Source organism: Sphaerodactylus townsendi, linkage group LG11, assembly GCF_021028975.2.
Source record: "Sphaerodactylus townsendi isolate TG3544 linkage group LG11, MPM_Stown_v2.3, whole genome shotgun sequence".
Taxonomy (NCBI): Eukaryota; Metazoa; Chordata; class Lepidosauria; order Squamata; family Sphaerodactylidae; genus Sphaerodactylus; species Sphaerodactylus townsendi.
The window spans coordinates 54,672,471-54,743,378 of record NC_059435.1 but is presented as its reverse complement, the minus strand read 5'-3'; the positions used below and the strand labels follow the sequence as shown (position 1 = coordinate 54,743,378).

Below are 70,908 nucleotides of genomic sequence, written 5' to 3'. Positions count from 1 at the left end.
CCCCCCCCCACCCCCCCCCCCCCCCACCCCCCCCCCCCCCCACCCCCCCCCCCCCCCACCCCCCCCCCCCCCCACCCCCCCCCCCCCCCACCCCCCCCCCCCCCCACCCCCCCCCCCCCCCACCCCCCCCCCCCCCCACCCCCCCCCCCCCCCACCCCCCCCCCCCCCCACCCCCCCCCCCCCCCACCCCCCCCCCCCCCCACCCCCCCCCCCCCCCACCCCCCCCCCCCCCCACCCCCCCCCCCCCCCACCCCCCCCCCCCCCCACCCCCCCCCCCCCCCACCCCCCCCCCCCCCCACCCCCCCCCCCCCCCACCCCCCCCCCCCCCCACCCCCCCCCCCCCCCACCCCCCCCCCCCCCCACCCCCCCCCCCCCCCACCCCCCCCCCCCCCCACCCCCCCCCCCCCCCACCCCCCCCCCCCCCCACCCCCCCCCCCCCCCACCCCCCCCCCCCCCCACCCCCCCCCCCCCCCACCCCCCCCCCCCCCCACCCCCCCCCCCCCCCACCCCCCCCCCCCCCCACCCCCCCCCCCCCCCACCCCCCCCCCCCCCCACCCCCCCCCCCCCCCACCCCCCCCCCCCCCCACCCCCCCCCCCCCCCACCCCCCCCCCCCCCCACCCCCCCCCCCCCCCACCCCCCCCCCCCCCCACCCCCCCCCCCCCCCACCCCCCCCCCCCCCCACCCCCCCCCCCCCCCACCCCCCCCCCCCCCCACCCCCCCCCCCCCCCACCCCCCCCCCCCCCCACCCCCCCCCCCCCCCACCCCCCCCCCCCCCCACCCCCCCCCCCCCCCACCCCCCCCCCCCCCCACCCCCCCCCCCCCCCACCCCCCCCCCCCCCCACCCCCCCCCCCCCCCACCCCCCCCCCCCCCCACCCCCCCCCCCCCCCACCCCCCCCCCCCCCCACCCCCCCCCCCCCCCACCCCCCCCCCCCCCCACCCCCCCCCCCCCCCACCCCCCCCCCCCCCCACCCCCCCCCCCCCCCACCCCCCCCCCCCCCCACCCCCCCCCCCCCCCACCCCCCCCCCCCCCCACCCCCCCCCCCCCCCACCCCCCCCCCCCCCCACCCCCCCCCCCCCCCACCCCCCCCCCCCCCCACCCCCCCCCCCCCCCACCCCCCCCCCCCCCCACCCCCCCCCCCCCCCACCCCCCCCCCCCCCCACCCCCCCCCCCCCCCACCCCCCCCCCCCCCCACCCCCCCCCCCCCCCACCCCCCCCCCCCCCCACCCCCCCCCCCCCCCACCCCCCCCCCCCCCCACCCCCCCCCCCCCCCACCCCCCCCCCCCCCCACCCCCCCCCCCCCCCACCCCCCCCCCCCCCCACCCCCCCCCCCCCCCACCCCCCCCCCCCCCCACCCCCCCCCCCCCCCACCCCCCCCCCCCCCCACCCCCCCCCCCCCCCACCCCCCCCCCCCCCCACCCCCCCCCCCCCCCACCCCCCCCCCCCCCCACCCCCCCCCCCCCCCACCCCCCCCCCCCCCCACCCCCCCCCCCCCCCACCCCCCCCCCCCCCCACCCCCCCCCCCCCCCACCCCCCCCCCCCCCCACCCCCCCCCCCCCCCACCCCCCCCCCCCCCCACCCCCCCCCCCCCCCACCCCCCCCCCCCCCCACCCCCCCCCCCCCCCACCCCCCCCCCCCCCCACCCCCCCCCCCCCCCACCCCCCCCCCCCCCCACCCCCCCCCCCCCCCACCCCCCCCCCCCCCCACCCCCCCCCCCCCCCACCCCCCCCCCCCCCCACCCCCCCCCCCCCCCACCCCCCCCCCCCCCCACCCCCCCCCCCCCCCACCCCCCCCCCCCCCCACCCCCCCCCCCCCCCACCCCCCCCCCCCCCCACCCCCCCCCCCCCCCACCCCCCCCCCCCCCCACCCCCCCCCCCCCCCACCCCCCCCCCCCCCCACCCCCCCCCCCCCCCACCCCCCCCCCCCCCCACCCCCCCCCCCCCCCACCCCCCCCCCCCCCCACCCCCCCCCCCCCCCACCCCCCCCCCCCCCCACCCCCCCCCCCCCCCACCCCCCCCCCCCCCCACCCCCCCCCCCCCCCACCCCCCCCCCCCCCCACCCCCCCCCCCCCCCACCCCCCCCCCCCCCCACCCCCCCCCCCCCCCACCCCCCCCCCCCCCCACCCCCCCCCCCCCCCACCCCCCCCCCCCCCCACCCCCCCCCCCCCCCACCCCCCCCCCCCCCCACCCCCCCCCCCCCCCACCCCCCCCCCCCCCCACCCCCCCCCCCCCCCACCCCCCCCCCCCCCCACCCCCCCCCCCCCCCACCCCCCCCCCCCCCCACCCCCCCCCCCCCCCACCCCCCCCCCCCCCCACCCCCCCCCCCCCCCACCCCCCCCCCCCCCCACCCCCCCCCCCCCCCACCCCCCCCCCCCCCCACCCCCCCCCCCCCCCACCCCCCCCCCCCCCCACCCCCCCCCCCCCCCACCCCCCCCCCCCCCCACCCCCCCCCCCCCCCACCCCCCCCCCCCCCCACCCCCCCCCCCCCCCACCCCCCCCCCCCCCCACCCCCCCCCCCCCCCACCCCCCCCCCCCCCCACCCCCCCCCCCCCCCACCCCCCCCCCCCCCCACCCCCCCCCCCCCCCACCCCCCCCCCCCCCCACCCCCCCCCCCCCCCACCCCCCCCCCCCCCCACCCCCCCCCCCCCCCACCCCCCCCCCCCCCCACCCCCCCCCCCCCCCACCCCCCCCCCCCCCCACCCCCCCCCCCCCCCACCCCCCCCCCCCCCCACCCCCCCCCCCCCCCACCCCCCCCCCCCCCCACCCCCCCCCCCCCCCACCCCCCCCCCCCCCCACCCCCCCCCCCCCCCACCCCCCCCCCCCCCCACCCCCCCCCCCCCCCACCCCCCCCCCCCCCCACCCCCCCCCCCCCCCACCCCCCCCCCCCCCCACCCCCCCCCCCCCCCACCCCCCCCCCCCCCCACCCCCCCCCCCCCCCACCCCCCCCCCCCCCCACCCCCCCCCCCCCCCACCCCCCCCCCCCCCCACCCCCCCCCCCCCCCACCCCCCCCCCCCCCCACCCCCCCCCCCCCCCACCCCCCCCCCCCCCCACCCCCCCCCCCCCCCACCCCCCCCCCCCCCCACCCCCCCCCCCCCCCACCCCCCCCCCCCCCCACCCCCCCCCCCCCCCACCCCCCCCCCCCCCCACCCCCCCCCCCCCCCACCCCCCCCCCCCCCCACCCCCCCCCCCCCCCACCCCCCCCCCCCCCCACCCCCCCCCCCCCCCACCCCCCCCCCCCCCCACCCCCCCCCCCCCCCACCCCCCCCCCCCCCCACCCCCCCCCCCCCCCACCCCCCCCCCCCCCCACCCCCCCCCCCCCCCACCCCCCCCCCCCCCCACCCCCCCCCCCCCCCACCCCCCCCCCCCCCCACCCCCCCCCCCCCCCACCCCCCCCCCCCCCCACCCCCCCCCCCCCCCACCCCCCCCCCCCCCCACCCCCCCCCCCCCCCACCCCCCCCCCCCCCCACCCCCCCCCCCCCCCACCCCCCCCCCCCCCCACCCCCCCCCCCCCCCACCCCCCCCCCCCCCCACCCCCCCCCCCCCCCACCCCCCCCCCCCCCCACCCCCCCCCCCCCCCACCCCCCCCCCCCCCCACCCCCCCCCCCCCCCACCCCCCCCCCCCCCCACCCCCCCCCCCCCCCACCCCCCCCCCCCCCCACCCCCCCCCCCCCCCACCCCCCCCCCCCCCCACCCCCCCCCCCCCCCACCCCCCCCCCCCCCCACCCCCCCCCCCCCCCACCCCCCCCCCCCCCCACCCCCCCCCCCCCCCACCCCCCCCCCCCCCCACCCCCCCCCCCCCCCACCCCCCCCCCCCCCCACCCCCCCCCCCCCCCACCCCCCCCCCCCCCCACCCCCCCCCCCCCCCACCCCCCCCCCCCCCCACCCCCCCCCCCCCCCACCCCCCCCCCCCCCCACCCCCCCCCCCCCCCACCCCCCCCCCCCCCCACCCCCCCCCCCCCCCACCCCCCCCCCCCCCCACCCCCCCCCCCCCCCACCCCCCCCCCCCCCCACCCCCCCCCCCCCCCACCCCCCCCCCCCCCCACCCCCCCCCCCCCCCACCCCCCCCCCCCCCCACCCCCCCCCCCCCCCACCCCCCCCCCCCCCCACCCCCCCCCCCCCCCACCCCCCCCCCCCCCCACCCCCCCCCCCCCCCACCCCCCCCCCCCCCCACCCCCCCCCCCCCCCACCCCCCCCCCCCCCCACCCCCCCCCCCCCCCACCCCCCCCCCCCCCCACCCCCCCCCCCCCCCACCCCCCCCCCCCCCCACCCCCCCCCCCCCCCACCCCCCCCCCCCCCCACCCCCCCCCCCCCCCACCCCCCCCCCCCCCCACCCCCCCCCCCCCCCACCCCCCCCCCCCCCCACCCCCCCCCCCCCCCACCCCCCCCCCCCCCCACCCCCCCCCCCCCCCACCCCCCCCCCCCCCCACCCCCCCCCCCCCCCACCCCCCCCCCCCCCCACCCCCCCCCCCCCCCACCCCCCCCCCCCCCCACCCCCCCCCCCCCCCACCCCCCCCCCCCCCCACCCCCCCCCCCCCCCACCCCCCCCCCCCCCCACCCCCCCCCCCCCCCACCCCCCCCCCCCCCCACCCCCCCCCCCCCCCACCCCCCCCCCCCCCCACCCCCCCCCCCCCCCACCCCCCCCCCCCCCCACCCCCCCCCCCCCCCACCCCCCCCCCCCCCCACCCCCCCCCCCCCCCACCCCCCCCCCCCCCCACCCCCCCCCCCCCCCACCCCCCCCCCCCCCCACCCCCCCCCCCCCCCACCCCCCCCCCCCCCCACCCCCCCCCCCCCCCACCCCCCCCCCCCCCCACCCCCCCCCCCCCCCACCCCCCCCCCCCCCCACCCCCCCCCCCCCCCACCCCCCCCCCCCCCCACCCCCCCCCCCCCCCACCCCCCCCCCCCCCCACCCCCCCCCCCCCCCACCCCCCCCCCCCCCCACCCCCCCCCCCCCCCACCCCCCCCCCCCCCCACCCCCCCCCCCCCCCACCCCCCCCCCCCCCCACCCCCCCCCCCCCCCACCCCCCCCCCCCCCCACCCCCCCCCCCCCCCACCCCCCCCCCCCCCCACCCCCCCCCCCCCCCACCCCCCCCCCCCCCCACCCCCCCCCCCCCCCACCCCCCCCCCCCCCCACCCCCCCCCCCCCCCACCCCCCCCCCCCCCCACCCCCCCCCCCCCCCACCCCCCCCCCCCCCCACCCCCCCCCCCCCCCACCCCCCCCCCCCCCCACCCCCCCCCCCCCCCACCCCCCCCCCCCCCCACCCCCCCCCCCCCCCACCCCCCCCCCCCCCCACCCCCCCCCCCCCCCACCCCCCCCCCCCCCCACCCCCCCCCCCCCCCACCCCCCCCCCCCCCCACCCCCCCCCCCCCCCACCCCCCCCCCCCCCCACCCCCCCCCCCCCCCACCCCCCCCCCCCCCCACCCCCCCCCCCCCCCACCCCCCCCCCCCCCCACCCCCCCCCCCCCCCACCCCCCCCCCCCCCCACCCCCCCCCCCCCCCACCCCCCCCCCCCCCCACCCCCCCCCCCCCCCACCCCCCCCCCCCCCCACCCCCCCCCCCCCCCACCCCCCCCCCCCCCCACCCCCCCCCCCCCCCACCCCCCCCCCCCCCCACCCCCCCCCCCCCCCACCCCCCCCCCCCCCCACCCCCCCCCCCCCCCACCCCCCCCCCCCCCCACCCCCCCCCCCCCCCACCCCCCCCCCCCCCCACCCCCCCCCCCCCCCACCCCCCCCCCCCCCCACCCCCCCCCCCCCCCACCCCCCCCCCCCCCCACCCCCCCCCCCCCCCACCCCCCCCCCCCCCCACCCCCCCCCCCCCCCACCCCCCCCCCCCCCCACCCCCCCCCCCCCCCACCCCCCCCCCCCCCCACCCCCCCCCCCCCCCACCCCCCCCCCCCCCCACCCCCCCCCCCCCCCACCCCCCCCCCCCCCCACCCCCCCCCCCCCCCACCCCCCCCCCCCCCCACCCCCCCCCCCCCCCACCCCCCCCCCCCCCCACCCCCCCCCCCCCCCACCCCCCCCCCCCCCCACCCCCCCCCCCCCCCACCCCCCCCCCCCCCCACCCCCCCCCCCCCCCACCCCCCCCCCCCCCCACCCCCCCCCCCCCCCACCCCCCCCCCCCCCCACCCCCCCCCCCCCCCACCCCCCCCCCCCCCCACCCCCCCCCCCCCCCACCCCCCCCCCCCCCCACCCCCCCCCCCCCCCACCCCCCCCCCCCCCCACCCCCCCCCCCCCCCACCCCCCCCCCCCCCCACCCCCCCCCCCCCCCACCCCCCCCCCCCCCCACCCCCCCCCCCCCCCACCCCCCCCCCCCCCCACCCCCCCCCCCCCCCACCCCCCCCCCCCCCCACCCCCCCCCCCCCCCACCCCCCCCCCCCCCCACCCCCCCCCCCCCCCACCCCCCCCCCCCCCCACCCCCCCCCCCCCCCACCCCCCCCCCCCCCCACCCCCCCCCCCCCCCACCCCCCCCCCCCCCCACCCCCCCCCCCCCCCACCCCCCCCCCCCCCCACCCCCCCCCCCCCCCACCCCCCCCCCCCCCCACCCCCCCCCCCCCCCACCCCCCCCCCCCCCCACCCCCCCCCCCCCCCACCCCCCCCCCCCCCCACCCCCCCCCCCCCCCACCCCCCCCCCCCCCCACCCCCCCCCCCCCCCACCCCCCCCCCCCCCCACCCCCCCCCCCCCCCACCCCCCCCCCCCCCCACCCCCCCCCCCCCCCACCCCCCCCCCCCCCCACCCCCCCCCCCCCCCACCCCCCCCCCCCCCCACCCCCCCCCCCCCCCACCCCCCCCCCCCCCCACCCCCCCCCCCCCCCACCCCCCCCCCCCCCCACCCCCCCCCCCCCCCACCCCCCCCCCCCCCCACCCCCCCCCCCCCCCACCCCCCCCCCCCCCCACCCCCCCCCCCCCCCACCCCCCCCCCCCCCCACCCCCCCCCCCCCCCACCCCCCCCCCCCCCCACCCCCCCCCCCCCCCACCCCCCCCCCCCCCCACCCCCCCCCCCCCCCACCCCCCCCCCCCCCCACCCCCCCCCCCCCCCACCCCCCCCCCCCCCCACCCCCCCCCCCCCCCACCCCCCCCCCCCCCCACCCCCCCCCCCCCCCACCCCCCCCCCCCCCCACCCCCCCCCCCCCCCACCCCCCCCCCCCCCCACCCCCCCCCCCCCCCACCCCCCCCCCCCCCCACCCCCCCCCCCCCCCACCCCCCCCCCCCCCCACCCCCCCCCCCCCCCACCCCCCCCCCCCCCCACCCCCCCCCCCCCCCACCCCCCCCCCCCCCCACCCCCCCCCCCCCCCACCCCCCCCCCCCCCCACCCCCCCCCCCCCCCACCCCCCCCCCCCCCCACCCCCCCCCCCCCCCACCCCCCCCCCCCCCCACCCCCCCCCCCCCCCACCCCCCCCCCCCCCCACCCCCCCCCCCCCCCACCCCCCCCCCCCCCCACCCCCCCCCCCCCCCACCCCCCCCCCCCCCCACCCCCCCCCCCCCCCACCCCCCCCCCCCCCCACCCCCCCCCCCCCCCACCCCCCCCCCCCCCCACCCCCCCCCCCCCCCACCCCCCCCCCCCCCCACCCCCCCCCCCCCCCACCCCCCCCCCCCCCCACCCCCCCCCCCCCCCACCCCCCCCCCCCCCCACCCCCCCCCCCCCCCACCCCCCCCCCCCCCCACCCCCCCCCCCCCCCACCCCCCCCCCCCCCCACCCCCCCCCCCCCCCACCCCCCCCCCCCCCCACCCCCCCCCCCCCCCACCCCCCCCCCCCCCCACCCCCCCCCCCCCCCACCCCCCCCCCCCCCCACCCCCCCCCCCCCCCACCCCCCCCCCCCCCCACCCCCCCCCCCCCCCACCCCCCCCCCCCCCCACCCCCCCCCCCCCCCACCCCCCCCCCCCCCCACCCCCCCCCCCCCCCACCCCCCCCCCCCCCCACCCCCCCCCCCCCCCACCCCCCCCCCCCCCCACCCCCCCCCCCCCCCACCCCCCCCCCCCCCCACCCCCCCCCCCCCCCACCCCCCCCCCCCCCCACCCCCCCCCCCCCCCACCCCCCCCCCCCCCCACCCCCCCCCCCCCCCACCCCCCCCCCCCCCCACCCCCCCCCCCCCCCACCCCCCCCCCCCCCCACCCCCCCCCCCCCCCACCCCCCCCCCCCCCCACCCCCCCCCCCCCCCACCCCCCCCCCCCCCCACCCCCCCCCCCCCCCACCCCCCCCCCCCCCCACCCCCCCCCCCCCCCACCCCCCCCCCCCCCCACCCCCCCCCCCCCCCACCCCCCCCCCCCCCCACCCCCCCCCCCCCCCACCCCCCCCCCCCCCCACCCCCCCCCCCCCCCACCCCCCCCCCCCCCCACCCCCCCCCCCCCCCACCCCCCCCCCCCCCCACCCCCCCCCCCCCCCACCCCCCCCCCCCCCCACCCCCCCCCCCCCCCACCCCCCCCCCCCCCCACCCCCCCCCCCCCCCACCCCCCCCCCCCCCCACCCCCCCCCCCCCCCACCCCCCCCCCCCCCCACCCCCCCCCCCCCCCACCCCCCCCCCCCCCCACCCCCCCCCCCCCCCACCCCCCCCCCCCCCCACCCCCCCCCCCCCCCACCCCCCCCCCCCCCCACCCCCCCCCCCCCCCACCCCCCCCCCCCCCCACCCCCCCCCCCCCCCACCCCCCCCCCCCCCCACCCCCCCCCCCCCCCACCCCCCCCCCCCCCCACCCCCCCCCCCCCCCACCCCCCCCCCCCCCCACCCCCCCCCCCCCCCACCCCCCCCCCCCCCCACCCCCCCCCCCCCCCACCCCCCCCCCCCCCCACCCCCCCCCCCCCCCACCCCCCCCCCCCCCCACCCCCCCCCCCCCCCACCCCCCCCCCCCCCCACCCCCCCCCCCCCCCACCCCCCCCCCCCCCCACCCCCCCCCCCCCCCACCCCCCCCCCCCCCCACCCCCCCCCCCCCCCACCCCCCCCCCCCCCCACCCCCCCCCCCCCCCACCCCCCCCCCCCCCCACCCCCCCCCCCCCCCACCCCCCCCCCCCCCCACCCCCCCCCCCCCCCACCCCCCCCCCCCCCCACCCCCCCCCCCCCCCACCCCCCCCCCCCCCCACCCCCCCCCCCCCCCACCCCCCCCCCCCCCCACCCCCCCCCCCCCCCACCCCCCCCCCCCCCCACCCCCCCCCCCCCCCACCCCCCCCCCCCCCCACCCCCCCCCCCCCCCACCCCCCCCCCCCCCCACCCCCCCCCCCCCCCACCCCCCCCCCCCCCCACCCCCCCCCCCCCCCACCCCCCCCCCCCCCCACCCCCCCCCCCCCCCACCCCCCCCCCCCCCCACCCCCCCCCCCCCCCACCCCCCCCCCCCCCCACCCCCCCCCCCCCCCACCCCCCCCCCCCCCCACCCCCCCCCCCCCCCACCCCCCCCCCCCCCCACCCCCCCCCCCCCCCACCCCCCCCCCCCCCCACCCCCCCCCCCCCCCACCCCCCCCCCCCCCCACCCCCCCCCCCCCCCACCCCCCCCCCCCCCCACCCCCCCCCCCCCCCACCCCCCCCCCCCCCCACCCCCCCCCCCCCCCACCCCCCCCCCCCCCCACCCCCCCCCCCCCCCACCCCCCCCCCCCCCCACCCCCCCCCCCCCCCACCCCCCCCCCCCCCCACCCCCCCCCCCCCCCACCCCCCCCCCCCCCCACCCCCCCCCCCCCCCACCCCCCCCCCCCCCCACCCCCCCCCCCCCCCACCCCCCCCCCCCCCCACCCCCCCCCCCCCCCACCCCCCCCCCCCCCCACCCCCCCCCCCCCCCACCCCCCCCCCCCCCCACCCCCCCCCCCCCCCACCCCCCCCCCCCCCCACCCCCCCCCCCCCCCACCCCCCCCCCCCCCCACCCCCCCCCCCCCCCACCCCCCCCCCCCCCCACCCCCCCCCCCCCCCACCCCCCCCCCCCCCCACCCCCCCCCCCCCCCACCCCCCCCCCCCCCCACCCCCCCCCCCCCCCACCCCCCCCCCCCCCCACCCCCCCCCCCCCCCACCCCCCCCCCCCCCCACCCCCCCCCCCCCCCACCCCCCCCCCCCCCCACCCCCCCCCCCCCCCACCCCCCCCCCCCCCCACCCCCCCCCCCCCCCACCCCCCCCCCCCCCCACCCCCCCCCCCCCCCACCCCCCCCCCCCCCCACCCCCCCCCCCCCCCACCCCCCCCCCCCCCCACCCCCCCCCCCCCCCACCCCCCCCCCCCCCCACCCCCCCCCCCCCCCACCCCCCCCCCCCCCCACCCCCCCCCCCCCCCACCCCCCCCCCCCCCCACCCCCCCCCCCCCCCACCCCCCCCCCCCCCCACCCCCCCCCCCCCCCACCCCCCCCCCCCCCCACCCCCCCCCCCCCCCACCCCCCCCCCCCCCCACCCCCCCCCCCCCCCACCCCCCCCCCCCCCCACCCCCCCCCCCCCCCACCCCCCCCCCCCCCCACCCCCCCCCCCCCCCACCCCCCCCCCCCCCCACCCCCCCCCCCCCCCACCCCCCCCCCCCCCCACCCCCCCCCCCCCCCACCCCCCCCCCCCCCCACCCCCCCCCCCCCCCACCCCCCCCCCCCCCCACCCCCCCCCCCCCCCACCCCCCCCCCCCCCCACCCCCCCCCCCCCCCACCCCCCCCCCCCCCCACCCCCCCCCCCCCCCACCCCCCCCCCCCCCCACCCCCCCCCCCCCCCACCCCCCCCCCCCCCCACCCCCCCCCCCCCCCACCCCCCCCCCCCCCCACCCCCCCCCCCCCCCACCCCCCCCCCCCCCCACCCCCCCCCCCCCCCACCCCCCCCCCCCCCCACCCCCCCCCCCCCCCACCCCCCCCCCCCCCCACCCCCCCCCCCCCCCACCCCCCCCCCCCCCCACCCCCCCCCCCCCCCACCCCCCCCCCCCCCCACCCCCCCCCCCCCCCACCCCCCCCCCCCCCCACCCCCCCCCCCCCCCACCCCCCCCCCCCCCCACCCCCCCCCCCCCCCACCCCCCCCCCCCCCCACCCCCCCCCCCCCCCACCCCCCCCCCCCCCCACCCCCCCCCCCCCCCACCCCCCCCCCCCCCCACCCCCCCCCCCCCCCACCCCCCCCCCCCCCCACCCCCCCCCCCCCCCACCCCCCCCCCCCCCCACCCCCCCCCCCCCCCACCCCCCCCCCCCCCCACCCCCCCCCCCCCCCACCCCCCCCCCCCCCCACCCCCCCCCCCCCCCACCCCCCCCCCCCCCCACCCCCCCCCCCCCCCACCCCCCCCCCCCCCCACCCCCCCCCCCCCCCACCCCCCCCCCCCCCCACCCCCCCCCCCCCCCACCCCCCCCCCCCCCCACCCCCCCCCCCCCCCACCCCCCCCCCCCCCCACCCCCCCCCCCCCCCACCCCCCCCCCCCCCCACCCCCCCCCCCCCCCACCCCCCCCCCCCCCCACCCCCCCCCCCCCCCACCCCCCCCCCCCCCCACCCCCCCCCCCCCCCACCCCCCCCCCCCCCCACCCCCCCCCCCCCCCACCCCCCCCCCCCCCCACCCCCCCCCCCCCCCACCCCCCCCCCCCCCCACCCCCCCCCCCCCCCACCCCCCCCCCCCCCCACCCCCCCCCCCCCCCACCCCCCCCCCCCCCCACCCCCCCCCCCCCCCACCCCCCCCCCCCCCCACCCCCCCCCCCCCCCACCCCCCCCCCCCCCCACCCCCCCCCCCCCCCACCCCCCCCCCCCCCCACCCCCCCCCCCCCCCACCCCCCCCCCCCCCCACCCCCCCCCCCCCCCACCCCCCCCCCCCCCCACCCCCCCCCCCCCCCACCCCCCCCCCCCCCCACCCCCCCCCCCCCCCACCCCCCCCCCCCCCCACCCCCCCCCCCCCCCACCCCCCCCCCCCCCCACCCCCCCCCCCCCCCACCCCCCCCCCCCCCCACCCCCCCCCCCCCCCACCCCCCCCCCCCCCCACCCCCCCCCCCCCCCACCCCCCCCCCCCCCCACCCCCCCCCCCCCCCACCCCCCCCCCCCCCCACCCCCCCCCCCCCCCACCCCCCCCCCCCCCCACCCCCCCCCCCCCCCACCCCCCCCCCCCCCCACCCCCCCCCCCCCCCACCCCCCCCCCCCCCCACCCCCCCCCCCCCCCACCCCCCCCCCCCCCCACCCCCCCCCCCCCCCACCCCCCCCCCCCCCCACCCCCCCCCCCCCCCACCCCCCCCCCCCCCCACCCCCCCCCCCCCCCACCCCCCCCCCCCCCCACCCCCCCCCCCCCCCACCCCCCCCCCCCCCCACCCCCCCCCCCCCCCACCCCCCCCCCCCCCCACCCCCCCCCCCCCCCACCCCCCCCCCCCCCCACCCCCCCCCCCCCCCACCCCCCCCCCCCCCCACCCCCCCCCCCCCCCACCCCCCCCCCCCCCCACCCCCCCCCCCCCCCACCCCCCCCCCCCCCCACCCCCCCCCCCCCCCACCCCCCCCCCCCCCCACCCCCCCCCCCCCCCACCCCCCCCCCCCCCCACCCCCCCCCCCCCCCACCCCCCCCCCCCCCCACCCCCCCCCCCCCCCACCCCCCCCCCCCCCCACCCCCCCCCCCCCCCACCCCCCCCCCCCCCCACCCCCCCCCCCCCCCACCCCCCCCCCCCCCCACCCCCCCCCCCCCCCACCCCCCCCCCCCCCCACCCCCCCCCCCCCCCACCCCCCCCCCCCCCCACCCCCCCCCCCCCCCACCCCCCCCCCCCCCCACCCCCCCCCCCCCCCACCCCCCCCCCCCCCCACCCCCCCCCCCCCCCACCCCCCCCCCCCCCCACCCCCCCCCCCCCCCACCCCCCCCCCCCCCCACCCCCCCCCCCCCCCACCCCCCCCCCCCCCCACCCCCCCCCCCCCCCACCCCCCCCCCCCCCCACCCCCCCCCCCCCCCACCCCCCCCCCCCCCCACCCCCCCCCCCCCCCACCCCCCCCCCCCCCCACCCCCCCCCCCCCCCACCCCCCCCCCCCCCCACCCCCCCCCCCCCCCACCCCCCCCCCCCCCCACCCCCCCCCCCCCCCACCCCCCCCCCCCCCCACCCCCCCCCCCCCCCACCCCCCCCCCCCCCCACCCCCCCCCCCCCCCACCCCCCCCCCCCCCCACCCCCCCCCCCCCCCACCCCCCCCCCCCCCCACCCCCCCCCCCCCCCACCCCCCCCCCCCCCCACCCCCCCCCCCCCCCACCCCCCCCCCCCCCCACCCCCCCCCCCCCCCACCCCCCCCCCCCCCCACCCCCCCCCCCCCCCACCCCCCCCCCCCCCCACCCCCCCCCCCCCCCACCCCCCCCCCCCCCCACCCCCCCCCCCCCCCACCCCCCCCCCCCCCCACCCCCCCCCCCCCCCACCCCCCCCCCCCCCCACCCCCCCCCCCCCCCACCCCCCCCCCCCCCCACCCCCCCCCCCCCCCACCCCCCCCCCCCCCCACCCCCCCCCCCCCCCACCCCCCCCCCCCCCCACCCCCCCCCCCCCCCACCCCCCCCCCCCCCCACCCCCCCCCCCCCCCACCCCCCCCCCCCCCCACCCCCCCCCCCCCCCACCCCCCCCCCCCCCCACCCCCCCCCCCCCCCACCCCCCCCCCCCCCCACCCCCCCCCCCCCCCACCCCCCCCCCCCCCCACCCCCCCCCCCCCCCACCCCCCCCCCCCCCCACCCCCCCCCCCCCCCACCCCCCCCCCCCCCCACCCCCCCCCCCCCCCACCCCCCCCCCCCCCCACCCCCCCCCCCCCCCACCCCCCCCCCCCCCCACCCCCCCCCCCCCCCACCCCCCCCCCCCCCCACCCCCCCCCCCCCCCACCCCCCCCCCCCCCCACCCCCCCCCCCCCCCACCCCCCCCCCCCCCCACCCCCCCCCCCCCCCACCCCCCCCCCCCCCCACCCCCCCCCCCCCCCACCCCCCCCCCCCCCCACCCCCCCCCCCCCCCACCCCCCCCCCCCCCCACCCCCCCCCCCCCCCACCCCCCCCCCCCCCCACCCCCCCCCCCCCCCACCCCCCCCCCCCCCCACCCCCCCCCCCCCCCACCCCCCCCCCCCCCCACCCCCCCCCCCCCCCACCCCCCCCCCCCCCCACCCCCCCCCCCCCCCACCCCCCCCCCCCCCCACCCCCCCCCCCCCCCACCCCCCCCCCCCCCCACCCCCCCCCCCCCCCACCCCCCCCCCCCCCCACCCCCCCCCCCCCCCACCCCCCCCCCCCCCCACCCCCCCCCCCCCCCACCCCCCCCCCCCCCCACCCCCCCCCCCCCCCACCCCCCCCCCCCCCCACCCCCCCCCCCCCCCACCCCCCCCCCCCCCCACCCCCCCCCCCCCCCACCCCCCCCCCCCCCCACCCCCCCCCCCCCCCACCCCCCCCCCCCCCCACCCCCCCCCCCCCCCACCCCCCCCCCCCCCCACCCCCCCCCCCCCCCACCCCCCCCCCCCCCCACCCCCCCCCCCCCCCACCCCCCCCCCCCCCCACCCCCCCCCCCCCCCACCCCCCCCCCCCCCCACCCCCCCCCCCCCCCACCCCCCCCCCCCCCCACCCCCCCCCCCCCCCACCCCCCCCCCCCCCCACCCCCCCCCCCCCCCACCCCCCCCCCCCCCCACCCCCCCCCCCCCCCACCCCCCCCCCCCCCCACCCCCCCCCCCCCCCACCCCCCCCCCCCCCCACCCCCCCCCCCCCCCACCCCCCCCCCCCCCCACCCCCCCCCCCCCCCACCCCCCCCCCCCCCCACCCCCCCCCCCCCCCACCCCCCCCCCCCCCCACCCCCCCCCCCCCCCACCCCCCCCCCCCCCCACCCCCCCCCCCCCCCACCCCCCCCCCCCCCCACCCCCCCCCCCCCCCACCCCCCCCCCCCCCCACCCCCCCCCCCCCCCACCCCCCCCCCCCCCCACCCCCCCCCCCCCCCACCCCCCCCCCCCCCCACCCCCCCCCCCCCCCACCCCCCCCCCCCCCCACCCCCCCCCCCCCCCACCCCCCCCCCCCCCCACCCCCCCCCCCCCCCACCCCCCCCCCCCCCCACCCCCCCCCCCCCCCACCCCCCCCCCCCCCCACCCCCCCCCCCCCCCACCCCCCCCCCCCCCCACCCCCCCCCCCCCCCACCCCCCCCCCCCCCCACCCCCCCCCCCCCCCACCCCCCCCCCCCCCCACCCCCCCCCCCCCCCACCCCCCCCCCCCCCCACCCCCCCCCCCCCCCACCCCCCCCCCCCCCCACCCCCCCCCCCCCCCACCCCCCCCCCCCCCCACCCCCCCCCCCCCCCACCCCCCCCCCCCCCCACCCCCCCCCCCCCCCACCCCCCCCCCCCCCCACCCCCCCCCCCCCCCACCCCCCCCCCCCCCCACCCCCCCCCCCCCCCACCCCCCCCCCCCCCCACCCCCCCCCCCCCCCACCCCCCCCCCCCCCCACCCCCCCCCCCCCCCACCCCCCCCCCCCCCCACCCCCCCCCCCCCCCACCCCCCCCCCCCCCCACCCCCCCCCCCCCCCACCCCCCCCCCCCCCCACCCCCCCCCCCCCCCACCCCCCCCCCCCCCCACCCCCCCCCCCCCCCACCCCCCCCCCCCCCCACCCCCCCCCCCCCCCACCCCCCCCCCCCCCCACCCCCCCCCCCCCCCACCCCCCCCCCCCCCCACCCCCCCCCCCCCCCACCCCCCCCCCCCCCCACCCCCCCCCCCCCCCACCCCCCCCCCCCCCCACCCCCCCCCCCCCCCACCCCCCCCCCCCCCCACCCCCCCCCCCCCCCACCCCCCCCCCCCCCCACCCCCCCCCCCCCCCACCCCCCCCCCCCCCCACCCCCCCCCCCCCCCACCCCCCCCCCCCCCCACCCCCCCCCCCCCCCACCCCCCCCCCCCCCCACCCCCCCCCCCCCCCACCCCCCCCCCCCCCCACCCCCCCCCCCCCCCACCCCCCCCCCCCCCCACCCCCCCCCCCCCCCACCCCCCCCCCCCCCCACCCCCCCCCCCCCCCACCCCCCCCCCCCCCCACCCCCCCCCCCCCCCACCCCCCCCCCCCCCCACCCCCCCCCCCCCCCACCCCCCCCCCCCCCCACCCCCCCCCCCCCCCACCCCCCCCCCCCCCCACCCCCCCCCCCCCCCACCCCCCCCCCCCCCCACCCCCCCCCCCCCCCACCCCCCCCCCCCCCCACCCCCCCCCCCCCCCACCCCCCCCCCCCCCCACCCCCCCCCCCCCCCACCCCCCCCCCCCCCCACCCCCCCCCCCCCCCACCCCCCCCCCCCCCCACCCCCCCCCCCCCCCACCCCCCCCCCCCCCCACCCCCCCCCCCCCCCACCCCCCCCCCCCCCCACCCCCCCCCCCCCCCACCCCCCCCCCCCCCCACCCCCCCCCCCCCCCACCCCCCCCCCCCCCCACCCCCCCCCCCCCCCACCCCCCCCCCCCCCCACCCCCCCCCCCCCCCACCCCCCCCCCCCCCCACCCCCCCCCCCCCCCACCCCCCCCCCCCCCCACCCCCCCCCCCCCCCACCCCCCCCCCCCCCCACCCCCCCCCCCCCCCACCCCCCCCCCCCCCCACCCCCCCCCCCCCCCACCCCCCCCCCCCCCCACCCCCCCCCCCCCCCACCCCCCCCCCCCCCCACCCCCCCCCCCCCCCACCCCCCCCCCCCCCCACCCCCCCCCCCCCCCACCCCCCCCCCCCCCCACCCCCCCCCCCCCCCACCCCCCCCCCCCCCCACCCCCCCCCCCCCCCACCCCCCCCCCCCCCCACCCCCCCCCCCCCCCACCCCCCCCCCCCCCCACCCCCCCCCCCCCCCACCCCCCCCCCCCCCCACCCCCCCCCCCCCCCACCCCCCCCCCCCCCCACCCCCCCCCCCCCCCACCCCCCCCCCCCCCCACCCCCCCCCCCCCCCACCCCCCCCCCCCCCCACCCCCCCCCCCCCCCACCCCCCCCCCCCCCCACCCCCCCCCCCCCCCACCCCCCCCCCCCCCCACCCCCCCCCCCCCCCACCCCCCCCCCCCCCCACCCCCCCCCCCCCCCACCCCCCCCCCCCCCCACCCCCCCCCCCCCCCACCCCCCCCCCCCCCCACCCCCCCCCCCCCCCACCCCCCCCCCCCCCCACCCCCCCCCCCCCCCACCCCCCCCCCCCCCCACCCCCCCCCCCCCCCACCCCCCCCCCCCCCCACCCCCCCCCCCCCCCACCCCCCCCCCCCCCCACCCCCCCCCCCCCCCACCCCCCCCCCCCCCCACCCCCCCCCCCCCCCACCCCCCCCCCCCCCCACCCCCCCCCCCCCCCACCCCCCCCCCCCCCCACCCCCCCCCCCCCCCACCCCCCCCCCCCCCCACCCCCCCCCCCCCCCACCCCCCCCCCCCCCCACCCCCCCCCCCCCCCACCCCCCCCCCCCCCCACCCCCCCCCCCCCCCACCCCCCCCCCCCCCCACCCCCCCCCCCCCCCACCCCCCCCCCCCCCCACCCCCCCCCCCCCCCACCCCCCCCCCCCCCCACCCCCCCCCCCCCCCACCCCCCCCCCCCCCCACCCCCCCCCCCCCCCACCCCCCCCCCCCCCCACCCCCCCCCCCCCCCACCCCCCCCCCCCCCCACCCCCCCCCCCCCCCACCCCCCCCCCCCCCCACCCCCCCCCCCCCCCACCCCCCCCCCCCCCCACCCCCCCCCCCCCCCACCCCCCCCCCCCCCCACCCCCCCCCCCCCCCACCCCCCCCCCCCCCCACCCCCCCCCCCCCCCACCCCCCCCCCCCCCCACCCCCCCCCCCCCCCACCCCCCCCCCCCCCCACCCCCCCCCCCCCCCACCCCCCCCCCCCCCCACCCCCCCCCCCCCCCACCCCCCCCCCCCCCCACCCCCCCCCCCCCCCACCCCCCCCCCCCCCCACCCCCCCCCCCCCCCACCCCCCCCCCCCCCCACCCCCCCCCCCCCCCACCCCCCCCCCCCCCCACCCCCCCCCCCCCCCACCCCCCCCCCCCCCCACCCCCCCCCCCCCCCACCCCCCCCCCCCCCCACCCCCCCCCCCCCCCACCCCCCCCCCCCCCCACCCCCCCCCCCCCCCACCCCCCCCCCCCCCCACCCCCCCCCCCCCCCACCCCCCCCCCCCCCCACCCCCCCCCCCCCCCACCCCCCCCCCCCCCCACCCCCCCCCCCCCCCACCCCCCCCCCCCCCCACCCCCCCCCCCCCCCACCCCCCCCCCCCCCCACCCCCCCCCCCCCCCACCCCCCCCCCCCCCCACCCCCCCCCCCCCCCACCCCCCCCCCCCCCCACCCCCCCCCCCCCCCACCCCCCCCCCCCCCCACCCCCCCCCCCCCCCACCCCCCCCCCCCCCCACCCCCCCCCCCCCCCACCCCCCCCCCCCCCCACCCCCCCCCCCCCCCACCCCCCCCCCCCCCCACCCCCCCCCCCCCCCACCCCCCCCCCCCCCCACCCCCCCCCCCCCCCACCCCCCCCCCCCCCCACCCCCCCCCCCCCCCACCCCCCCCCCCCCCCACCCCCCCCCCCCCCCACCCCCCCCCCCCCCCACCCCCCCCCCCCCCCACCCCCCCCCCCCCCCACCCCCCCCCCCCCCCACCCCCCCCCCCCCCCACCCCCCCCCCCCCCCACCCCCCCCCCCCCCCACCCCCCCCCCCCCCCACCCCCCCCCCCCCCCACCCCCCCCCCCCCCCACCCCCCCCCCCCCCCACCCCCCCCCCCCCCCACCCCCCCCCCCCCCCACCCCCCCCCCCCCCCACCCCCCCCCCCCCCCACCCCCCCCCCCCCCCACCCCCCCCCCCCCCCACCCCCCCCCCCCCCCACCCCCCCCCCCCCCCACCCCCCCCCCCCCCCACCCCCCCCCCCCCCCACCCCCCCCCCCCCCCACCCCCCCCCCCCCCCACCCCCCCCCCCCCCCACCCCCCCCCCCCCCCACCCCCCCCCCCCCCCACCCCCCCCCCCCCCCACCCCCCCCCCCCCCCACCCCCCCCCCCCCCCACCCCCCCCCCCCCCCACCCCCCCCCCCCCCCACCCCCCCCCCCCCCCACCCCCCCCCCCCCCCACCCCCCCCCCCCCCCACCCCCCCCCCCCCCCACCCCCCCCCCCCCCCACCCCCCCCCCCCCCCACCCCCCCCCCCCCCCACCCCCCCCCCCCCCCACCCCCCCCCCCCCCCACCCCCCCCCCCCCCCACCCCCCCCCCCCCCCACCCCCCCCCCCCCCCACCCCCCCCCCCCCCCACCCCCCCCCCCCCCCACCCCCCCCCCCCCCCACCCCCCCCCCCCCCCACCCCCCCCCCCCCCCACCCCCCCCCCCCCCCACCCCCCCCCCCCCCCACCCCCCCCCCCCCCCACCCCCCCCCCCCCCCACCCCCCCCCCCCCCCACCCCCCCCCCCCCCCACCCCCCCCCCCCCCCACCCCCCCCCCCCCCCACCCCCCCCCCCCCCCACCCCCCCCCCCCCCCACCCCCCCCCCCCCCCACCCCCCCCCCCCCCCACCCCCCCCCCCCCCCACCCCCCCCCCCCCCCACCCCCCCCCCCCCCCACCCCCCCCCCCCCCCACCCCCCCCCCCCCCCACCCCCCCCCCCCCCCACCCCCCCCCCCCCCCACCCCCCCCCCCCCCCACCCCCCCCCCCCCCCACCCCCCCCCCCCCCCACCCCCCCCCCCCCCCACCCCCCCCCCCCCCCACCCCCCCCCCCCCCCACCCCCCCCCCCCCCCACCCCCCCCCCCCCCCACCCCCCCCCCCCCCCACCCCCCCCCCCCCCCACCCCCCCCCCCCCCCACCCCCCCCCCCCCCCACCCCCCCCCCCCCCCACCCCCCCCCCCCCCCACCCCCCCCCCCCCCCACCCCCCCCCCCCCCCACCCCCCCCCCCCCCCACCCCCCCCCCCCCCCACCCCCCCCCCCCCCCACCCCCCCCCCCCCCCACCCCCCCCCCCCCCCACCCCCCCCCCCCCCCACCCCCCCCCCCCCCCACCCCCCCCCCCCCCCACCCCCCCCCCCCCCCACCCCCCCCCCCCCCCACCCCCCCCCCCCCCCACCCCCCCCCCCCCCCACCCCCCCCCCCCCCCACCCCCCCCCCCCCCCACCCCCCCCCCCCCCCACCCCCCCCCCCCCCCACCCCCCCCCCCCCCCACCCCCCCCCCCCCCCACCCCCCCCCCCCCCCACCCCCCCCCCCCCCCACCCCCCCCCCCCCCCACCCCCCCCCCCCCCCACCCCCCCCCCCCCCCACCCCCCCCCCCCCCCACCCCCCCCCCCCCCCACCCCCCCCCCCCCCCACCCCCCCCCCCCCCCACCCCCCCCCCCCCCCACCCCCCCCCCCCCCCACCCCCCCCCCCCCCCACCCCCCCCCCCCCCCACCCCCCCCCCCCCCCACCCCCCCCCCCCCCCACCCCCCCCCCCCCCCACCCCCCCCCCCCCCCACCCCCCCCCCCCCCCACCCCCCCCCCCCCCCACCCCCCCCCCCCCCCACCCCCCCCCCCCCCCACCCCCCCCCCCCCCCACCCCCCCCCCCCCCCACCCCCCCCCCCCCCCACCCCCCCCCCCCCCCACCCCCCCCCCCCCCCACCCCCCCCCCCCCCCACCCCCCCCCCCCCCCACCCCCCCCCCCCCCCACCCCCCCCCCCCCCCACCCCCCCCCCCCCCCACCCCCCCCCCCCCCCACCCCCCCCCCCCCCCACCCCCCCCCCCCCCCACCCCCCCCCCCCCCCACCCCCCCCCCCCCCCACCCCCCCCCCCCCCCACCCCCCCCCCCCCCCACCCCCCCCCCCCCCCACCCCCCCCCCCCCCCACCCCCCCCCCCCCCCACCCCCCCCCCCCCCCACCCCCCCCCCCCCCCACCCCCCCCCCCCCCCACCCCCCCCCCCCCCCACCCCCCCCCCCCCCCACCCCCCCCCCCCCCCACCCCCCCCCCCCCCCACCCCCCCCCCCCCCCACCCCCCCCCCCCCCCACCCCCCCCCCCCCCCACCCCCCCCCCCCCCCACCCCCCCCCCCCCCCACCCCCCCCCCCCCCCACCCCCCCCCCCCCCCACCCCCCCCCCCCCCCACCCCCCCCCCCCCCCACCCCCCCCCCCCCCCACCCCCCCCCCCCCCCACCCCCCCCCCCCCCCACCCCCCCCCCCCCCCACCCCCCCCCCCCCCCACCCCCCCCCCCCCCCACCCCCCCCCCCCCCCACCCCCCCCCCCCCCCACCCCCCCCCCCCCCCACCCCCCCCCCCCCCCACCCCCCCCCCCCCCCACCCCCCCCCCCCCCCACCCCCCCCCCCCCCCACCCCCCCCCCCCCCCACCCCCCCCCCCCCCCACCCCCCCCCCCCCCCACCCCCCCCCCCCCCCACCCCCCCCCCCCCCCACCCCCCCCCCCCCCCACCCCCCCCCCCCCCCACCCCCCCCCCCCCCCACCCCCCCCCCCCCCCACCCCCCCCCCCCCCCACCCCCCCCCCCCCCCACCCCCCCCCCCCCCCACCCCCCCCCCCCCCCACCCCCCCCCCCCCCCACCCCCCCCCCCCCCCACCCCCCCCCCCCCCCACCCCCCCCCCCCCCCACCCCCCCCCCCCCCCACCCCCCCCCCCCCCCACCCCCCCCCCCCCCCACCCCCCCCCCCCCCCACCCCCCCCCCCCCCCACCCCCCCCCCCCCCCACCCCCCCCCCCCCCCACCCCCCCCCCCCCCCACCCCCCCCCCCCCCCACCCCCCCCCCCCCCCACCCCCCCCCCCCCCCACCCCCCCCCCCCCCCACCCCCCCCCCCCCCCACCCCCCCCCCCCCCCACCCCCCCCCCCCCCCACCCCCCCCCCCCCCCACCCCCCCCCCCCCCCACCCCCCCCCCCCCCCACCCCCCCCCCCCCCCACCCCCCCCCCCCCCCACCCCCCCCCCCCCCCACCCCCCCCCCCCCCCACCCCCCCCCCCCCCCACCCCCCCCCCCCCCCACCCCCCCCCCCCCCCACCCCCCCCCCCCCCCACCCCCCCCCCCCCCCACCCCCCCCCCCCCCCACCCCCCCCCCCCCCCACCCCCCCCCCCCCCCACCCCCCCCCCCCCCCACCCCCCCCCCCCCCCACCCCCCCCCCCCCCCACCCCCCCCCCCCCCCACCCCCCCCCCCCCCCACCCCCCCCCCCCCCCACCCCCCCCCCCCCCCACCCCCCCCCCCCCCCACCCCCCCCCCCCCCCACCCCCCCCCCCCCCCACCCCCCCCCCCCCCCACCCCCCCCCCCCCCCACCCCCCCCCCCCCCCACCCCCCCCCCCCCCCACCCCCCCCCCCCCCCACCCCCCCCCCCCCCCACCCCCCCCCCCCCCCACCCCCCCCCCCCCCCACCCCCCCCCCCCCCCACCCCCCCCCCCCCCCACCCCCCCCCCCCCCCACCCCCCCCCCCCCCCACCCCCCCCCCCCCCCACCCCCCCCCCCCCCCACCCCCCCCCCCCCCCACCCCCCCCCCCCCCCACCCCCCCCCCCCCCCACCCCCCCCCCCCCCCACCCCCCCCCCCCCCCACCCCCCCCCCCCCCCACCCCCCCCCCCCCCCACCCCCCCCCCCCCCCACCCCCCCCCCCCCCCACCCCCCCCCCCCCCCACCCCCCCCCCCCCCCACCCCCCCCCCCCCCCACCCCCCCCCCCCCCCACCCCCCCCCCCCCCCACCCCCCCCCCCCCCCACCCCCCCCCCCCCCCACCCCCCCCCCCCCCCACCCCCCCCCCCCCCCACCCCCCCCCCCCCCCACCCCCCCCCCCCCCCACCCCCCCCCCCCCCCACCCCCCCCCCCCCCCACCCCCCCCCCCCCCCACCCCCCCCCCCCCCCACCCCCCCCCCCCCCCACCCCCCCCCCCCCCCACCCCCCCCCCCCCCCACCCCCCCCCCCCCCCACCCCCCCCCCCCCCCACCCCCCCCCCCCCCCACCCCCCCCCCCCCCCACCCCCCCCCCCCCCCACCCCCCCCCCCCCCCACCCCCCCCCCCCCCCACCCCCCCCCCCCCCCACCCCCCCCCCCCCCCACCCCCCCCCCCCCCCACCCCCCCCCCCCCCCACCCCCCCCCCCCCCCACCCCCCCCCCCCCCCACCCCCCCCCCCCCCCACCCCCCCCCCCCCCCACCCCCCCCCCCCCCCACCCCCCCCCCCCCCCACCCCCCCCCCCCCCCACCCCCCCCCCCCCCCACCCCCCCCCCCCCCCACCCCCCCCCCCCCCCACCCCCCCCCCCCCCCACCCCCCCCCCCCCCCACCCCCCCCCCCCCCCACCCCCCCCCCCCCCCACCCCCCCCCCCCCCCACCCCCCCCCCCCCCCACCCCCCCCCCCCCCCACCCCCCCCCCCCCCCACCCCCCCCCCCCCCCACCCCCCCCCCCCCCCACCCCCCCCCCCCCCCACCCCCCCCCCCCCCCACCCCCCCCCCCCCCCACCCCCCCCCCCCCCCACCCCCCCCCCCCCCCACCCCCCCCCCCCCCCACCCCCCCCCCCCCCCACCCCCCCCCCCCCCCACCCCCCCCCCCCCCCACCCCCCCCCCCCCCCACCCCCCCCCCCCCCCACCCCCCCCCCCCCCCACCCCCCCCCCCCCCCACCCCCCCCCCCCCCCACCCCCCCCCCCCCCCACCCCCCCCCCCCCCCACCCCCCCCCCCCCCCACCCCCCCCCCCCCCCACCCCCCCCCCCCCCCACCCCCCCCCCCCCCCACCCCCCCCCCCCCCCACCCCCCCCCCCCCCCACCCCCCCCCCCCCCCACCCCCCCCCCCCCCCACCCCCCCCCCCCCCCACCCCCCCCCCCCCCCACCCCCCCCCCCCCCCACCCCCCCCCCCCCCCACCCCCCCCCCCCCCCACCCCCCCCCCCCCCCACCCCCCCCCCCCCCCACCCCCCCCCCCCCCCACCCCCCCCCCCCCCCACCCCCCCCCCCCCCCACCCCCCCCCCCCCCCACCCCCCCCCCCCCCCACCCCCCCCCCCCCCCACCCCCCCCCCCCCCCACCCCCCCCCCCCCCCACCCCCCCCCCCCCCCACCCCCCCCCCCCCCCACCCCCCCCCCCCCCCACCCCCCCCCCCCCCCACCCCCCCCCCCCCCCACCCCCCCCCCCCCCCACCCCCCCCCCCCCCCACCCCCCCCCCCCCCCACCCCCCCCCCCCCCCACCCCCCCCCCCCCCCACCCCCCCCCCCCCCCACCCCCCCCCCCCCCCACCCCCCCCCCCCCCCACCCCCCCCCCCCCCCACCCCCCCCCCCCCCCACCCCCCCCCCCCCCCACCCCCCCCCCCCCCCACCCCCCCCCCCCCCCACCCCCCCCCCCCCCCACCCCCCCCCCCCCCCACCCCCCCCCCCCCCCACCCCCCCCCCCCCCCACCCCCCCCCCCCCCCACCCCCCCCCCCCCCCACCCCCCCCCCCCCCCACCCCCCCCCCCCCCCACCCCCCCCCCCCCCCACCCCCCCCCCCCCCCACCCCCCCCCCCCCCCACCCCCCCCCCCCCCCACCCCCCCCCCCCCCCACCCCCCCCCCCCCCCACCCCCCCCCCCCCCCACCCCCCCCCCCCCCCACCCCCCCCCCCCCCCACCCCCCCCCCCCCCCACCCCCCCCCCCCCCCACCCCCCCCCCCCCCCACCCCCCCCCCCCCCCACCCCCCCCCCCCCCCACCCCCCCCCCCCCCCACCCCCCCCCCCCCCCACCCCCCCCCCCCCCCACCCCCCCCCCCCCCCACCCCCCCCCCCCCCCACCCCCCCCCCCCCCCACCCCCCCCCCCCCCCACCCCCCCCCCCCCCCACCCCCCCCCCCCCCCACCCCCCCCCCCCCCCACCCCCCCCCCCCCCCACCCCCCCCCCCCCCCACCCCCCCCCCCCCCCACCCCCCCCCCCCCCCACCCCCCCCCCCCCCCACCCCCCCCCCCCCCCACCCCCCCCCCCCCCCACCCCCCCCCCCCCCCACCCCCCCCCCCCCCCACCCCCCCCCCCCCCCACCCCCCCCCCCCCCCACCCCCCCCCCCCCCCACCCCCCCCCCCCCCCACCCCCCCCCCCCCCCACCCCCCCCCCCCCCCACCCCCCCCCCCCCCCACCCCCCCCCCCCCCCACCCCCCCCCCCCCCCACCCCCCCCCCCCAATGATGGTTGATGAGCATGCCCACCATGAAATGTCCCAAATATTGGACTCTCATTTATACAGGGGATGATTACAATACTTGATTACTTTCTTGTCAGGGATAATGAGTGAGTCTATGTCTTGAGTGTAGCTGCCCTTCCCATTGGTCTGTCATATTCATTGCCTTTATCCTCATCAGCCAGGGGGAGGGCCTTGGGAGGGACAAATGTCAAGACCTGATTGTTCAGTCTTGGCATGAGTTTCTAAATGGCAGTGGGGTATGTGGATTTCGGGGCCGCTCTGACTGTTCTCAGCCTGCTTACTTTCAATTTCCTATCTTTGCTGCTTTGACTAAGCATACTTGCTTTGAAATGACCTCCCCATGGGATCTTCTGAGAGAGTGGTTATCTAGTCTTTGGGGGGAAGTGTACAGATGTACCTGCTTGTGAGAAACTGTAGCTAGCTAATTGGGCCAGGGGGGAGGGGCTGCTGTAATTTCTGTTAGAGCTTTCCTGCCTGAATTTACACTGGACAATTATCCTTTTCCAGTGTACATCTCTACAGATTCTCTGTCAATAAAAAAAATATTTTGTTTACACTTAAGCCTACTTTATTAAGAGATCTACAGGACATGACTGCCAGGCAGATTTACGTAAAATAGTTTCTTCAATATATTTTTTGTAGAAAAATTCTACCTGCTCACAATTTTGGAATCTGTTCAAATATTGACAGCTTTCTATGCAACATACACATTTTCCAGCTCTGATACCTGTAAAGGAGTACCTCAAAAATCTGGGTTTTTGTTCTTGTGTTCCAATATTACAAAACATGTGTGTTGCTCAATGGTGGCTGTGCAAATTAAAGTGATCACATGTAGCATTCTCTCTTAATACATGGAATAGGAATGCCAAAACTGTTATATGGATCTATTGACCTAACTCAGTAAGGCAATTCTCATGTGCTCTTCATGATACTATGTGTTTCCAGGTAGACATTCTTTAGAATAGATAATAGAGCATTGTTAATCTATCTCAAGTGGAAAGAAATGCTAGTTGAATATATAAAGAATTTCATTAGCATTTTATCTCAGGGCTTCTTCCAACATCCCACACATCTATTGGTGCAATAATCTCATATAGCGAACCATTAAGAACTTTGAATTTCTTTCCTGTGCCATTTACTTGTTTCCATAATTTCAGTCATTTTAGCAATATGGAAATATTAACAAGCTCTATAAATCTTTGTTCTTGGATAAAAGCAGAAAGCATTCTCTGTGTGCCACCAGCTCAGCAAAGAGCTTAATTTTATTTACACAGCAGCGTGGGAGATGATATTTTAATAACGCCCCCGTAGTAACATGCAGCTTTCAGATCAAGATCTACAATTGCTATGCAGCTTCCATTACTGAACTAGTGAATAAGTTATTTTGACAAACTTAGCAAATGAGCTTTGAGCCTTCTTACCAAGCACAGCAATTATGAGGAACAAAGGAAGGACCCTGCATCCTTCACATTTCCTCTATGCTATCAGTACGCCGTGTGCACATCTCCTGTAATTAGATCCATGGAGGCGTATTCTGTATGAAACAATTTTATTTGATGCACAAAGCAAAGTGGTAGAGTACATGTGGCAACTATGCTAGCCCAGAACTGAGCCTATAAATAGTATTCAGACTTTGGAGCAACGCAAGAATGATCACGTGTTGGTTTCTTGAAAGGACTAAGGTTGTCAATGGAACAGGGGGGAAAATGCCCTCCTGACTCTTTGGTCAAGGTTTATTTAATGGAAATGGGAGTTTAAGTTTCTAGATGGCAGTGGGATCATAACCCTAACCCCTCCCCTCCTTTGCATGCCACCCCTCCCTCCCCTTCCCTTGTATGCCACTCCTCCTCCTCCCTCCCCTCCCTTGCATGCCATCCCTCACTCCCTCCCCTCCCTCCGCTAGGATGGGTGGGCCATGTCCAGATGCTGGGGGCCCTCCCCCCTCCCCTCCCTTGCATGTCACATATAAAGAGCAATACTAGACAACCACATAATAATATAACTGAAGAAAACTAGTGTCCAAAATACATAGTGTTGTGTTTGATATGAAATTAAATAACACCATTTGACACCTGTTTTCATATCAAACTGATATTAAAGAGACAGTTAGAGGGAACAGTTTAAAAGCTGACAACCCTAGATAGGAGTTAAACGAAAGGTTTGGGGCACAGATCTCAAATTGATGTTTATTGCATTTACCACAGAATTTGTTGAACTAACTAAGACATAAACAGGTAAAAAACCACAGAAACCTCAACAAGACTTTTGTACAATTTTGATTTCATTGACCTCCACAAGCCAAACTAGGTCTGGGTGCCAAGAAAATAAGATGAAAGTTGACAGCCAGTGTAGTACAGCAAATGTCTGACTAGGAGACCCAAATTCACATCCTGGTTAACCATGAAGCCTATTGCATTCCCATCCCATCTCTTTTGTGTCATTTGTTCTCAAACTTTTAATTAGCCATGTGCCTCCTCTGTGCTGTGGGCATACTTGGAGGTCTAACTCCTCCTGTGTGGCTTTGCTGATTGAAACACTATCTTGTCTTTGTTCATTTTTTTCTTTTGAGAACTAATAATATCTCAAGGGTTTGGTTCCAACTGGCAAAACTGCCATGAAGGAGTTGAAAACCAATTTTGCTCTTTCCCCGAATTTGACGTGGGTTCTTGTGCTGTGTGAATTGGCACTGTAAAAATGATGAGGATCCAATTACTGCTTCTGCAGCATTTCTTTGAGGATAATCCTTTGAGATCCAAGATTAGACACAAGGGATGTTTATCTATACAGAACGCAGACAAATGAGAGTGAATTATTTCACTGTTACACATCTCCTTCTTCTTGACTGAACATTTCTTTTCGGGAAAAGGTAATAAACATTATGAAGGTTTTGAATAGATGAAAACTGCTGTCAGTCTGCATGTACACTTGGGTCTCGTTCACACACTCAGTACCCGGAGTTTGTTCCTTGTGGAAATAAAGTTGCTAATTACCAGGAGTAATTACCTTAGGATTATTGTCCTGAGATAACCTTCAGCTATCCAAACAAAGTTATCATAGACCTTGCATCATTTACTGCTCACTGTGTTTTTTTTTCAGAACTTTAAATGTCAGCAAGCAAAACAATGGCCTTGCTGTGTTTATTCTGGGACAAAGGAAAAGTGAAGTAAACTCTCTTGTCTCAGACCAATAGCTGGTAATTGTAATTTCAATAAAATATTTCCCAGCAGCTCTTTTCCCAATAATCCCAGAGTATAATGTGATAGTAGCTAACCACATCCTGTGCCCTTTTAAGTTAGGGAAGCATCCCTCAGACATCATATGAATTTTCTTTCATTTTAACTATAATTCAAGTACAGTAGCTGAAATAAACTGCAGGTCACATGTTCATTATAGTTTCTTCCATTTTGTAAAGTTTTCTGCTCCTGTGGTTTTACTAGACTTTGGGATCATGGGATGGGTAGGTTTTGGTTTCATTTTTTATATTTGTTTAAAGAAAGATTTTTCTCTATGGGGGGAAAGACTAGCCCTATAATGTTCTATACTTTTCCGAGATGTCTTTATGTGGAACATCTATAAACGCACTCTGCAGTGTTCTGAGGTGATGTGTATTATGCTGCCTCCTTGCCTTCCTTAGAATTTCCTGCTTATTTTTGCTGTCACCAAAGACTCTTGCCTTAGAATTCTTAGTTGGACCCAAAGAATAGGATGACTTTGATATTTGATAGAATAACACAATGGTTGGCATGTGGAGGTGGCTCTGAGGGGAAAGGGGCTCCTTTACTCTAAATGAAACACATTTCTCACATGCTCCACAGCACCAGTCTCAACTCTGTCCTGGAACAGATTGAACTGTTTCTATAAACTTGTCACGACATCTGGAAATTGAAGTATGAGAATGAAAGTGGTGTCTGAGAGTCTTCTATAATGTATTTTTGTTTGGCGTGGTATATTCTAAACCATTTTTTAAAAATTGATTACATTTGTACATGTAATGATGCTGCCATCTTCTGGGCTGCGTCTGTCATGGTTCAATTGATGACTTCCCAATGAGACAGAAACCAGCTTTTGGTAAAATAATATATATTATAAAATAGAAGAAAAAGAAGCACAATATATTATTTTTATAGTTCCCTGTAATTTTTATAGTTCCCTGCAGGATGTATGAAACAGCACGATCTAAACAATAATTAATGCAATACATTCAGCACTTCCTGAATTTTATGAAATTAAGAAGTGTAATTTTGTCTAATGCTTGTATTAGGTCTAGTTGTAGTAAATACATTGAATAGGATATAGGAATGTCATGAATTCTGTTACTTATGTGTGGTAACCTAACTGCTGTCTTGCCCTCCTTTTTCTGTTGCCATCACCACCATTGGTAAAATCCAGTCCTCTCATGGCTCACCTGAGGATGACATCACAGAGAATCAAAGTGACCAAGGCACATGGGTAAGGCCATGTGTAGACTTGCTCTAATTAAACAACTTTATTTATACAAGACACAAACTCATGATTCTACAAGATCATCTGATCTTGTAGAACCATGAGTTTGTGTCTTGTAGAAATAAAGTTGTTTAATTAGATCTACATGCACTTAGCAAAGTAAAAAAACCCAGAAAGTTCTTAACTAGTTGCTTACAATCCATGGTACATCTGCTGTTTGTTAGCTGCATGATGCATGATTTATCTGCAACTAGGGGTGGGCATTTGGCTTAATTAGGGGAAAAACCCAAAATACCTTGTTGGCATGGGGGGGGGGGAGTACTCCCAAAAAGGGTGGCAATAATAGGGAACCAAAAAGCAGATCTGCCCAAACCTGTTGTTTTTTTGGCATTTCCAAGCTGCTTCAGCTTGCTACATTAAAAAGAGGAAAATTCTTCTTCCCCTCTCTCACTTACCTTCCACCTGGTGGGACTTGGGGATCTCCTGGACCAACACCATCTCTACTCCACAGAGTTCAGGTCCTCTATGTACCTCAGTACCTTACTGAGCTCCATGTCCTCCCCAGGCTCCACCGAGTCCACCCTCTGCCCTTTTAGGTCAGGGAAGCATCCCTCAGACATCATATGGGATGTGCAGATAAAGGGGTCTAAAGACAGTGGGCAGAAAGATGTCCTCTGTTCTGTTCTGCATACAAGGTCTTAATACAAGGAACTGTGTCTTTTGTTTCTGGATTTTGCTTTGGATTCAACATAGCTACCTGAAATGTGATCTAAAGCTGGTCTGTTCAGGACAGCAGTGAAATGAGATAGGCAATCCCCTCTCAGTAAGGTAGTTGTGTGAGAAGTGAACTCCAAATGTAAGCCATCAGGTAGATAAAGAAAAGCAGGGGTGTTCAATGGAATTCTTAATGGAAGAAACTGTAATGTGTGGTTGCAGGAGACAGCAATGTAGCCAACACAGAGTGGGAAAAATATAGCGCAGTGGGGAGGAGGGAGTCTATGAGGGGGTAGAAGCCAGACATAAAGGATATCCAAAGGTCCAAACGGTTCAGGTTTGAGAAGAGAAGAGAGGATATCCAGTTGGAAATTAGGAGTCTCTCTTCACTCTCTTCAGTCCATGACATTTTAAAAAAAAACCCATTCTGTATCATAATGAGGCAAGAACTTTAATGTATTTCTGCTTAGAACAATTGTATCTGCTACTTGATCTGTTCAGTTAGGTAAGTAGAGAATAGCTAGCTACTGTTCCTCGTTATGGTCTACATTTTCCACATGTCATTCTGGGTCATTATTTTCAAGCATGACCACATTGTCACGATACACAGAGTTCTCAAAGCCAGCCATGGACTGTTGCTGTCTATGCCTCTTTCCATAAAAAACGTAGCCTGCAATGCCAGCAGCGGTGAGGATGAGAAGACCAAGAACAATCACCGTCACAACTATGCCATGTTTTGATGAAGAAACTGCTTCTTTTTTTGCTGAGGAGAAAAAATGCAGTATATACACTGTCACACATGTAAACGTGCAAAGTTCTTCAATGATTGATACTGTGTCAAAGCTGTGTCTACTCTTTACAGATCACTAAAGGATGTTTTACATCTGAGCATAGTGAGCAAGGAACTTATTAATCAAGGAAATGGTTACCTAGCTGGGGAAAAGGGCCAAGGATGAAGAAATAGAGTACCTGTGGAGTGAGAACTGGGCATGTATAGCAGCATTTTTAAGTGGAAACAGAACATCCTTTCAAAGGAAAAGAAACTATGGCTGTTTCCGCACAGCGGCGGAAACGGCTGGGTCGGTGCATTTCGCCGAGGCCTGGGGACACGCCCTCCTGGCCCTGCGCGCCTGCTCCAGCGGCGCAGGCCAGGGGGGCATGTCCCCAGGCCTCAGCGATGCGCCGGAGGCCCAGGGACAAGGTAAGTGCCAGGCGGGGGAGTCGGCGTTCGCTCGGCAGCGGCTTCACGGCGGCGTATTCCCGAAAAGAACACTTCCCAGCGTTCTGGGAATACGCCGGCTGCGGGCCAGCCGGGCGGCGCGAGGGCGGCGCTGCGGCGCTGCAGCTGCGCCCCCCCCGTGTGAATGGCGGCCTGGAGACGGCGTTTTTACTGTCTCCAGGCCGTCATTTTCTGCCCGTACGGAAACGGCCTCTGACAGGGTACTTCCTAAACAAATTGATGTAAAACAGATCAAATGTTCCCCAAGCATCATATAGATCAATAAGTATTTTGACATGCTTCACTTGTTTCTACTTCGCTAGAAATAAAATAAGATATCCTTTTTCTTCCATTTCTATTTCACTATGTTTCTACTTACTCTGATATCCTTATTCCTATGTTTCTACTTACTCTGATATCCTTATTCTCTCTCTCTGTGAATCTCTCATTTTTTGTCAAATTCTCAAGCTATGCTGTATGAAGACTTGGGAAATGTCATAGCAGCAGAAAACCTGGCACTAGCTATTTTGGAATACCCGTGTGAATGGGCAAGATAGCAACACAGTGGATTTGCAACAGAGCCTGATTGGGTTGGCGATGGGTAACTCTAGGATGTGAACCAGCTAACGTTCTCCTACACCGGGTTTTGTTAAGGGTTAGCATGGTCTTTCATTTGAAATATACTTATAATGATAGATAATATCATGACTACCATTTGAGCTGGGATTTTTTAAAAATAAAGCAGTCTTACCTCCTTTGTTTGGAGATTCTGTAGTTGACTTAGCTTCGATAACTATAAAATTTTATAAAATCAGAACATAGTTAATTTTCCATATCACAGCAAACATGAATGGATGTCAAAGCAGTTATTTTTAGTACAGGCAAAGGAGAGACAGTGCTTGTTAACAAGTTTTGCAAGTGAACCATACTGACTGCTTGAATTTTTATTGCTTACTACATTCTACCTTTCTCTCATAATTTGTAAGGGAGGAAAGGCCTCATTAAGAGCCGTATGCATCACACCTGTGCTTTAATAGTACAACACTGAGGCCCTTTCCGCACAGGCAGAAAGCAACAACTTCAGCCCAATAAAAAACACCGTTTGGGCGGGGACCCTTTGCATAGGCGCCGCTGCCAAATCGATGCAGTGACTCTCTGTTCCCGCTCAAAAGGTGTTTTAAAAACTTGCTTGGGGAGCGAGGTTTTCTGCAAATGCCAGCTTTCATCCGCTGCCATGTGAACGGCAGCAGGCCGGCGTATTCCCCTCCCCGGTCCCAAATGCCTCCTTACCTCCTGCTGCCATTGCTCTGAAGAGCCCAGAGGACACACCTCCTGGCCTCCGTAGCTGCAGCCGTTGCTCTGGCCATGGGGGCATGTCCCCTGGCCTCCTCAGAGCAGCAGCAGGCCAACGGCTGCCAGCAGGAGGGAAGGGGGCTGCGCGGCTGTGCGGAGCCTGCTCCAACAGCTGCATAGCCCATTCGCACAAACGGCCCCAGAGCCTGCATCGGCATGATTAATGCCAACGCAGGCTTTTTCCCTTGGCCGTGCGGAAAGGGCCTGACATTGGTGAGTCTTGGCCAGGGGGTTCTAAGGACCAGAGTGTAAACATAGTACAATAAGAGTAGGAACCTCAAGGGCTTGCAGTGAATATCTTATTTTCCCTCCCCCATGACTGCTTTTTTTACTCCCTTGAAAACCCCCAGTCTTCTTTCCTCTTTTCTGCATCCTTTTCTCCTTTACACCTACCAGCCAATCTACGTTTATCTCCCCCGCCCTTTATTAAAGTATTTATTAAATGCTTACTTTTGTTTGCTTTACAAATATATCCAATGGGTTGAGATAGGCAGCGTGAAGTGAACCACTTCCCATTATCATTGCTCACTGTAACACACAATGTCTTCGATATCGAATTATAATAGTAATTTTCTTCAGTATTATTTTTGGGCTCTCCAGCATTCCAGTTCACAAAACTTACTGCAGTGCCATCTTTCCATATCCATTCTCCTAATGGTAAAAAAAAGTACTTCATAATGACTGAAAAGGGAAATAGTAATACATTTATGTACAGAAAAATATTTCCAAGCTCCATTAGCGCCTTTTCATATTTAATTTTCTCACTTTTGCTAAAATGAAAACAGCTCATTTTATTGAATCTGACAAAACAAATAATGTATTAACATAATTGGTATAATTTTCTGGAAAATTGCCTTTTCACTTTCTTATGTATAGTTATTTTCCCATGTGTATATTCCATACCTGAAAACTCTTTGATGGGACTTAAATTATACTTTTTGAAAATGACTGTGATTTCTTGGTTCTTAGAGAGATGTTTTTTTAACTGATGAAGTCTTTAGCAGATAGAATCTTATGGAATCATATAATTGGAAGGGGTCATACAGTCCATCAAGTCCAACCCTTTGTTCAATGCAGGATTAGCCTAGATCATCTCTGACCAGTGTTCATTCAGTCACTGCTTGAAGTCTATTGTACAATAGACCGTGTGCATTTCAGTCTAAGTCTGCAAAGTTTGCTTTCTTGTGTACAACTTTCACTGAGAATGGGACTTGTGTTTAAGTTTGTTGTGTAGATGTCCTGATAAAGTTTTATATCTCACCCAACTAACCAGCGGCTTAACAGTTGGAAATAGGCTTTGATTAAAAAATAAACCTGATAAGAAAGGTAATCTCAAAGTGTCTAGTGTTCTGTATGTTTCCTCAGAGGTGGTCTCAGCCCATTTCTTGTTAGTGGTAGAGTTTTAAAATATCTAAATTATATCCTTCAGCAGGCTGTTTTGACCAGGCGTGCGTAACAGCCACTGTGTATGACAAGTGCAGAACCATAAAAGTGGAGCGTTTTTCACCACTTGAATATCTCCAAGGTTAACCTATAAGAAGTTTTTAAAGCAAAGTAAGTTTTTTGGGGAAGGGGGAAAACCTCCAAGTCTAGAGCTGAGTCTGGCCATTGTAGAGAGCAGAGAATAGCAGTTGTGGGCCTAGTCTCCACAGACTCGGATGAAATCTCCACTCTGTTGGAAGCACAGTTCTCAGCCATGTACATTCCAGTTAGAACTTTGGAGCCACTTTTGCTTCTGCTAATGGAGCCACTGAGCAGACTCTTCCTACTGATCCATCTACTGAGTAGCCTCTTGTATCAGTTTCTGAGATCAGAGTTCTGATTGGCTCACTTTCTTCTGCCAAGGTACCAGGGGAAGACATGATTCCTCGTGAACTATGTAAGTATTTCCACGATTGGTAATGAATCTTGTCAAAGCTATTTTTAACTCAGTTTTTAACTCCAGCTATGTTCAGTGAGACTAATTAACTGCAGTAGTGGAAAGCTATTTTCTAGCCATTGTAAGATATATAGGGTCTGTATAATATGTCAGACTTTTCAAAATATTCTAGGGTTATTTTACTTAATTCCCAAATGATGACTGCAATATTAGAGGATTTTAAAACTGTGCTGACTAGAGATGCTGCCCAAATGTGTAATTTGCTGATTCAGTAAAGAAGTGTATCTAGTTTGAAATAATTAGGTGAGTTTCAATCTTGGCACCAATTCCTTGAGAAGTTTTTTTCTGTCTCAGAATGTTAAAGGGCATTCTGAGCACGAGCGAGCAGTGTTCAGCAGACCCAAAGTCAACTTTGTGCACACATGTAAAGAAGTTCATTCATTTTGGCCCTCTCTAATATTGACTCTGATTGATTTCTGGCAAATTGCATCAACAAAGTTAGATGCTGGTGTCAGCATTCTTGCATGCTAATTAAAGTCATAATTAAAGTGTATTTCCAGGCCATGTGACCAAAGCAGTCTTCTGGCTCACTTATGCTCTGTAATTGGGTCAGTCCCTCAAAGCTCTTCCCTTGTTTCTTGCGAATGGTTTACGGTGTTGTCCCCCATCCATATGTTAAATCTTCTCTTGTTCCTAGATATCTTTTCTTTTGCCAGGGGTCAGTGCAAGGTAAGACTTTGCAAGGATTTGAAGGGCTGTTGAAACCAAACTACCATTCCCTGGGGACAATATAGTAATGTACATGTGCATGTGGCTGAAAAGTCATAGAATACAGAGAAGCTTTTTCCAAACCATTCCCAGAAAGATTATACAAGGTGAACAGAGTCTGAATCAAGCAAGAAATGTTTATCATCTCTAGCAGTGACAATTATTCCTACGCAGCATTTCTTTTGGAGGAAAAAAATATCAAACGTCTTTTTTTTTAGCATGTTACAGCTTGTATCATATCTACTATTTCTGTGAGAGCAAGGATTGCTTGTGGAGTGTGATCCCACCCCACTTGTACGAGTGTGAAATGCCCCCCAGTTCTCTTCCTCAGGGAACATTTCCGGCTCCCATGGGAGGAGGGGTAAAACTGTTCTCTGCAACAGACGTCCTTTCTGCTATGGAAATGTTAGTCATTATCCAGCCCGCATGTTTATTGATGAATACTGAAGGTTTAAATATTACCATCCACATTTTGTAACAATCCTATCCAATATTTTCCGTTATTAAGGTGTTGGATGTGCTCCATCAGGAAGTTCATTTCAGCAAAATCTTCTATTGAACTCAAAGAGCTACCTAGAAAACATCAAGTACAAGATTTTTTTTAAAAAAATGTTGCCTTATGATTGAAAAATCAAGACAGCTTCATGCAAGCTTGTTCTGGAATAAACAGAATAACCCTGGCATGATTATTTGTGGTGGAAAGTGCTGTTAGGTTTCAGGGTGACTGATGGTGACCCTGTAAGGTTTTCAAGTCAAGAGCAGCTCAGAGGTGGCTTGCCATTGTGTGTCTCTGCAAAGCAACCTAGGACTTCTTTGGTGGTCTCCCATCCAAATACTAACTAGGGCCGATGCTCCTTTGCTACTGAGATCTGACAAGATCATGCTAGACTGGGCCAGCCACACTATTCAGGGAGAAACTGTTGCCTTTCAATACAAGAGGACTCATAGCAGTTTGATAAGAAATTTCTGATTTAGGGGAAAATCCTTTCAGGTTGTGTTTTTGGACCATAAAAGCTTTTAAACTAGACAATTTAATATCCTACATAAACAGCTTTCACAGGTTGCACACTTTACACATGTTTGTATTGTAATGAACCAAGACCCACATGTTAAATATCTCCAGAGCTCTTTGGATCCAGCCTAAGTGAGTCTGGTAGTAGATGCACCAATGATCTCTTCAGTCAAAATATTTTTATGTTAATAGGTGCAGGAGGAAGATAATCAAAAAACACAAGGCAAAGTATAATTTACTCTTGGTATAATGTTTGCTGTGCCAGTCTCTCTAGTGCTGTTGAACTAGCATTAGCTAAAATACATTCATTATATCATCAACAATTTTCTGGGCTAAGATGTGATTGTTTCATTTGAAATAAAAACTGTAAATTTCATTCAGAGAGTTGCAGAGATGAAAGAAAGAAAAGCAGGGTTAACAATTAGGTGAGAGAAGGAATTGGCAGGGTGAGAAAAAACTAAAACTGCACATAGACTAGCCTCTTCTATTGTTGCTTTTATATTGCATGTTCTCTACTCTAACATGTTGGAAGAAGGAAAACTACGGCTGATTCCGCATGGGCCAAAAACAGTGGTGTGAAAACGATGTGAAAACAGTATAAACCCTTTTACACCGTTTTAAACCCTTTTACACCATTTTCACACTGTTTTCACACCGCTGTTTTTGGCCCATGCGGAATGAGCCTACGTGAGGTGAAAGAAACTTTTCTTCTATTCATTGTAATTTCCCAAACAAAGAAAATCTTCAAAATCTGGTGAATTAAGCCAAATTGATTTTTTACTTGGAAAAGGGTTTTCTCACCTGATAATAAGACAGTGCAAGCCATCAACAAACTAATAAGAGCTTACCCTGGTGTGTTCTAGCTCATAATGACACCCACCTAATTGTAAACATCTCAAGGCTGCTATAGACCAGGGTTCAGAATCAGCTATGATTGTATAGCAATGAGCACGGAAAGGAATCCAAGCCGTGTGGCTTTTTAGTTGGGATTCAGGGCATCTTCCAGGGAGCTGAGGAATATCAGTTGGAGGTGTACCTGTTACAAGGAAATAAAAACGGTAAATAGCAGTTGCAAGTTGCAAGTTTCAGGCTTTTCCCACACAAGACCCCCGAAAGGAAGAAAGCCTGAGGACTGCAGAGAGGCATGGGAAATGTCTTAAAGAGGATTCCACAGCAAATCAAAATGCTTTGAAAATGTTTTCAGCCAAAGGATCGCTAAAATTGACGATGCATTTTAACCGTTTCCAGGCTGGAAATAAAATGTTTTGGGATAAAAACGTTGCAAAACTCCTTGAAGGAAACATTTTATTTCCTGGCTGAAAATTTTTTAAGTGACTGTGCAGAAAGGGCTTCAGTCTCAGGCCCACTAAACACCAGGAGTCTGCTGCATGCAGAGGCAAATGTCAGCCGCAGTAAGATTTCTTACATGGACATATTTCCCTGAGCCCCACTTTCACTTTCCATTCTTCCCACACCAAGTGACACTAGTTTAAGTGCAACTTTAATTTTCTTCACTGTCAGAGTAAGGGAGATTTTGCCAGTGAGCACAGCTTTGTCACAAACATCTTCCCTCCACCCACCACCAGCTCCTCCCACTCCCTCGTATTCATGTGCATACCTCTCCCCACTCCTCACTTTCAGATTTGTTATTACTTCAATTTTTGTTATTTATAGTATTGATCTATCAACATAAATAGAGAAGCATGGCAAAATCACTGTCTTTCATTGCATTTGAAAATCAGAGTGAGTGCGTGCGTGTGTGTGTGTAGGTGGGGTTCTTCAACAGAGTGTGGCTCCTTCTTCTCTAAATGCTCCTATCAATATATCAATATTTCAGTGTAATAATAACAGAGAGCTGGCTTTTGCAAGGAACAGTACAAGCAGGGTCTGTACCGGCTCCACCACACCTCCCGCGCTCTACTTCCACCCTCCCCAATTATTGGGAGGACTATTTAAAACTTTATTTCAAACAATGTCTGTTTTAAAATAAGCCTCTGTCTTCTGCAGCAGCAGTGGCAGCAGGAAGAGAGAGAGAATGTGACTGTGTGTCTGTGGTGATGGGAAGGGAGGGGAACAGCTCTAGCACAGGGTCCCCTTCTCCAGCAGCTTGTAGTTCAGGGAACTGCTTTGCCTCTTTCATTTGGGGGTGGGTATCATTTTTGGAATTGGCTAGAATATTGATATAGCAGCAATAACAGTAACATTAAAATGATAGTAATTTAAAGGCTTTTACAAAGCCAGCAGTCTTGAGGCCACCAAGTGTGATGAGATCTGTGCCTTTAAGGCAGAGTTGATGGGCGGAGTTAAGCAACCCAGAAACTGCGAGCAGCAGAATTCAGTAGACAAACTCTGCTGCAGGCTGTGAGCTGCCTCATCATGTGTAAAGAGAGAAGCTGAGGAGACCCACTACAAGCCATCTGCACAGTGAGGAGCCCTGAGGTAAGTATTCCATGCAAAATGGGCCTCAGTTTCTGTAGTCTAGATATAGTTTTCATGTGTTTTGATTGCTTTTCTATATCTATTTTTTGACCCAAATTAAATGGATACTTTTTTTTACTTACCATTATACTGCTCACACAAAGATGAGTAGTTTTTATTGCATGTTCCTGTTTTCCAGTACCCATCATGGTCTAAATAGACACAGGCCTGGTTCTCTTTTGGCTCTCCAGGAGCCCAATTGGTATATCCTGTTTTCCAGTTAGATACCCATATGTAATTCCCATCGGTCTAAAAGGAAAATCACAGAAACATGATATAGTGGCTTAGAAAAGACTTTCCATTTATTTGCAAAAATGTTGAAAGCAGTGGATATATACTCGAAACAAACAATTTTTTCACTTTCAGATCATTTATATGTGTTACAGCAAAAACTGAACATTCTGGTGGCACACCTTAAATACCATATTTGTTGAGTCATAGAATTTAATTTTATTAGATGCACTTTCAAACTGTAGATAAATACATCCATGAAGATTCATGTTCAACTATCTACCGTATTTTTATCCCACTCTTTCATCTCTCCATCATACAAGTAATTCTGAACTAGGCCACAGAACATGGATTATTAAATGCACAAAATGGAGCTAAAACAAAAAAACATGCTGTGTTCTTACCACATGACTGTTTAAACCAATCCATATAGGTTCACCATATTTTAACACTCGAAGCCACAGGAAAGAGTGGCTGTAGGAGTCCAGAATGCTGACAAGTTCGAAGTTTTTAGAATGACACACTTTTCTGGCTTCTTCCCATGTTGTTTTTTTAGTGGAAAAATAGCTGCTGTTTCCGTAAGTTATATAACCAGAGGCCGGAATGGTTGCTTCAGAGTGAGAATGTGCAGGGTCTATGCCAAAGTCACAAAGAGAAAAGGGTAACAATGATTTTAGCCTGTACCCCTGAGTCAGTTGACTGGATAGACTCTCCCTGAGTATCACAGAAAGAAACTTAAAGCACAACACAACTTATAGTAAAATGCATTTGTACAAGTGCTTCCAGTGGGATTTGTTAAGAGTATGTAAGGTGTCACTCCAGCTTTGGGTGCAGTAGCGTAGTGCCAAGGGGCGGGAGGTGCACAACGCACCGGGCGTGCACCCCTGAGGGGTTGTAGCAAGGGCATTCCGGGGGCGTGGCAGGGGCATTCTGGAGCATTCCAGGATGGGAACGGATGGGGTGTGGCAGGGGCATGGGGCGCATGTGTGCCCCAGGTGCAATTTCCCCTTGCTCCACCCCTGTTGGGCTGTAAGGCATTTAAAATTAATAATCTCATTTTCTGTGACCAAAATGTTATATTGCCAGAAACTGGTTTGGGATTTACAAAAGATCTTAAATCAAAACTTACCAGTGTCTTTTTGACAGATGTATGCATATTTGATTGAACATAGTCTGTCCTTCCAATTTCCTGCCCACTTCTCGGGATTCTTTATCATACTAACACAATCCAAACTGGAAGTGGACCACGTGCGCTTTAAAGAAATACATAGAAACTTACTGATATTGTCATAACTAACATTAACACCAATTACTCTGTCATTGCACATTTTGTATGCATATTTTAATGTCTATTGCTGTCACAAACATATTTGCTAAGTGTTATTTCTAAGTTTAGAAGCTTTTATTCACTTGAATGCCTTCCTTAAATGAGTGGAGAGACTGTGTTAATGTGGCTATGGTTGCCAACAGGCCTGGAGAAAAATCTCCTGCTCCTTTAATAGATGATTAATGGGTGGAAATAAACAACTGAAACTTTTCATGGTGTGAAGGTGAATAACAACTGCTGTCAACACATCATCCCATTAAGCTTTTATTAATTTGTTTTTCTCCAGGCCTGGCTTCCTGGTAGAGCATCTGATTGGCATATGGAAAGTCCCAGTTTTAACGCTCAGCACCCCCGAGTTGAAAGGATCAGGTGGTAGAGGATGAGAAAGACATTGGCTGAAGACCCTGGAGATTTCTCATCAGTCAGCCCTGGATAGACAAAAGCTCGGATTAAGTATAACGTTCATATACAATAAGAATTTATTTATTCCTGAGTCCCTCTAAAAAACTCACTCTGCTCATATTCACTTATTAATATATTTATATTGTGCTCTTTACAAAAAAAATCAAAGTGTTTTATTGTGGGTGTGTTGGTGTGTGTGGGTGTGGGTGTGTGGGTGTGTGTGTGAAGTGCAATCAAGCTGCAGTCAATTTATGGCAACCCCAGCAAGGGCTTTCAAGGCAAGCAGAGGTAGTTTGCTATTGCATTCCTCTGCAGAGTCTTCCTTGGACATCTCCCTTCTAAGTAATGATGCTGCTTAGCTTCTGAGATCTGATGAGAGAGGGTTATGCCATGCTGCCTTTCCTCCTCTGTGGTTCCTACTAGCTAAATATAAAACCAAAAATAAAATGTTGCCAGTACACAACTTCTGGAGCTTTTTTTGGGGTGGGGGAAATGCCTGAGGAGAGACCACAACAACAAGACATTCCATACAGGGAAACAGATCTCTGTAGCCTGGAGATAAATTGTAACTGACTGAATATGATCCTGGGTTCCTTCCTTTCTATAGATGCCAGGTCATGAATGTGGTTAAACTGGTCATGCCAGTTTATCTATGCCAGGTGCCCTACCTGTCCTGCCCTGACCTGGCCACAGTGATTCATGCAATGGTCACCTCCAGATTAGACTTCTGTAACTCACTCTACACAGCACTGCTCCAGAAACTTCATCTGGTGCAAAATGCAGCTGCCCAGGTTCTGATTAGGACTCTGTAAAGAGCCCATAGCCATCCTGTACTCTGTCAGCTACTTTGGCTCCAAATACAGTTTCAAAGTTCTGGCGCTAGGCTTTAAATGGTCTGGGACCATCATACCTGTAGGACTGCCTCTGCCAAACCCCCCCCCCCCACCCACCCAAGAGCATTCTGCTCTGCAAAATAACAACTTGCTAGTGATCCCTGGCCTGAAGACTATCTGGCCTCAACCACAGCTGTTTGTCTCTGGTATGTGATTCTGTATGATTATTTTTTTAGTGTTTTACATGAGGAACCAAGTTGTAAACTGCTCTGGGCCCATGCAAACGAGAGTGGGGAGGGGTCTAATAAATTGAATAAATTAAATACTAATGAGATTCTGTGTTTGCAACTTTTTTTCTGCTGATGGGCAAATACAAATTTGATGAAAAGATTCAACCAGAGGCTCCAAGACACATCTTCTCTCCTTGGCAACAAAGAAAGAACTCAGGGAGGAAGTGCAACTTCTCTCCTTCACATTGCATGATGGCAGGAAAAACCATTAGAGGAGGGAAATCTCTCCATGTTTAGAAGAAGATCCAGAACATTACAGCTGGACTTTGCATGCTTAGTTTTCATGTGGCCTTCATAGAGACAATGATGTTTCAGCACAGGAACAAATGGAAGGAGATTTTTCTCCTGATAGATTGGAATCTCTCTGGTTTTTGGAATCCAACCACCACCAAAGAGAAGCAGGTATCTGAATGAGATTGCTGGAGATTTGGGGGAGAGGACAGGTTAAAACTGATTTTAAAAAACCACCACTGTGCACTGTCCCCTACTTATTCTACTAGCAACATTCACATAGAAGAAAAGCCTCAAGGTGAGACACGAGTTAAATAAAACTATGACAGTAGAAAAAGCTAGTGTAATCATTACATTTAATGCACAAGACCTAGTCGTGCTCATGATTGTCTTATTTGTACTGTTTTAAGATGAAAATACCAGTTGGAGTCCATTCACAATTGGGTTGCCTATTCTGGATACTTTTCCATATATGTAAGTTTGCTACAAAATTGAAAAATTGAAGATACCAATTGAATCCCTTCTAAAATCATGAAATTGTTTGCAAGAAAACTTACATAACTGTTGGGGGCACCACTGACCCAGTTGGTATAATTCACTTTCTGCTCATCTGACCATAGGAAAGTTCCCTCTTGGATGAGATCATACAGTCCAATCCAAGAATCAACAGGCACATTTTTTAAATGCATGGTAAGGAAAGCTGAGTGAAAACAAAGATGATACAAGGATTTTATTTTGCAAAGATTTAATGCACACATGCATGCATGCACGTACAATCCAAGTAAGGTGGTGGAAGAGGCACAGTGGCTGGGAATGGCTCAGCCTTGTCACCTCCGAAGAAGTTCCTAGCGGTGTGTGCTACAAGAAAAGGGGGGGGAACCATGATCATACTGCAACCTCCCCATGCAGCCCATTGGGCTGTTCCTGCCTTTTTGGTGGTGCAAGGGCATGCTAGCAAAAGGGGGTGTTCCTGAACTGAAAGGTTTCAGGAATCCGACTAAAGTTAGGTCTGCCTTGAGAAGACCTCTGTCAGCAAAGCAACAATGTTTGCATGCAGGCAACATGGAGCCACATGGCTCTTTGATGCCAGCATAAGTGCCCCTTATATCATGTGGAGTGACATTTACACCAGTAACTGGGTCATGCCACATCCAGAGCTCTTTTGCCCCCCTTCCCTTTCTGGACTGCACTATAAAACACTGAGCACTTTGCACTATAAAATGGTATTCTATCAACCTCTTAATCAAAAGTCTGAGTGAGCAGAAATGTTTTGCCTGACATCTAAATGCTAGTAGAGTGGACACCAGGAGAGCTTCAAGAGAAGAGAATTTCATAGGCAAGGTCTACTACTGAAAAAGTCCCTCCTTTGGTTTCCACCTCTAAAGGCAAGGGCATGGAGATCAGGGCTTGTGAGGAGTACCTTAACCGATTGGACCGTGTAAGCAGCAGTGGTTCTACAGGGACCCTGACCCCACAAACTATACAGGGCCTTAAAGGTTAGACCCAGCACTGAACTGTGCCTGGAACCAAATGGAGAGCCAGTAAAGATCTTCCTTTTCAGGGGTGATATAATATCTGTATACAGCCCCCAACTATAACCTGTCTGCCACATTTGGTACCAGCTGAAGTTGCTGGACCATTTTCAAAGGCAGCCCCACACAGAGCACCCAATCAGATATAATCAGAGCATGAATCACCATGACCACCACAGATACTAAACTGAGATCCAAATCCAAGCTCATTTCTAATAGGGGAGAAGCAAACTCTACAGTCTCCTTGTGGGATGTGGCTAAATCATCAGTTTTGATTTTTATGCTATTATTTATTCACATTTATCTTAGACACACCAAGAAACATCCAATAGATTCCCTAAATGGAGTTCGATTCTAATCACAAAACTCTTTGCATGGTTAGTTACAATGAACTGTATTAAAAATGACAATCAGTCATGTCAAGCAACCATAACCAACATATGAATTCCACACGATTTCAATAGACCATTATGTTCTGTTGGAGGAGTTGCTGTTCCTTCGTATGCTACCCTGGTAATATCAGAAGCCTTGGGATGTGTTGAAATGCTTTATAGTTTGTCTTCTGTTGCAGGTGATTAAAACCTTGGTGAGTCGAGGGGGCAAGAGATGAAGGGCAACAGCTAAATATATAAATAAATATTCAAGGCTGGTGAGAAAGATGGTTTCTGGGACTTGCCCCACCCCATACAACCCAGGTCCAACACAAACACATTACAAAGCAAATAAATAGGCTAACTCTACCTCACTTCCCTCAACTGACCAGGGTCCTGAAAACCCCTTCCCCATGCAGTCTACTTGAATTAATGAAGTGATCGCACCTTGAACAGCTCTGTTTGGTATAGTTGCTAGGGTTCCACCTTTGTTTTTGCAGTCAATACGTGAAGCGCTCCAGGTTTTTCTTTCTTCTTCATTAAAACCAAATATTTGGTAGCACTGAAACAAACAAAAACCCTCAAAAATGCCATCAATTGTTAAATGGTTTAGAAATATATAACAAGGTCAGGTAAGATGTAATGCAAAAACTTGTTTAAATATACCGGTAGTTAGTTTTTGAAGTGAACCGTAGGTTCTATAGCCTGGTATTTTGAAGGATATACAGTAACAAATATTTTGTAAAGGAAAAAAAGGCCATTTGAAAACATTTGGGGGGCTAGAAATATATAAGTTAAACTATGAAAATACTCATTTTTATTTTAAAATGCTAAAGCACTTTACAGAAATCATGGTTCTTTTATTTAGACATTGACAGTATCGATCAGTTTCCCTCTTATGGTTTGTTTTTATACACAATACGGTTCTATATTTGTTTTAGCTCTTGTTACCTTGTTATTAAACAAATGCCAGCCTTCAGAACAGCCCCCTGGAGGTGCAGGTGATGTGGGTGCTATGGTTGAACGAACAGACCTGTTGTGCCTTTCACAGATGAAGTGGCGCTCTGCACTACAGTATATATCATTCCATAAGCCTGAATAGAGAAAATAAGTGATTAACTTGTAAGCTTATTTCCAGTACACAAGCAGACCTTCAGCAAACAGTTTTCGCTGAAAATCTTCAGTCAACTGACATGGCAATACAAGTTGTGAAACACCACAATGCATTTTCATCGTCTCATTCCATTTTTCTACCTAATCCTAAAATTGTTGGCTCGTGGCTCAGTATTGCTATATTCTAACTCTTACCAAAAGAAGAAAAAAAACAAAATTGTAACTTCATTCGCCACATGCTGGACCATCTTTGTTTTAGAATGTTTAGTCTGGGTCCTAGTACCTACCTACCATGTTTCCCTGAATATAAGACAGTGTCTTATATTAATTTTTGCTCCCCAAGATGCGCTATGTCTTATTTTCAGGGGATGTCTTATTTTTCCACTCCACAGCTGCATGCTCTGGTGTTCTGTTCGACAGGCATGCTTCCAAACAAAAACTTTGCTACGTCTTACTTTCGGGGGATGCTTTATATTTAGCACTTCAGCAAAACCTCTACTACGTCTTATTTTCAGGGGATGTCTTATTTTCAGGGGAACAGGGTAGTTCAGCTAGGTAGGCACTAGAACCCAAATGGAGCATTCTAAAACAAAGACAGTCCACCATGTGGTGAATGAAGTTACAATTTTTTTCTTTTGGTGAGATAAAGTCATATTTTACGTTCACAGTGATGAATAAAATAAAATATCTTTGGTTTACAAATCTGTGCAGTTTTCCCTAAGGTCACTCTCTGATTATGCTCTCTGGATAACATACTGTAGAATAGGTATCCCTCAAGATTTTAAATTATTATTTCATAAACCCATATATAAATGGATAATAGTTGTGTTCAAAAGGCTTGCAAAATTTAGGGAACAACCCTAAACCCAACTTACAGAGTGCTTTGAATATCACCTCAGTCCTACCAAATTAGATGAATAATTATTTTTCTACTATTACAAGCTTTGCCTTGAGTGTCTGCTGCCTTGAATGGAAGTGGTTTTAGAGGGATAGCTGTGGTAGTCTGTTGCAGCAAACATAAACAGGTGACATATGGCACCTAAAGGCTAACCAAATTTTAATCCAACATCAACTTTCATGTACAGGAACTCACTTTAGATATTATGAATAGATCCTTACTCAGAGCATCAGAAGTGGGCTGTAGTCTATGCTGGAATGTCATGTTGTGTGCATTCTGTGTACCACAAAGAGATAATTTTCCTACTTTGAAACATCTCAGCATGGATACAGAAGGTGAGCGGGGGGTGGGGGGGGTGGGAGATGGAATGCAGCAGCCTTCTTTTGTTTCTTTGATATAAATTTCCCTGTAATGCAGAAATCTGCCTATCATTCTCAACAGGGAAGTATGACCCACCCAATTAGTGAAGTAAAACTAATTTAGAGAAGAATGGTTGTATTCACATTTTTAATATAGAGTTATCAGTGCAATAGTCCTGATTTGCTAGTCACTGCAACCACCAATTCAGTATCTAGCAGTTATTGAGCACCACTGACTCTGTAGTCACACATTCTGTAACATCCTACATTTCAAAGACCTGAAAAAATTAAAAATGTCATTCCGCTTGCCTGTTTTTGCATACATCTCCACACATTCTTCTAACTCAAGGTCATTATTCGGTTCACCGGGAGCCCAGACTGCATAGGTCACCGGAGTTCCATCCATCCAGCTAAAGAAAATTACATGATAGTACTTAGAAAGGGAATCATGGAGTTAATCCTTTTTCAAAATGTATACATTGACACTGAATTTGATGGCATCATATAGGTCTTTACTTGGTGGCTCAGTTATATTTTTAATAACATGCTGTACAGAAAATTAGGTTTATGCTAAAGCTGCCCCTCCCATGGGCAGTGCAGTGGGAGAAAATGTGTGTGTGTGTTAAGCAACATACCAGCAAATCAAAAAAGGAAAAAAGATGCCAGGTGACAGGTGATATGTGACAGCTTTAATGTCATGTACAACTCCTTGTTTGTTTGTTGGCAGTTCATGATATCCATAAAACTCTCCTTCAAAACCACATTTTTTAAAAAAAAATCAGCTTTCTTCCTATGGGCTTTCTTCATTGTCCACTTTCACACCTTGGGGACCTATTTGCAAATCTCTGAGCTGATCCTATCTAAGAGGATTCTTGTAATGATATCCAGATATTGTTGTACACTGCTCTCAGCTCTGCTCGATGGGGCAGAGCGGTTTATAAATGAAAGAATTACAGTATAACCCTGCTGCTTCCATGTTTGCATTTTATTTCTATTGGAGGATTTGTGCTATAGGGCCCAGGAAGCAGGAGCTCATTTGATCACATCTTACCAACTGCAAGAGCTGCGTCCCCACCACCCCTCAGACAGTCCAGCCTGCAGCAAGGAAAGGGAAGGTCCGGGGCTTGATTGAGGAAACTGCTAATTTCCTGGCAGGCCCAAGCCAGAAATAAAGATCTAGAGCAGCAGTAGCTGAAGCAGCAGAAAGAGCCACAGATGGAGAAGCAGCAGCCCTGCACTTCAAGCTAACATTTTGGACTTTCTTTTTTCTTTGTATTACTGAGCACTGGTTGCTATATGCCATTGTTCTGAACGCCCTCCCATTTATCAATACACAATTACCACAATACAACAAAATAAACATTCATAAATCAAAAGCAGTTGCCGATTTAGGGACAATGAGAAACAAAATAGAAAAGTTTGGATTTATACCAGGTCCATACAAGTCTGGTGCCCAGCTGCAGTCACACCTGGCCAACGCCCCCCCTCCCCAAAGAACCTTCCTGGTGGCCTGGGGAGGCTTGAAAAGCGAAAAATCTTGCCCACTGGTGGGAAGCCTCTATGGGGTTCAATAGGCCACCCAAAGGGTGGCATATTCTCAGCCACCAGCATAACTCCATGAATGATCGGGAAGAAGCTTAGCTCCTCCCTGACCCACTCCTTGGTGGCAGCAGGGCTCTGGGATCCTATAACAGGGCAGGGGGAACTGCACATCTGCCCCTCCCCCACAGATGGGGCTCAAACCCACTGTTCTCAACCATAAGGAGTCTCATAGCAGCTTACAAACTCCTCTTCCGCTTCCCACAACAGACACCCTGTGAGGTAGGTGAGGCAGAGAGAGTTCGGAGAGATCTGTGACCTGGTCACCCAGCAGGATCCATGTATAGGAGTGGGGAAACAAATCTAGTTCACCAGATAAGAGTCCACTGCTCATATGGAGGAGTGGGGAATTAAACCTGGTTCTTGAGATTAGAATCCACCACTCTTTACTATACCATGTTGGCTCTCCATACAAACCCAACAAGGGGCAAGGAAAGAAAGCAAGGCTTGGATACCATCTCTGTCTGAACCATAGGCCTGGTGGAACACCTTGGTTTTACCGACCTGTGGAATTGACATTGCCGGGCCCAGCTTTCATTTGAAAGGGTATTCCACCAGGCTGGGGCCATAGTGGAAACCCCTATGGCTCTGGGTTGAGGACAGCTGGGCATTTTCTTGAATTATTATTTGCTGAATTATTATTTGCTGAACATAACAGTCTTTTGGGGGATATATTGGGAGAGACAGTCCCACAGGTATGAAGGTCCCAGTCTTGCTGCCATAAGTACCTTGAGATATAGCAGAATCAAAAGTGATGAGATAGTTGAGATTGAACCGGCTGAAACTTAATCCATCTAAAAGGAGGGCCCTGTGGCTAAATTGGACCAGACTACGACAGGGTCTATGACTCGCAGCTCTTGATGGAACACAGTTAAATTCTGTCAGGAGTCTTGGTGTCATTCTAGATTCTTCTCTAACTATAGAGAAGCAAGGTTTATTTATTTGGTAGACAGCACTTTACCTTCTTTGTAATGATGGACAGCTAGCTGCTTACCTATTGCATTCTGATTTGGCCACAGTGATCCATGCACCCAGACTTGATTACTATAATGTGCTGTACATATGCTTCCTTTGAGACTTCCTTCTGGAAGCTTCAGCTAGTTCAGCATGGAGTTGTGTGCATCCTAACCACATCTCCTTGGATTGCTTCTAGTCAATCTATATTCTAATAGCTGCACTGTCTGCAGTTTGGTCCTGGTAAGTTGAGTTTCTGGATTAGGTTCAAGTTGCTGCTTCTGACCTTCAAATGCTCTGTGACCTTTTCTAAGTTCCATAGGGCCTACATGATGGTGATGCTCTACATGGCATATGGTTGAGGACTTCTCACTACGTATGGACCAGCAACCTAAAGATATAGAATATATACTCTGGAGGTGAAATCATACCCTAATTCTGGTTAGAGCCAAATAGTCGCAGAAATATTTGAAAGAATTTTAAAACTATTTTCATTTTATAACAAACTAAATTATATTGTTCTTACAAAATCTGTGTAACTAGAAATCAACTCTGTAAATTTTTATGCTTTTTGTTCACTTACCCAAACTTTCCATCAAGACCCACAATTAAGCCAATGAAAACATTACTGTTAAATTCATGAAACACGTTCTGAAATATATAAAGAGAGAACTGGGTATAAAGGCACAAATGATTTAAAACAAAATACTCAGATATTCTCTAAATGAGTACAGTGTGGCCATTCTCTTCAAACTGCAAATACTGTTTATTTTATTAATGAAAAAAAGAAAAATGGAAGTCAAATTTGCCTATATGTGAATTATATTTCCTGTTTGTAGTTGTTTAAAAGGCAATATTAAAAACAATGGTAAGAAAGAACTTCTTACCACATGTGTCCCGGTAAGTTGAGTTTCTCTCCATGGCACAATGTGGAGTGATTGCGTGGCACAGAGAGAAACACATATTTCCATGACACGCCTCTGAAGATGCCAGCCCTAGATGTGGGCAGAATGTTAGAAGCAAAAACTACCATACCCCAGCCAGTGCTAGCCTAGAAAAACCTAATGAGTAGAATTCTTGAGAATTATTTGTGGTGGGAAATAATCTGCAAAAAAATAGAAAGGAGCAGTCTCGGAGGCTAGAAACATGGAGGTCCATTATTATTATTATTATTATTATTATTATTATTATTATTATTATTATTATTATTATTATTATATTATTATTATTATTATTATTATTATTATTATTATTATAATAAATAACAACAACAACAACAATAACAACAACAACAACAACAACAATAATAATAGTTTAAATTTAGTATACTGCTCTATCCCTCGAAGGGCTCATATATAATCATTAATTATATATGATTAGTAAACCATACTTCCCATACTTTTACTTACATATTTCCACAAAAATGTTCGTTCCTTTTCACTAGCAATGACAGCAAGATCTCCACCCAGATTTTTACAAACTTTTCGGGCTTCCGCCATAGGCAGAGTTTTGTTATGAAAATAGTACTCATTGTCTTCATACTTAACCCAGCCATCTTCAATTATTTTGTATGACCCATCTGTACAAAAAATCGAAAGAGAAAATTTTTTCTCACACAAGGTGCCTATTGCATTACAGTTCTTCTATAGGTTAAAAAGTTCAACATACCAAAAGTATCATTTGGCTCTGCTTTTAAGCTTACACCTGAAAACAAACAAACAAAATACGATTACAATGTGTGCCCATGTGATTTATTTCCTGTATATTCATTCATATAGCTACCAGTAATTTATGATAATATAATTATGCTTTTGTTCTAGTTTATTATATTTATAGATTTATGCTAAGCAAATAATACTAACATGAAAAAGAATAATCAGCAATCTAATTCACTGTAGAATACTAGAGTTCTTGTGTAATTTTAATTTCCGTCGTGTTCCTAATTAAGATTAAGGTTAAGTGTTGTGCTTGTTTTTGACATTTCAGTGCCTTTTAACAGAAAAATAAAATTCTGGCCTTTGCTCATGTATTTCTGTTGTCCTTGAAAACCCAAGGGGCAGCTATCATAAGAAAAGACCCTTATTTGGGGCCCAAAAATCAGGCAAAAATCAGCTTTGGGAAAACATGGCTGAGCCTCAAATCCTGTAATAATCAACTAAAACAAGGTTTAAAAGCAATGTAGCAAATAAAACAAAATAAATGAGTTTGGGGTGTTGCTTAATTAACCAGTTGCAAATTAGGAGCAATTGTACCTCTCTTTATTTGGCAAGCCCAATAATGTAAAGAGTTACATGATGACATTTTCCAAAACAGCCGAGTACTGATGCTTGCACACTCCCCTGACTGAGTGGAGGATAATTCCCAATGAAACCAGTGCCCTGGTCTCTCGTACTGGAAAGGATTCATTTCCCGATGGAAAGGATTCAGCCAAGGATGCAATTTCTGAAAGTCAATCTATAGCAGAAATAAAGATTCATTAATTTGTTAGAAATATATATGTTGTAATATTCAGTAGAAATGATCCTTACCAAACAGGGAAAATGGCTTATATTAGATGGTCTCAAATTTATGGAAGAAAACATAATCTTCAATATAGTTTTTACAAAATTATTATGAAGGTTGCACAGTTTGGGAGAAATTTTATGAGCATATCTCAGTTCAGGTTGTTAATATCTCATAATTATCCTTTTGAATTTTATACTGATATGCAGTTTGCTTTGACCTTGGAATCTTCCTTTCCACTGGTCTTCCCTTGCTGTTGGCTTTGGTACAAGTGCCAATCACCAGGTAAATGTCAATCATTATGAGACTGCAGCCTTCCCCTGTTACCTTAACTGCATGTGCCAAGTGTTCACAAACTGGAAGAGTCAAAACATCAGTGAATAAAGAAGTTTTATTAGTATTGCAAGCCCAGCTCTGGGCTTGGGCAGGTTCTTCCTAACACCTGCCCTCCCTGTGCATTTTTACAGTTGTTGAATCCCCATATGTGGCTTAAAAAATGAAGACTTTTCAAGGGAAGGTGTAGTTGTCATCAGTGTTGTTATTTAAAGCCCCTAAAATATTGATATATCATTGTAGTGTTCTAATGGTGCCTTAAGCAGGTTCTCCAAATTCTCGGCTTTCATTTTTTTAAAGTAAATCTCTATCCCTTTCCCTTGTGGAGATACAGAACATGGAAATAGGTATAATTACAGCATGACATCATGCAGAAGTTCCAAAAAAGTACTCCAATCTGGAAGCCAAGGCAGAGAAAAATCTTTGTGGGGAATCTGTCAGGTTCACCACAATGTCAAATCATAGCATTTGCTGATTAATTACTAATCTTAGAATAAGCTGTTAGTAATAATACCATCAGGGTCACAAATAATAATAATTTACTTACAGATGATCCATCACTCCAAGAATACCCTATGTCAGAGTCCAATACAGATAAACCAACCCAGATATCTTCAGTCCTAAAATGCAACAAAATGTTATATAGAAGCCAGTGAATGTGGAAACATTTCAAGACTCTCAAAATTTTAAAAATATACAACACGATTCATTTGAATTTCTCCAGAAAAAGATATATCTATGTATCAGCAGAGTCATTTAAATCTTGTTATATTATCGTAGTCATAGGTTGGGTGTGCCATTCCAAGTAAGAATACCATTGGGACAGAGCATGTTTCCAAGGCAGTTGTACCATATCTTGGTGGCAACTCATTGATTCTTCATAAAGAGTGACCATTATAAACATCTAGGTAGATTTAGGTACTAGGAACACATGCTAAAGCCATGTGTTCTTCAAAAGAATCATACTTCAGATTTTACTAGGAATAGTCCTTAGAATCCCAGTCTATCCATAGAACCAAATTCCACTCAGAGACTTATGATAAAGCTCAAGAGCAAGATTGGGTCCTAGTTCTTAGTTCTTCACACTTATGGGCTCGGAGAAATTATCCTAGTCTATGTTTATTGCTTCAGGCATAGAAAAACAATAAGAGAACATACCCCATAGGGCATGTTTTCCTCCCATAGGGCAAATAAAAGTTTTCCTCCCCTAGGGCAAAGAAAAGCTTTACAAAACGAGATCAGCAAAGTTGTGCAAGAGGAAAGAGTTAAGGCCCCCTGCTCTTGCTCTAAAGCCATGATATGAATCAGGACTATCCAACGCTGCTTGTTGCTCTTATAATGCATAGCAAGATCCATTCATAATAATTGGATGTCATGTCACATCAAACCATCAGCACTGAACAGCAGAGCACATTGTAGCAGCCTTACACATGTTTCAGCTTGTGAAGGCTTTAGTAAAAAAGTCTGATGCGTTCCTAAAACAGCTAAAATGGTTTTGTATCCCGAGACAGAAAAAATATTGCATGACACTCACGATTTCTCTATTATGTTTTCGTCTTCTTCACTATGGATGGAAACCAGGTCTCCTCCAATTTCTGTGCAGAAATCTCGAGCTTCAAACCAAGTTCTTTTTTTGTATTTTTTCTCTTTAAATGTCTAAGTGTAAAATAAGTAAAATTGGAACGCTATACTATCTATAACATTCAAATTGGGATTCACTAATGCAGTTCACAGAAAAATCTATGATTTGTCTCCACTTCCATTTTGAATGTAAAATTACAGTCATTCTGCATTATCTGCCAGAAAAATGGGGCCAATAAAATCAGACCTCTGATGGGCAGCCCCATCCAAGAGGCCAGGCAGCCAACTGCGGAGTCATGGCTGTGCCACCACACCACTCCCATAAGTGTTTCTTGGCAGCAAAGCAGAAAAGCCTCCCTGTCACCGAAGAGCCCCCACTGGGCTTAATAGACATACAGCACCTTTTTTAGGTGCTGTAAGTGTAAAGTCCCAGCGACCAGCATAAGGCAATAAATGGTGAGGAGAAATACAACTATTGTCAGAACCTCCCCAAGCCCACATTCACTATGCTGGCAGCAGGAGGGATGATAGGTCACTGGTGCTGTGCCCCAGCAGCAGGGAGGGTCATGGTGGCTACATGCTAGCGGGGCAAGTGCTCTAGAGAGGGCATATCCACTCAGGCAGGAGTTTGCTGCTCCCACGGGCAGATTCGCCTCCACCTTTGGATGGGACCACCAGTGTTTACTAAACTTGGGGGTTCTTGTAAGGAGAATTGCCAGCAGCTATTCTGCAAAATTGGTGCCTCTTCCTTAAAAAATAGCCCCCCAAGCCCCACACATATGCCACATAGACTATACTAGAACTGGGGGATTTAAATTTTAAATTCTCCCACTGAAACCCCGTAAGAATCCTCAAAAGCTGGGAAAAAGTTTTTTTTTTTGCTTTTTTGGATTTAGGATATTTTAGCTAGTATTACAAGGAACTAATTTTTTGAATGAAAAAGACAAAAATATCCAAAAAAAAAAATTCCAGTTCAGCAAAGCCAGATGCACACCCTAATAATAGATATTCTTTAGTGCTCCAGTACAGACACTCATACCCTGTTTTGCAATGTTCATCAGTTTTTATTGCTGGGACCCTGGATCAATATCTTCTTGATATTCTTTTGTTAAGGAGTTAATACATTAGGTTTGTTCCACCATTCCATTCTAGTGCTGGTAAGTGCCAGGACCTTGGAGAGATGGAACAGTTGCCACACAGTGTCTGATAGCCTGTAGGAGGATTGCAGGCAGAGACATGGCCATACCAACTATGGTAAACTATAGAGTTTCCAGTGTTTCCTAAAGTGACTCTATGCCTTTTCCGGTTTTTATCAGAAGGAATGTGTCACAGCATGTGACACTGCTAATTAAAAAAAAATTCCAAGAGGCAGAAGCATGATACATTGTGTCCAATATAACAACACTTCTAGGAAAACTTGAATGTGATATCACATTGCTCTCTTGAAAGTCCATGATAAAAACCAAAGCATTTCCAGCTATCCCTTGAGCCATGTGACATCACTTCCAGATTTTCCCCAGAAGTGATGACACAATGCACATGATAACTATATTACAAACCTACTATGCCAGTGTTACAGGCAACAATAAAAAAGCCTATGAAAAGTACCAAATTTAATTTGACTATAATAAAGTGAACATGTGCACATAAATATGGTAGAGTAGAAGCATACAAAAGGACATAATATTCACAAACAAAGCAACATGCGAGTATACCATAGAACAAACAATAGGGTCTAGATGAATTATCCAAGGTAGATATTTATATTACAGTCAACGTCCACTGTTGTGCAAAAATTAGCCTAAGCAGGGACGGTAATCCTGATGTGGTGTTCAAGACGGAGTTAAGACAGAGTTTCCATTCTGCCTGTTTTGTGGCTTACTCACTTCATCAGCAAGACATCGTTGTTGCTTGCCTACTATTTGAAAGTACATTTCAAGCATTACATTCTAGATGCTTGAATATTTCATTACATATCTCAGATTTCTGCATGTCAATTTCACTTGGCATCTAGAATATAATGCTTGAAATTGACTCATTGTTTTTTAATGCAGTTAACAAAAGATGAAGAAAAGAAAAGAAAAGATGCTGAGAATCGATATCAATGAACTGAAAATCAGCAGAGAGAAATCACTCTCTGATTAAAGAAGCTAGCACTGTTGGATATGGGGAAGAAATAGAAGTGTAGCTATTAAGAAGCATGTCCCAAATAGTAGGGCAATGGTAACTCAAACGAGTGGTGGGCATGTAGTATGCTATGAAATAAGCCTAAATGACATGTATTGTATTCAATTGAGTTTTAAACCCTCATCCAGCATAAGAAGCCTTCCTCTTCAGAGTTCTTGAAGAGCTTCTTTCATTGAAGAAAAGTCTTTTAGGCTGGAAAAAAGCTTCAGATTTTGCTGAGTAGCACTATTGTCTCTGGAAAAAAATCTGCATTGGTATATAACTGGAAATGGTGGAAGATTATTATTGAGTCTTTAAATGATTTTGAACTGTTTGTTTTCGGTACAAATACATCATTGTTCAAGAAAGCACCATGAAGAAAACCATATGTTTAAGAAAAAAAAATCTGATAAGCTTGATTCCTGAAAGGTTCACTTGACAGAACTTGCTACCTTGTTGCTTATGCAAGTATGTAGCTTGACTCAAGAAACTGAATTCCTACTTTGAAGCAGAAACTTGATGTTTGGAATCCAGACCATCCATTTGGGCAGGGGGGCGGCGTTGGTGTTGTTGGGGCAAGAGTTGTCGTCACACCTTCAGCCCACTGTTTGCAGATGAATGCTGCCTTCTCTTCACAGCTGGTAACATCCCATAATCCAGCTGCAGTTCCAGTTCTCATAGCAACACAGCCATGATTTTGTCCTTGGGAGGAACCAGCTAAATTAATCTTCCTGCATGTACCTCCCCACCCACACCCCAAAAAAGGATGAGCCCTTTTTGAGAAAGTAGCTCTTGTATGGTAACCTCTGGGATGTATTAATGTAAAAGGATGTAATTCCTGCTGTCTCTACTGTATTAAGCTTTGGGAATCTGTCTCCATTTTCTTCACTATCTGTCTTTCCATTCAGCTTTTTTTCCCCCTTCAGCTTTCTTTCCTCTTTATTTTTGTCTCATTTATCTGAAAAATTCTCATCTTTTTTAACCCTCTGCAACTCTCAGTTTCTTTCCCCCAGAGGCTCTTATCTCCATGATAACGATCTCAGCAACTGTCACTCACTTTGCTTCACTTCCCCCAAAGAACTCTCCAGCTACGCAGTGCCACCCCCTGCAGTAGGTTCACTACAAAGGTACTTACCAGGCATTCTTGAGTTCCAGTGGCTAAACGTAACTGGATGCCCATTAGTCCAGTTGAATTGCCCTTCTCCCTTTATCTCTGATACCCCAATCCAGAAATATTTTTCAGGACGTAGCCCAACTAGACTAGTTAGGTAAGCTTGTTCATATCTGTATAGCAAAACAGGTAATTAATGTAGGCAAAACAATACTTCTACTGAGTGTACTGAGACTCGATTGATAATCCACATATTAACTAGATGTGTTTGGCAGGGCACATTCTCTGCTAAAAATGTTATGTAAACTAGAAACTACACAGATAAATACATACAAATAAATCTCACGTGCCTCGTTTATCCAATTTTCCATAAAAATTCAGTACGCAGAGGGTGAGGATGTATAAAAAGAGTTGCCAATACTCAGCCTATACACCTGGTAAGTACCAGTCCTATATCTACATACATTCTGAGTTACTGGCTTCCTATTAATTGCTTTATCTTGCTTAATTCATTCTGCTTTCTCATGTTGATAACTACTGAAAAACAAGCAGAGACTTTTTAGAATCTGACAAGAAGAAATCAGATATTCTTTACTGGGCCAACTTCCTGTGACAGAATGAGCCAAGTTTATTCCTTTTTAATATCTTCCAGTCTCATTTGTAGTCTGGTACTCTGATAGAGAAAGCCAGCAATGGCCAACAAGGCACTTTGAACCTTTGGAGGCAGAAGGCAAGGAGAGTAGGATGAATACAATTTAAAATAGTTTTTATTCATTTTGAGTTCGGAGATCTCTAAGACAGGTTAGGAATTTTGGCTCTATTGCCAGTTGCTTTCAGGGGGAAGAAAATAAAATTGCTGCTTTGAGTAATTACTAGGGATGGCCCAAAAAATGGTATTGTTTTGATTCAGGTTTATTAGACCTGGACATTTTTTTTAAACCCCAAGAAAAAGCTTTCCCAGAATTTTGTTTGGATTATAAACCCGAACCTGAAAAATACACCTGCCTTGGGAGTCCATGCAGGTTTGGTAGGCAGCAGGCAGCACGAAGCTGATCCCATGGCATCTACTGCCTCCGAAGCTCATGTGGAATTCTGAGGCAAGCCCAGAGTTGAATGCTGGGCTCAAGCAGGCCAAGTCCAGTGTTTAACTGCAGGCACCACCCCCAATCTCCAGGTGGCAATTGGAGACTGTGCCTGTATTGGACGCTGGACCCGACTAGGCTGAGCCCAGCATTGAACTCAGCACACCACTTCCGATCTTCACTTCTGATCTTCACGTGGACTTTGGAGTCAGTGAACACAGCTCAATGCTGAGTCCAGCCAGGCGGTAGGTAAGTGAAGGAAGAAGAGTTGAAGAAGAAGAAGAAGAAGAGTTGGATTTATATCCCCCCTGAAGGAGGGAATGGGAGAGAGATTTTCTTTACTCATTTTAAAAAGGTGGCAGATGGTAATAATTAAGTGTGTGAGCTCACAGTGGAATGTATCTCATAGAAATTGGATGGTTGATTCTTTGCGTATATATTAACAATTCATACTAATTTCAAAGACTGCATTGACCATGGTGGGGAGTCCTGCAAAGGAAGCCTTTCTCACTTTGTGAAATGAGACAAAGAACAACAACTATGAAAGGTGGCAAATGCAGTGTTTTCAGCAGAAAGGTTAAAAAAGTGACTGTAAGATTACAAAAAACCCCACCACATATAGCCAAGAGAGTCTTTAGATTAAAGGGAATGACTGTGTTCTGTGCAAATTTTGGTGCCCTTATCGTTTAAAATAGCTGCACCAAACCCTCAAATAGGTTCCTGCATGGAAAAATTATGTTACCAGATTTCTAGAAATGGAAAAAAACCCCTACAGATCTGAATCTAAGATTGAAACTTTCCTAGCCAAAAAATATGGGATAAATGGTAAAGGTTGCCTTCACTGAACCTCATATTTGAAATTATAATGACATTTTCCTTGGAGCTCAAGCCTATTTCTGGCCTCTTGCCAGGTGGTTTTGTTCTGAGGTTAGAAAACACACCAAACTTCTCAATCCCTTTTGCTCTAATTCCTGCCCTGGAAGAACAAGGAAGCATTGGCCCACTGGGGCTGGTGGCTAGACATTTTAGGCAGGTATGAGCAAAATGACTAGTCTGTCTGGTTTTACTGGACAGCCTATGTGAGGTCTCCTTGCTGCCTCTGCCATCAACTGGTGCCACCACTTAATATAGGGACATATATCTGATAGCTATCTGTTGAAGTGAGTTGTGATTCATGAAATAAATCTTGTTTATCTTTAAGGCACCACTGGACTTTGGTTACATTTCAATCTAGCCAGTCAAAAAGTCAAAAGATGAACTGAATGCAGGTCTAAATTGCTCGCATGAGGTTCTCTAGTGCTGTGTATCACATAACCACAGCTTCTGGATTCCTTCTTTTTTTATTTGGCACCCCTTAGTTTGAGAAAACTCATTAGGTACCTGTGCTCTATAAACACCAAGGAACCCTGGTGTCCTTCACAGAATTTATTTGCTTCTGAAAACGTCCTCAGTGTTTGTTCAGTTAAGTAACAATATAAGCCATGTCTTTTCCAACCCTGTTGATAAAAAAAAAAACCTGTTACCTTAGGTAACTTCAATAATCAACAGAGAAAACTGGCACCCACATGCAGCCTCACACCCTAAGTGCACAAGTGTGTACGGTGAAGTAATCCCCATATAGTTTTCTTTACCAGTTTGCTGCCTGGCTGTTGTCAAAAGATTTTCTATAGTCATAATTGAAAATTTTATTTCCTGGTTTATTTTAAGATAATTTACGCCTTTTTCAGAGGACATGCAAAGTTGAATTAATACAATAGGTGGAAAGTAGACATAAGAGGCAAATGGAGCAGCCCCTGCTTCTGACTACCATGCCTTTATCTGAAAGTCTGATACATCCTGTACACAAATGTTTACATAATTTCCTTTGTGTGATCAGGAATCATTAAAAATACATATAATTAAGCCTTCATTCAACACTGAATGAATCTGAAAGGGCCTTTGTACCTTTGACATAAACAGCATCATTTCACTTTAAATTCACATTCTCTGCTCTTACTTCTTTGGTACCACAATCCACTTATATATAACATGGGGAAGAAAATTCTGATTAAAATTTATATATGGATGTAGGAAAACAAAATTGATTGAAGTCTACTACATTCATGAGACTATGGCGGATTCCGCATGGGCCAAAAACAGTGGTGTGAAAATGGTGTGAAAAGGATGTAAACTGGTTTAAAATGGTGTAAAAGGGTTTACACCGTTTTCACACTGCTGTTTTTGGCCCATGCGGAATCCGCCTTTGTGAAACTAGGGTGGTTGGATGACCTCTTGCACAGAGGACAGTCCTCTTTATGAAACTTTTCCTCTGAAATGTCCAGGTTCTGCTTCTGTCCAGCAAAAAATATTGAAGTGGCTGTGGAGGCTCTGATTATTCCTGAGCAATTGCAGGTCTCCTGGAGCCCTTTTTCCACTTTTTATCCATGTTTGTCACTTTTTGGTCATCTTTTTTGGACATGCTGTGTGAAACCTGCTGGCTGTGGACTGTCTTATATCTTTTGGCCCAAACACATCACTACTACAGAGGAGACAGTAGAGCCAGTAAAGTGAATAGATCAGATTCCTCTGTATCTATCTTCTCTTCTGCTGTTTACCCAGAATGCCATTCTCAGAGTCTTTCTTCCTGGGTACTTCCTTCTTTTCCTAAAGTAACAATTCCCAGGTGGACTTTGTTCTCAAAACAGCTTTAACCTAACAAAAATTCCACTTTGAGATTCCAGTTCTGAGATGACTGTGAGGTTCTGAGATGATACTGGTCTTCCCTGCCTTCCATTCAGTCTTTCTCTTAACTGTATAGAGATTCCACAAAGGGACCTAGAGTGAAAATGTTTCCAGGTTTCCTGGATCAGCAGCGCTGCCCTCCAGAATGAAGTGGACCAAAACATTTTCCCACGCAAGCAGCGAAGAATGAAACAGTGATTCAGACTGAAGCTGATATGTAGAGGAGAAGAACAGCGTAGCATGTTGACACATGAAAGGGAAGAATCAGAGGCAAGCATTTGCTACTTTCTTCAAGCGTAAATAAAAAACTAGAACCAACCTGCCTGAAACCTTTAAGAACAGTAACTGCTGAAATCTTTTACAGAGGATAATTTGTGAGTTTAAACAGTTTAAATTTTAGCAATTTACTTCTGACTTACCTTCTTGCAGCCTGGATTGGCATCTTCTGTTTCAGTTACGTTTTCCAAAGGTTTTCTTTTACAGATGTAACCATGTTCTTCTTGACAGAAAGTATCCATCCAATATCCATTCTGGAAATGGAAGGGTGAAGATATGATCCTCAGTGAAGGACACAGCATTTTGTACACTTCAAAATTTGTTTGTGTCCCAGTGCTTGAATACCTCACCTGCATGAAGCATGAACTGCCAATAAATTTACATATATTTAAGATGGTAGCCCATCTTACCCTAAAGAAGGATTGCAGATTTAACTGGTTACTGCCCAGTGGCTCTCCTTCACTGAAAGGATTGTGAAAATTTATTGCATCTGATAAGTCATTGCTTGTTCGCAGTTTCTATCAGGGGAAAACAGCTATCATATACCCTTGTCTGAAGAATACATAAGATAGGTACATTCCTATCTGGGATGATCATCTTCTTCCACTGAGTGCACAACTTTTGGAGAGATTGCACATGGAGTGGTGAGGGTGGTAGGGTACACCCACCTAGCCAGACAGATCAGCTGAATCAACCCTAGCTCAGCCAGATCTCCCTCACATCCACGTTGTTACCTTCATCAATTATGTAGATGCTTTCATTTTACTCAGCTGAGTCTATAGTGTTTGCTATTATTTATTTGTGTTTTTTGTAAACACAAAGAAGATGAAAGGGCTATTCATGGAACAAAAAGCTATACCCCAAACAATGGCGATCTCACTCAGTTACTTTTTCTGGCTTCTGAGATTTCAACATCCATTCGCTAAGTACTTTCAAGCTTATATTAGCAGCCTTAAGGCCTAGAACCAGTGGTGGGATTCAAATAATTTAACAGCTGGTTGTTTACAAGCATCATTTTAACAACCATTTCTGCTGACGTGGTGTGAACCTGCTGAATCCCACCACTGCCTAGAACCTTTGTTTCCAAAACCATGGGACAGATGAGAAGCCTCCCCACAAGCCAATGTTGGAGGTCCCAGCAGAAACTCAGTGACCTACTGCTGCTGGGTGGTATTTAAACTCCCTCAGCCTGAAACCAAAGAGCACATCAGCTTGTCTCATCTCCCTGATGCCATTGCCTAGAAAGACAAGGAGTTAAGGGAGCCACCCAGAGTATGGATGAATAACTGGGTTAATTTGAATCTCTTCCTTCCCAACCTGAAGTCTCCTGCAAAGGGATAGGGAAGGATCAGCAGACTCATTCAGCCCTTCCAGTAAGTAAAGCAGGGGCCAGCAAAAACCTCAGACTGAAAATGCAGCTTTTGTAAGCAGACAGAGACGCAGACAGCCTTATTTTAACTGTAAGCAGACAGTGTTATTTTTACTTCTCCCGTCATGGTGACACAGTTGGCTGCGGAGTCTTGTAGATAAGAAGGTTGTCCATTCATCCACTTGGTGTATGTCACACGAGTTCCATCACTCCATTCAAAGTACCTCTCAAACTTCCGGGCATTCATTCCTATCCACAGTGTATCTGTTGGTTCTAAGGAGATACATGCATGCTGGACATTAGCTTTCTCATGCCATTCTAAAAAAACCTATGGTCTAAAAAGCCTACTGATAAACAGAGTTTTGACTTTTGAAAGCTTATACCCCCCAAAATTTCTTTGGTCTCTAATGTTCACCTAGACTCAAATTTAGTTCTTCTACTTCAGAGTAACATTGCTACCCCCCTGAAAATACATTCGTGTGTTAACCAGGATACTTCAGAATATCAAGAGGCCTGAGTTTTATTGTGTAAAAATGTGATGTAGACATAGAAAGACTCACTGTAGTCAAGCTGAGAAATTACAAAACTATGTTCTTCAATATTGTGGATACTAGCTAAATCTCCATCTTCCTTTTGACAAGCTGACAGTGCACGATTCCAGGTCCTGAGATCTTTGTAAAGATGGTAACAGTGGCCTAAGTATGGAACCCAGCCACCTGGACATTTCACAGGCTTCAAGTTATCTAAAAAGAGAACAAGTATATTCAGTAGTTTCATATAAAAGCTTGGCTCCACCTAGAGATTCCACAGAGACAAGGACAGGGCAATGTTTATTGATTCCCTCTTCTTACACCTCAAAATTACTCAGGAAGGGATGTTCCTTGGAGATGGGGAAGATCCTAGGAATAGCTTATGGGTTGGATCATAGTATCCTGCAGGAAGGATACTACAAGGGAATCAGCAAAAATACTGAGCCCTCCACTTCACACCTATGGAAATCCTACACGGAATTATTGATTCAAGTGTATGACTGGATAATTGAAAATTGAATTATACTGTAAGCAAATAGATTTTTAAAAACAATATTCCACTTGGGGAGAAGACAATTGCAAATAAAGCAGTTTCCTACAAGTGTAAAACAAATATCTCTCTTCTAAGAACTGGTATGTTTTTACAGAAGTATACCTTATAGTATAAGAGAAGTTAAGCATTTCTGAATTAGAAATGTTTCATGCAATGTTTGTCATGGGGAATCAGCTGCTAGTAGACATGTAAAATTCCTGGAAACGGAATATCCATAAGGAGAACAACATTTTTTTCCAGAAAACTACTGAGATATTGGGAAAAATGGAAACGTATGTGTAAACCATGTAAAAATATTTACATATTATTAAGAAGCCTGTTACATGCTTTCACCTGCATACTAGACCCTGCATGAAAGCCCTGCCCTCCAGAGTGAGAGGCTTTCTACTGACAGGCTGGGTGGTTGTCTGGAAACAGGAGAGGGGAAGAAGGGATGTGCAGGCCAAGGAGAGAAGCAGAGATAAGAACATGAGGTGTTTTTCTCCTGGGCTTGTGGAGGCTTTCTGAAAAACAAGTTCCAGAGGAGAAAAGCTTGTGGTGTCAGACAAAGGCAGTCATCAGGAGAACAGGCATCTTCTGATACATTTGATCCTGACTGTAAGTGGGTTGTGTGCTGTGACTATGAGGAAAAATGGCTTTTTAGTGATAGGGAGGAAAAGTGATGATGCAACCTATCTACAGTGTGAGTCAGAGCTCAGAGACTATCTTCCCTTTTCACCCTGATTTTGGAGCAGCTCAATATAATTTTATTCAACCCATTTTGTTTAAAAACACCCAGTTCTGGAGCCATCCCCCCCCCTTAAATAACATTACTTAGTGTTCAGGGTTTGAATGGGGCCTCCACAATTCTGTAATCACTAAACTGGCTCTTTTAAGGCTAAAAGGGTTACGTATGCAATTTTTGCTTATCTACCCTGAACTTACTTAACTGGTTTAGCATAAAATGTGTAATTGACACTCCATCTGCGGATACTTAAATCTGCTAATAAGAGGCACACATACCCCAAACAGATGTTTCTTTAAACTTGAGATACTCTTCAAGTTTGAAGAAAAATCTGAAAACTAAAATAAAAGCAAACAGGGTTTTAAATTCCCCCCACCCAAGTACATGAAGCCTGCTGGGTGTTATTGAGCCAATCACAATCCCCTCAGAACTCTCACAGCCCATGCAGAAACACATCTCTTGCCTTGGAAACCTTACAGTGTCATCAGAAGTCAGCTGTGTCATCATAAGTCTCTGCCCATCCCCCCAAAATGCACCCATTTTTCGGGGCTGCTTCCATCCCTGACCAGCCTGGCCTCTGACCCTCAGTGGCCCAGCCAGGCATGAGTTGTGCAGCAGTGGTGCCACTGTGGTGGAGTTTGGGTGCCACTCCTGCCCGCAGTGGCAGCAGAGTTGTGATTCTGGAAGATCTCTAGGTGTCACCTGAGGATTAGCAAACCTATGCCTAGCAGCAACCTCTGAGTGTTTTGGTACTACCCTACTTGCATGACTTAAGTTGGTTTGGCTGCTTGCTACTCTTCAATAGCAGCCATCCTATGAAAGCCAATGTGGTGTAGCAGTTACAGCTTCTGAATAGGGTCTGGGAAATTCAGGTTTAAATTCATTGAGTGATTTTGAACCAGTCACATCGTTTCATCCTAACATACCTCACAGAGTTATTGTGCGGATAAAAAGGAAAGGAGAATATTGTAAACAAGTTTGGGCAGCTTTGAAGAATTGTGTGCTAGAAACAAAATAAATGAATAATACATATAACTGAAGATGCGAGGTAGATAAAAGGTAAGCTGGCGAATGACTGAAAAGGAGAGAATGAAGCAGAGTAGGGGAGAGGATACAGGATTGCCAGGCGCAGTGACAGTAGAAATAGTGTGGGGAGGGGATCTAGGGAAAATGAAGTACCCCCACATGTCCTTGAGGGTTGCCTGCTACACAAGTAGGACTGCTTCAGTGGCTAGCACCACATAACTGGGGCAGAGTGTTTCTAGGCAGGGTAAAGGGTACAAAGTGGAGGGGAGGCTTAAGATAGAGGGGCAGATACATGTGGATTGGCTGTTGGGTGGGAATGGAACAAGGCAGCAGGAAAAAGGGTGATGCTATGGGGGCTTCCATGGAAGAGGAAGTAGTGGGGGAGGGAGAGTTCTTGTGGATTCCCGATTGCATTTGATTTAGTTTCCTTTCAGTTGACCAACCTTACCTGAAGAGATAACTGGGACATTTGATGAAGAATTGTCCTTTTTGCAAATGTATCCAAGTTTATTATCACATTCCTTATTCTTCCATTTTCCTCTCTGAGACTCCATTGTTGCACAGATTTTTTCTGATTCTGGTGATGGGCTCCCTTAAAGAAACAAAGGTACAAATATTCAGTGCTCCTGCCCTGTGCTAACATTGCATCTATTTTTATCATAATAACAACCATAGTTGTCTCCTCCTGTTTTCCTTTAGTTATGACAGTAGTTAAACCAAGTTATGATAATGATAATCTTTTACAGGGTTGTACCCAATGATCATGGTCAACATGTAGCCACGTTCTATGAAGCATGGTCTCTCCTGTCACTTTAAGAGATATGGTATTGAGCTTCTGACTTCTAGGAAATGACATTTTCACCCATCCCTGCATTTGAAAGAAGAGGTGCCATTGTGGGAATCTTTGTCTCTCTTGAAGTTTTCAAAGGAAGGGACAGAAAAGTTTTTGTAGCAATATATCTGATACAAGAAACTCCTAGGGAAATTCTTCATGACTTTGTGCTTTCGAGAGGACTACAGAGAGTTATTTTGAAAACATCATCTATGTTTTCAATAGGAACTTCATATAGTTTTTAAATAATCCATCCTCCGGTGCATTCCTTCTGATATTTTGGATTTCTGACTAAATATCATACAGTCATGGCTTCAGAATTTTTTCATCTATAAATGACCACTTACCTGGAGCCCAGTTTAAATATCTGAAAGGTTGGTGGCCAACCCATTGCCATCCACTGCTCAAATCCAAACTGTTAAGCCCAATCCAGTACTCAGCATTCACATCTGTTGTCAATCCTGTTTAAGGGGAAGAAAAGGAGTAGTACTGTGTTGCATAATTATAAGAGGTTTTTTTATAGTTGGGGAGCAGAAAGGAGAAGGAAACTGAACATGATCTACTATAATTATGGCATAGCTCCTGTGCTTTTATCAGCTACTAACAAGGAGAAATCAATCAGATCTTGAAGAGTTGAAGACGAGTTTGGATTTATACCCCACCTTTCTCTCCTGAATGGAGTTTCAAAGCAAACACCTTGTGAGGTAGGTGCAGCTGAGAGAGTCCTGAGAGAACAGTGACTATCCCAAGGACACTCAGAGGCTTCATGTGTAGAAGCGGGGAAACAAACCCAGATAAGAGTCAGCTACTCATAGAGAGGAGTGGGGAATCAAACCCAGTTCTCCAGTCCACTATTCTTAACTACTACACCACTACAATAACATCAGCTAACGAATTTCTGCCTTCACTCAGTAGAGTTTCTGGAAGATTCATCAACGTTGAATGACATGGACTATTCATACATGGAAAAATAAAATATCTGATCCCAGATTGGCTCCTCTTTTAAAATGAAGCAGACCTTCATATCATAGAGAACATTCAAGATTGGGTTAAAAGGAACTGTTCTAAAAACATGCAACACATCAAGGTAGAGCCAGTTTGTGGGGATCAAGAACTATATAGTACCCTGGAGAACTATGACCGAATTTCCTGCATTCTTTGAGTTCTCTGAGCAGCCCCCCTTCATCATATTGAAGTTGTTTGCAGGGCAAGATGAGGTTAACTTTCTCCTGACTACCATTTTCTTGGTTGAAAATCCCTGATCCCCTGGCAGCAGTGAGCCCTGGTAAGCAAAAAAGGCTGGTATCAGTATGTTGCATCTTTCTTTTACAGAGCTCATTGCAGTCAGAAGGAAGCAGTTATGGCTAGCAAAAAAAGTCTGGAGAGTGTTATACTCTCTTTGCCCAGCATTATAGTTGTGATCCAAATTCAGTTTTCATGGGCTGCTTTAACCTGAAGTTTTCCCTAACATGGATTTTTCACTTGTCATTTGTATAATTAAATATCATTTCTGCCCCCCCTTATGAGTATCTTGTAATTATGAAATATCTTTCTACAAAAAAACACACAAAATGTTCTGAAAGACTGATCAATTATATATGCTTTTTTAAAAAAAGTCATACCTGCTAAGTATGCTTGTTCATGTAATTCTGTGATGCTTAATAATTCTGCGTTCTGTTGCTGACAGCTTTTTCTTGCTTCATACCATGTAAGAGCAGACTCGGAATTTATCTGATACTGATTTCCAGTCAAATGATCTCTAGTCCAAAAGTCATCATTGTCATCTGAAAAAAAAATGTTCCATTGTCAAACCACTTCAGAATCCAGATGCAAAACCCTTCAAATTCGTCTGACAGTCATTGATCAGGGGGGTTGACTAGATGGCCTGTATTGACTCTTCCAACTGTATGATTCTATGGCCCTTTCTGCACAAGAAAGTTCCAATGTTTTCAGGCAGGAAATAAACATTTCCTCCATGGAGTTCCACATTGCTTCCGCATCCCCTCCCCTACCACCATGGTTCAAAAAATGTTTCCAAGCACCTTTTTTTCCATTTAAAAAACCCAAACTTTTACAATTATTCTTTGGGCTGAAATGTTTCCAAGTCATCTTCCCTCACTGTGCAGTCCATATTGATAACATTTTCAGCCCCATCCAAACCCAGGGATGGCGGGCAGTGGCACTGATGTGGAACCACCTCACAGTTCCCATAAAGGCTTCCAGGCCATGGAGAGGCTTAAAAGGTTGAAAAGCCTCCCTGCAGCCAGGAAGCCCCTATTGGGCATAGTAGTTTTACGCCACATTTTTAGCAGCATAAGTCAGTCATCCCATGCCGGCGCAACAGTTGGCTCCACCCCCCAGCCACGCCCCTGGTGCCTATGTCATGGTGGAGGCAGACAGTGTATGGGGGGAGGGGAGGGGAAGAGCTTACTCTACCAAGCAGCAAGTGTGTGATGGTAGATTAAAAGTTGAAACAAAAAAATCAGAGGTATACCTTTTACCGGACAGTATCCAGTTAAAGAGTCTTTATCCACATCGTCTGTTGTTCCACACCAGGGTTTTAGATTTTCACTGTTTATTGTTGTGCATTCAACATACGACTCATTCTTATACTTGAATGGAAATACACACGGGGCTCCATATGAATTGCCTTCTATCGTAAACTGAGCTATAGACAAAATGGAATAAATAGTATTGTTAATACGGAAATGTAACAAAGTCCTCAATCCAGAGCAACAAGTGCAAAAATGTTCACTTCAATGGAAGGGCCCAATAGGGTTCACATCTCTTTTCATGTATGCTGCCTTTGTTATCTTCTGTTGAAGTGAATGAGAAGGTGTTTTGGTATGTTACCTTTGGAACTTGGGTTTTACGGAAATTTCTGGCCTTGGTTAAAATATGATATCTTGCCATCTTTCACATATCCATAAGTTTTCCTAGTTCTCTATTACATTAAAAATACATTGAAAGTAATAGGACTTGAAGATATATGATGAGGTCAGATTGTTTGTTCTGTTCTGATTCCCCCCCCCCCCCCAAATCTCCTGGCCAGTGAAGTGCCAGCATGGTTAAATGCAGGTAATTCAACATGTTTAACCAGATGCTCAGTTTCACACTGAAAACAAACCCCGACAAGTTTACCTTCAAAGCCTGTAGTGCACAGACTGTCTTGGGTGCCATCAATCTTCCAGATTGCTTTAGCATCAGATACTTTATTCAACCGGACAGATCCAGGACTATAAGACAAAAACCAGTTATGTCCTTGGATTGCAGGAAAGGTTCCATTGATGCATGCCCATTTTTGAAGTTCATTGGTCTGATTGCAGAAGGAGAATTCAAGTTGATTGGAATCTGTGGATGCTCCCAAGCATAACTTCAGCCCTATGTTCAGGATCTGATGATTGGAAGTCCACTTAAAATTCTGGAACTTATTATCCTTGCTGCACTTGTGAAGTGTGATGATAGAAGTTCCTGCTCCTCCTGTTCTTCCGGATTGCATGCAGAGATTATATTTCTCATAGTTTATCAGAAAAGTGTCACCCTCTGTAAAATTAAATGTACAGTAACAGGGTGATAAAGTGCCCCATTGCCCCCTATATGGGAATGTCTGACAAGACGAAAATACCAAACTTCAGCATTAAAGCCAGTACAAAAGAGCAAGCAAAAACAGGGGAAAGGGGAAGAACAGAAAAGTTATTTTATATTTATTTTTGACAGTGGTTTTTCAAAACACAGTGATTATTCTTCATTCTTATTGTATATATACAAAAAGAATAATAACAATGTTTACATAATTTTAAAAAATCTAAGTGCTCCTAGAAATAATTTTGGAAAGATTCCTTTGTATTCAGATATAGTCCACATAGCTATTTAATTGGCTTCTCCATTAAAAAAAAAGAAGAAAGATTTTTTTGCAACCATAAAATCGATGCAGTATGATTTTTGGCATTATATATTGGATGACTAACCTGCTTGTTTATTGATAGAAATGTCTGAAACATTCAATCCATCATTTCCTCCTCTTTGAAAGACCTCATAGAATTTAGTTCAATAAAGCCATTTCTTAAACTTTCAGTAGTTGATTTTATAGTAGCTAGTTAGGGAGGATTATATCAGCAGTGATGAAAATGAAGAGGAACTTACCTGATATCTGGAAATACTGTTGAATGAGAAGCAGGAAATTCAGAAGCCTAAAGAAAGACATTGAAAACCACAAAGGCCTCCACACACACAAAAAACCTCCTTGGCAGATTTTCTTCAACTTTTTATGAAATGATTTGGACAAAACGGCATTTCAGTTCTACATTAGGCAACATCATACTTTATATAAGATAATTTTGCTACGCTGTTGATCACGCCTCCCCAAAACCACTAATTTCCGAGAACGAACTGTGAAAATGCAAGACTGAGCTTTACATCAGTCCAAGACTGAACTTCCCTTCCTCATACGTCCATTGAAAAGACAGTCACCCACTCCACAAAACAGACACAAAGTGTTCAGGTTAACCCTTCCCTCTCTTGTGCTTACCATGTTCACTATGTCATGACTCTTTGCCTATTAGCCCTTCGGGGATCGGGCGGTATATAAATTTAAGAAATAAATAAATAAATAGAAATATTACAAGATTAAAATATTATGTCCCTTCTATCTGCTCACTAAACAAATGCATGAGCACATAGTGTTTCCTCATACAGAATTAGAACATTAATCCATCAAGGTCAATATTGTCTACTCAGACTGACAGCTGATTCAGTTGGGTAGTTGTGCTGATCTGAAGCAGCGGAAAAAAGTTTGTGCCCAGGGGCACCTTTAAGACAGCAGTCCCGCAGACTCTCGAGTTAAGATCTTCCACGTCTTTCACATAAATCCTGATCCTTTTAACTGGAGATACTGGGGATTGGACATGGGAGCTCCTGTATGCTAAACAGATTATTTGAACTGAGCCATAGTCCCCCTCTTGGTTCATGCTCTGCTTCACACTCCAATCACTTCTCATCTTAACTTCTGCAGCCTCCTGCTTTTGGTCTTGCTTCCTACATTTTCTTTTGCCAGCCGTGCTCTCCACTCTATTCAACATTCTACTGCCAAAATCATCCACTCCTGTCATCATTCCGATCACATGATGATCCTCATGAAATCTCTTCATTGTGTTCCTGTCCACGCCAACGTCCACCATATAAAGTCCCCA

At 59.1% G+C, this 70,908-nt stretch overlaps 1 protein-coding gene across 1 annotated transcript; it reads right to left on the bottom strand.

Moving 5' to 3' along the window:
• Positions 1-30,501: 30,501 nt before the first annotated feature.
• LOC125440944 (macrophage mannose receptor 1-like) lies at positions 30,502-70,075 on the bottom strand. Its single transcript, XM_048511126.1, has 30 exons — positions 69,863-70,075; positions 68,861-69,262; positions 68,214-68,387; positions 67,342-67,503; positions 66,067-66,180; positions 65,336-65,479; positions 62,615-62,797; positions 62,170-62,327; positions 60,829-60,939; positions 59,069-59,184; positions 56,631-56,779; positions 55,998-56,197; positions 53,283-53,404; positions 52,296-52,368; positions 51,166-51,367; positions 50,582-50,617; positions 50,323-50,492; positions 49,497-49,564; positions 46,670-46,770; positions 44,942-45,084; positions 44,438-44,552; positions 42,645-42,787; positions 40,134-40,257; positions 39,409-39,638; positions 38,857-39,022; positions 37,176-37,331; positions 35,746-35,856; positions 33,087-33,287; positions 32,035-32,076; positions 30,502-30,827 (listed from the first exon to the last, which is right to left on the bottom strand). The coding sequence occupies exons 1-30, from the start codon at positions 69,921-69,923 to the stop codon at positions 30,625-30,627; spliced, it is 4,380 nt and encodes a 1,459-aa protein (XP_048367083.1). The 5' UTR covers positions 69,924-70,075; the 3' UTR covers positions 30,502-30,624.
• Between the last annotated feature and the right edge of the window lie 833 nt (positions 70,076-70,908).

What these genes read in the sequence shown, in the direction of transcription:
- LOC125440944 (XM_048511126.1), bottom strand. Translation starts at nt 69,923, where the DNA reads ATGTCTTTCTTTAGGCTTCTGAATTTCCTGCTTCTCATTCAACAGTAT. An exon ending in AATTTCTCAGCTTGACTACA is followed by an intron (nt 62,328 to 62,614) that starts GTGAGTCTTTCT and finishes GTATCTCCTTAG; the next exon opens with AACCAACAGATACACTGTGG. An exon ending in ACCAAACAGAGCTGTTCAAG is followed by an intron (nt 42,788 to 44,437) that starts GTGCGATCACTT and finishes GTTTTCACTCAG; the next exon opens with CTTTCCTTACCATGCATTTA.